The following is a 71,921-nucleotide window of genomic DNA, read 5'->3' as shown; positions in this document are numbered from 1 at the left end:
CAGTTCAGCTTTTTCTGGGCCTCTAGCTTAAGTTTTGTTTAACAGAGGGTAATTTTTCAGTTCTTGTTTTCTTGTTTCTTGTTCTGCTTGTAAGGTGCTTTTTCCCTCCCCACCCTTAGGAGGGTCTACATAGGTATTACAGACTCCAGCCAGGTTTTCCCGGACTAAGCTGGCCTCCTTTCAGGGGAAGGAATCACCTGCATCAGTTTTCCCTGAGTGTGAGACCCAGCAGGTTGAAAGACTTTCCTGTGAAGTCTCTGGGCTCTGTTTTTCTTATCCTTCCCAGTATGTGGTGCTTGTCTGTCTGTGGGTCCCACCAGCAAAAGGTGTTGTGGCTCCTTTAACTTTGGAAGGCTGTCCCTGGGGGGCATGGTGGAGACAGAGGAAAGGTTGTAGGCTGGTTTTAATGGCTTCAAATTGCAAAACCCTGCGGTCTGAATTCCTTGAGAGAGGGATTCCACCGGAGTTGCATTTCACCCCTCCCGTGGGGAAGGTTCAGGTGGAAGACTGCCCTGAAAGCAGCCTGTTTCTGCGTTTGGGGCAGTTGCAGCCTGTGTAACCCCGCCGCTGAATCCAGAGGCAGCCAAGCCTCCATAGAAACAGCCACAAAAGCCTCCTTTTCTTCCCCTTTCCTCTTTTTTGGTTAGCCCAATAGGCGACCTCTGCCTTGACCAGTTTTGCCTGAGCTGGGGGCCTACTTTTAGTAGTCAGAATTTGTTTATTAATGCCACTATTGGTGTTTGGTTGGACTCAGTCCCTGCTACTGTTAGAGACTCTTTCCTTTCCCTCCAGGAAGCTGCCTGTGGGGGAGGGGCACCGGCCGCTGCAGCTTGGGGATCTTCCATGGCTTGGGGAACTCACTGTTCCAGAGACTCGCAGCCGGTCCAGCTGGTCCAGACTGGGGTACGCTGTGTGTCTGGTCACTGTCATTGCTCCGGGAGCTGTTCTGTACTGTTTCTGTTATTTAGTAGTTGCTCTGGAGGATGAACTAAAATGCACGCACATTACTAAGCCGCCTTCTTGGCCCCTTCTCGGACTACATCTTTGAAATCTGGTATGCCACTTACAGTTACAGTCTCTCTTCACCCAGAGAAGATGCATTTAGGTGCTCAGTAACCCCATGTAGCTAGTGGCTACCATATTTGACAGTATGGTCCTTACTTGAAATTGATGGATGGACCAGTGGGCACCTCAGTCCCTCCTGTCAGCCCACCTTGGTCACCAGTGCCAGCTGCATTGGCAGCATTGGGTTGAGGAAAATTCAGAGGCAGCATCTGAGTTTGGTGAGGAAGAGTCCTGTGATAGATTAGCTATGTCTGCCCTGAGTGTGGAAGGGGACATCATGGAAGGGCCTGGGCCTCTTATATACTAATAGGCCTGGAGAGTGGAAAGGGGACCGTGTAGTCCCATGGATGGGCTCCCAGAGCCCCAAAGCCAGAGCACACACTGGGGGCCATTTGGTAAGGTCCGACTCTTTGCCCTCCTACAGCTTTTCCTGGATGTGTGGGGCCAGGTTCCGTGCATAGAGAGCCTGAAACCAGCATCTAGATCACAGAACCTCTGCTTTCTGGCTGTGTGACTCCATACAAGCCATTTTCCTTCTCCAAATTCAGTTTCCACATCTGGAAAATGGGCCTAATAACCCTTCCTTAGCAGAACTGTACTGAGGATGAGAGGAAATGAGACATCTAAAGGGCTGGTGCATACAAGGTATAGGATACATGTTCTTTCTCCCTTCAGTTCAGCACCTGACTCCCTACTCCAGTCCCTCTTCCATGCAGACCCAGGCAGAATCTCCCTTTTGGGATGTGGACAACTCCTTATGGTGCCTGCCCAGCTGTCCCTCTACCCAGCCCAGGCTGAGGTCTCCTGCCTGCTCACTCCTAGCCAGGCCCCTCTTATGGCCCCTCCTTCAAGGCCAAGGACGATCTCAGCCCCTAGCAGGCTTGCACAACTGCCTCTGCATCTTCTGCTCTGCTGGCAAGGACACTATTGCAGCCTCCAAGTGGGGCTCCTACACCTATGGGGCAGCTGATGGCACTGGGACACTCCACCAACCCCAGGTTTTTAATTACCCCTCTCCCCCAGTCACTGCACACAAGGACATCCTTTCCTACCCCCCCCCCCCGCAGCATGTGCACCATGGTCCCCCATGGCCCCAGTGAGTTAGCACTTCTCCCAAGACACTCCCTGTTCTCTTCTGGGGGAGGAATTGACATCCAGCAATGTCTGGCAGAGAAAGAACTGTAAATGGTGAACGCGGGTGGCGAGGCAGCGGCTCCAATTAGGAGACAATTAGATTTCTCTGAGTATGATGGAGGAAGTAATTTTCTGTCCAACAGAGTTTAATCAAAACATTTTATGCAAGATGTATCCCTGACCCTGAAAAATCTTCCCCCTCTTGCTGGAAATTAAACAAATATATTGTTGACACAGATTCTAATGTTCGCCTAAACACATGCGGGTCAGGGAGTCACGAGGTTTTGGGGTTCCGACAAACAGATGAGCAAGAGTAGGCAGGGAGCTTTCTCATTATCCTTGGGGCCTTTTCCAGCTCCTGCTGTGTGCCAGGGGGCACAGGAAAACAAACTTTTCTTCCTTTTGGGGGGCATCCCCCACACCCCTGAAGGAAATGCCCCCTCCCTCCTTGGGGCCCTGGGTTTTGAATTGTTTCCCGAATTCCCTTCTGCTCCCACTCATACTACCTTGCCTACGAGCATTTGCAGCAGCATCTGTCCCCCCGGCAGGTGGCGTCTGATTCCTCAGCATGCCCCCTGGCACCGGTGACAATGCCTGGCACACAGCAGACCTCGAACAACTGTTTTTGGGGTTGGGGGAAGGGAAGGAAGGACAAGTCCCTTACTTCAGGGAGATGACATGGCCTAGACCCTGCCAGCTTCAGGGTGTGGGGAGCAGAACTGCCAGGTTTCAGCTCTCTAAGACTCAACTTACCATCCAGGAAAGTGGGCATAAGGATGGGCATATCTTCTGGCAGACAACTGGCAAGGTAAAGTAGGCACCTGGGGCAGAGGAGGTGAAGGTTGGTGGTGGTGGCAGTCACTCCCCATGGGACACAGACAAGCATCTGCTTCATGGTCTCAGCCTCCCCAGGAAGCCATGTCCTCGACCCGCTCCTCAGGGTGCCTGCCGACGGGACCTGCTGGGGTGACGTACCTAACGGGTGGCCCTGCCAGTCAGGCAGGGTCTTTGCCCGGGCACTGGACCTTACAGAGGGGCCACAGCGACAGCAGGAACAGGAAGGAGCAGAAGTAACAGGGGGCCTGACCCGATGGCTGCAGCCCCAGGCCCCCAGGCCCCTTGGAGGGAGCACTGCCTGGAGGACACCCAAAGCTGGGACTTCTCCTGGCCTCAAAATTGGCAAATCCCATTGCTTAAACCAAACCATTGGGTGGTTTTCACTTTAGAAGCCAGGAGGTGAAAACAGTCCTGAAGAGGTAAATCCAGAGATGGGGACAAATTGGGGGCTGGAGGTGGGAGGCTGAGGGGGAGCTGAGGCACCGGGCTTCTTCTTGGGGTGATGAACTGTTCTAACTTAGACAAAGCTGACATTTGCATGATGTTGTGAAAGTGGTAAATGCCACCAAACTGTGCTTTCATGGTTGAATTTCTGATACCTCAGTTTCACCTCAATTCACAAGGAAAGAGTCGAGGAGAAGGCAAGCAGCCACCCCAGAACCTCTGAGCTGTCCCAGGGGGCTGGAGGACAGGCCCTTTCCTGCATCTCTGCTTGGCATGTCCCTGGGTCTGGCCAGGCCCCTGAGCACAGAGTGGCAGAAATTGGAGTCAGTGTGACTTTCTCAGGTTCTGAAGCCGGAAGGAAGCCTGTGGCACCTGTTGACACCAGAACGAGTGTCCCAAGGGCTGGCCAGGGTGCCCAATGGGGGAGCTCAGAGGTGCCCCAAGGGTAGTTTGTCAGGGCAGCTGCTGCCCAGATGCCCTGTCAGGCAGAGGCCCGAGTCTGTGGCTGTTATCAAGCTGTGCACCCAGAGCAGGTATCTTAACCTCTCTGAACCTTTCCTCACCTGTACAGTGATATTCACATCTGCTGTGACTTAAACTATGAAACCAATCCACATCTCCAAAGTACTTTGTAACTGTGAAGTGGTAAATTAGCATACCATTACATTATTTCTTTTGTATTCATCAGACTGCATAGGAGAGACCGCAAGGCTTGTCCTGTTCTCACTTGTTTCCTGCAGATAATTATGGTGATTCCTGGGCTTCTGATTGACAAGCCCATTATTGCCTAAAATTGATTGACAAGGATGTGGTATTTATATAAAAACAGCTAATTCCCTGCTAAAATTCCTGGGCACACAAGGATGATATGTAGGTTGTTTGTTCAGCACATCAAATACGGAATCACCAATATGCTCTATGCAGATGTGCACTTGTGAACCCAACCCTGAAGCTCCCTATTAGACCCACTTTATCCAGCTCTGCTCAGTGTCTACCTCTCCTGCCAGCACCAGCCACCCCATCAGTATGTCTGAGACAGACGAACACCCAGCTGCTTCTCTGCTGGTTTGTTTGCATGTTGGGATTTTTAAACATCGCAGTAACTCTGCAGTTTAACCGTGGGTGGCTACTGGAAATGCTCCTTGCTGCAGGGCAGAGTGAGTCAGTGGGAAGGTGGGGGGTAAAGTGTGGGGGGGAGAGGAGGGGGAGGGGAGAGGGGAGGGGGCTTCAGGCCAGCAGCTGGAGCCGCCCTGCTTGGGGCCAGTCCTCTGCAGACCCGTCCCCACTTTCCCTTACTCCCTCACACTTGGGACCTACCAGCTCACACCTGGGTGTAGAATTCCTGAAATGGGTCATTTTGCACCAGTTTACAGAGTGCTGCAGGAAGGAGCTAAGGAAACTGGTCCCACCTTGAGAACGCGTCACTGACTGCAGGATTTTCAGCTTTAAATTCTACATCAATTACCGCAGAGCTGGTCGTGGAATTTCATTTCAGTCTCCAAGAAGTAATTTCTCCACCCCCCCAGGCCTGTACTACTTTAATAAGAATTCTGACCCAGAGATATTGATAAGGATGTTCTTGTTTTTCAGGATGGGTGAGGGGCGGACAGTTGAAGTTTTAAAACCACAGGAGACATTTCCTCAGCAACCCGCATGGACCCTTATTCTAGTTTGCTAGATGCCGAAATGCAACATCCCAGAAACGGAATGGCTCTTAAAAAGGGGAATTTAATAACTTGCTAGTTTACAGTTCTAAGGCTGAGAAAATGTCCCAATTAAAACAAGTCTATGGAAATGTCCAATCTAAGGCATCCAGGGAAAGATACCTTGGTTCAAGAAGGCCGGTGAAGATCAAGGTTTTTCTCTCTCAAGTGAGAAGGCACATGGCGAACACTGTCAGAGTTTCTCTCTCAGCTGGAAGGGCACATGGCAAACATGCTGTCATCTGCTAGCTTTCTCTCCTGGCTTCCTGTTTCATGAAGCTCCCCAGGAGGCATTTTCCTTCTTCATCTCCAAAGGTCACTGGCTTGTGGTCTCTCTGCTTCTCGTGGCTATTTCATTCTGCTCTGCTCTCTCTGAATCTCTCATTCTCCAAAATGTTTCCTCTTTTATAGGACTCTAGAAACTTATCAAGACCCACCCAAATGGGTGGAGACATGTCATTACCTAATCCAGTTAAACAACCACTCTTGATTAAATCACATCTCCAGGGAGATGATCTGATTACAGATTCAAACATACAGTACTGAATAGGGACTATTCTGCCTTTATGAAATGGGACTAGGATTAAAATATGGCTTTTCTAGGGGGCATGCATCCTTTCAAACCAGCACAACCCTACACTATCATTTCCCACATCACAAAAGAGAACAGATTCATAAAAATCCCTGCATTCGCAGGGGCCGGGCACTGAGCACATGGGCCCAGGACATGCCGATGGGGCTGGGGGGAGTGAGCCGGGGGTGAGGCTGGGTTTAAAGGAACAACGAAACCCCTGGGGACAAACCATCCATGCTTGTATTTTCCGTGGTGTGGCTCTGAAGACCCCTGCCTTCCAGATGCATGCCTGACCATTCTCTGAGCCATTTCATTTCTGTGCTTGTCTTATTTCACTGTGCTGTTTTCTTGTCATAACATCTTTTCCAGATGAGCTCTCCACAGCAGAATAAATGGTTAGCTGGCAGTCCCTCAGAGTTGGCCAGGGCACTGCCATGGCTGGCCATCCCCTGGGGCACTCAGGCAGGGTGACCATTCCCTCAGGGTGCTCGGTGGGGCTGACTGTCCCCTTGGGGTGCTCGGGGGGCTGACTGTCCCCTCAGGGTTCTTGGTGGAGGATGACCATCCCCTGGGGTGCTCAGGTGGGGGTGACGATCACCCCGGGGCACTCAGGACCCCTGGCTGGAAGGGCCATGCCAGGGAAGACAGGAGCCAGCAGAGGTTTCCCCAGCAGGAAGCGTGCAGCCCAGGCCGCCGAGGTCAGGGGGCACCATGGTCTGTGGGGCAAAGGTGAGGAAAAGTGGCCCAGGGGACACGCAGCAGCTCTGTCCCCTTTGTCAGTGTTTCTGACCAGACCTGCAAAACATACCTTCCCGGGGGAACAGTTTGAGTGGGCAAGCTTCACCCTTCTCAGAAGGCCCCGTGGGAGCTGATGGACATTCCTTCCCAGAGCCAGCATCGTGCGGGACAAGTTCTGTCTCCCTGAACCGGCGGCGCCACCACCAGTGCACTTGTGCAGGGGGACACTTGCACCCTCAGCGACTGGAAACTGCAACGTTACAAAGCTCAGCCATGAAGTGTGGACTGTTTCCCCAAGGAAAGTCAGCAAACCACGTGATGCCCGTTGTGTGACCAGGTGGGGACACAGGTTTTGTGTTTGTCACCCACAGTGGACACTGTGAGATTACAGCCTGGTCAGCACGAACCCACATCACCGTGTTCTGTGTCTGAAAGAGCCTGAAGCTGGCTCCTCTATGGGACCCAGGGGTCCTGACCATCTGCAGTAGGCACAGCAGCCTTCTGTGAGGTTGTGCAGCGCCCCCACAAGAGGCCCCTGCAGCCAGTGCGATGCAGGGATGGGGTTCTGCATGGTCTCCCCAGATCTCCGCTCCTGCTGCTCCCCCTGCCACGGCCAGAGCCTCCCGGGCGCGATGCCTCTCACCCGCCAGCGTCCCCACCACTGCTCATCTGGGGGTCTCCAAGCCCCCTTCCTGGGGTGTTCTCACAGGTTTCACTCTGGGTTGGCCGCATGGAACAGGACAAGCTGGGGTGGGGCTGGCCGGGGCCCTCCAGCAGTCTTGGGGAGGAGGTCATGGGGCACTCCAAACCCCGCGTTGGTACCTGGGGGTGCCGAAGACCGTGCAAGAGTGGCCCCTTCCAGAGAGGATGCCTGCTGCCCGGCAGCGGGGCCTGGGGAGTTTGCTGAGCCTAGGGTCCGACTCCTTCTCCAGACAGAGACACCCCTGGAGGGGGTCGGGTCCCCCAAACGTGCTTTGCTTTCCCCACATCTGTCACCGAGTGGCCAGCTGGGAAGCGCTGCTGCCTGCAACGGGGTCAGCTGAGCCCGGGGCGTGTTCCCCAAAGCACCTTCATGACCGCGGAGGGCCTGATGCCCATAAGGCTCCAGGGCCACCCCCTACCCAGCAGCCACCCCGTGGTCTCGGCTCAGCCACAGCAGCCAGCACAGCAGCCACCTGGCTGGGACATGGAGGTGGCTGCCTCCCCCGGGAAAGCTTCTCACCAAGGAGGGGAACGAGAGGGATGGGAGGCCAGCGGGCTTGTGGCGGGTCCACTCTGTCCCCCCATTTACCTGAACAACGGTTGTCATGGTTCCTCACAGGCAGGGACAGAGTGTGGCCAGGACCGGCTGCTCAGTCCATGGCTTCCACAATTGCTGTGAGGGCATGTCTGAGCCACAGGTCTAAGTGGTCCCAGTGCAGACCAGCCAGGCCATGCCCCAGAGGGTCCGGCTCGGGAGAGATGGGCCGGTGTGGACTGGGAAGCATGTCGGACTTAAACCTGCAGCCATGAGGTCCAGTGGCCCTGAGGGACAACGTGGCACAGCCCCACCCCCAGGGCTGCATGGGTGTAAGGCCCACTGCCCTGCATTTACCCACACAACCACACTGGTACCAGGACCCCTCGGCCCGATGGGGCCTCAGTCTGGACCCGGGGCCTCGGCCCAACCTGGTGTTCTGCTGGAAAGCAGTCCTACCAGGGCTGGGGAACAGGCCACCCGAGAGGCCGGGCAGGTTTGAGCTGGCTGGTGCCAGCTGCTCAGCTTCACCCTGCAAATGTTGGAATCTAGAGATGTTTTAGCAGCTTAGAAGTGGTAAGAAGGCAAAACTAGTGATTTGCTAATTACACATGTACAGAGGCTATGGAAAATTTCCTTAGGAAACAATGAATAAGCAGAGCTGGCAATCGAGCCCACATGCCATCAAAAGCTAAACCCAGCAATTTACAATGAAGCTCAGTTACAGTTTTGAAATTACTGCAACTAAGAAAAAAAACACCAAAAATGTGCATTTTGGTGTAGGCTATCAACTGCCAAGCTCTGAAAGTGACATTTCATACAGGTAAGATCTCCCATCAGAGGCATGAGGTACCAGGCACCCTGCCTAGGAATGATTTCCTGGGTACATCTGGAAAACATCTGCCTTTTCATGGGACAAAGGCCTGAGTCAGGGCCCAGCCCCCTAAGGCTCACCTGGGGCATCAGGGCCCTGCTGCTAAGGCTCATTTGGGGCAGAAGGGTGGTGAATAAGGAATACGAGATCACAGCTATTTCCCAAAAGTAATTATTTTTAGAAAAGCATAAAATTCTTCAGTAGCACTGATCATAGATTTTAGGTAAAAGAAAAGAGCCAAGCCTTAGATTGATTTCCACAAAGTGTTTGCACATTGTGACTCGGTGACAGGTTAGGGGGTTATGAGAAAACCAGCTTCTGGGGTAAAAACTAAGCTTGAGACCCATCAGGTAAGATGCTCATTCCCACGCGTGGGTGGCTCTGTGCACGAGGATGTGCAGCCATGCCTGGGACACCTGAGGAAAAGGGCTGTGACAGAGAGTTTTCCCAGCTGAACTCAGGCCCAGGCTTTGTCAGTGTGTGTCCATTCACATGACACCTTCTGGAGACTGAAACTCAGCTGGATTGTGTAACTGTTTTGATCTTTGGTGGTTTAAAGGCAGCAGACGTGGCCCCTGACTTGGAAAGGTCAGCCTGGCGCAGCGCGAGGGCTTCCCACGTGCCGTCACTAGCGAGACCCACGGTGGAGCCCCCACTAAGGAGTGTGCACCCGGAGATGCCCCAACACGCCATGAGAGGGGAGCCCACAGGGACAGAGGGGATGGGGCCTTCCCAGGCACTCCAAGGACCTGATGGCAGAAGTGTAAAGGCAGCCAGAGAATGGGAGAAAATATTTGGAAACCGCATTCCAAGAAGGCTTTAACATCCGGAATGCAGGAAGGAAGAAACCTGACAACTCAACAATAAAAAAGACAAACAATCCAATTTAAAAATGGACAAAAGACTTAGATAGAAAAATGTTCTTTCACGAATTATAACATATGTACCCCACAAATGCAAGGAGCCTAAATACACCCTAATGTAAACCATGAACTCAGTTAATAGTAGAAATAAAATATTCTTTCACCAGCTGCAGTTAGTTAGTTAGTTAGTCCCACACTAATGCGAAGTGTTGATAATAGGGGTGCAGTGTATGGGAATGCTGTATTTCTTTTACAGTATTTGTTTGTAAACACACAACTTCTCTAATTTAAAATATTAAATAATTTACCAGACCATGCATCCGTCCAAAAAAAATTTAATAATAAAAAATTCTATGTGAAAAATAAGGAAAGTTAGTTATTAAGAAAAGGATTAGTTAATAAAAGTTGCCCAGATTTTAAATATCTGGTGAAAGTGATATTTAATCATTAAATCACAGTCTCATTTCATGCAATTCTATGGATTCTAGGGGTACTAAAGCATCCCACCTCTGACGGGAGCCAGGCACCTGGCCTCTCACACATGGGTGCACCAGCGGGGGCTCCTATGCAGGGGAGAGAGGAGCTGCTCCTCTGTGGCCGAGGACCCTGCTTCTGCCATGCCCCTGCCCCTGCCCCTGTCCCTGTCCCTGCCCCTATCCCAGCCCCTGCCCCTCCCCTGCACTGGCCCTTTCCATGCCATGCCCCTGCCCCTGGTCTTACCTCTGCCCCTGCTCTTGACCCTGCCCCAGCCCCTGGCCCGGCCCCTGACCCGACACTGCCTCAGACCCTTCCCCTATCCCTACCCTGCCCTTGGCACTGCCACTGCCCTGTGCCTGCCCAGCCCCAGACCCTGCCCCTGGCCCTGCCCCTGGCCTTGTCCCAGGCCCTGCCGCTGTCACTACCCTGCCCTGCACCTGACCCTGTCCCAACCCTTTGCCCTGGTTCTGCCCCTGGCCCTAGCCCTGCCCCTCGTTCAGGCCTTGGCCCTACACCTGCCCCTGAACATGCCTCTGGCCCTGCCCCTGTCCCTCCCTGGTGCCTGGCCCTGCCCCAGACCCTGGTCAAGTCTCTGCCTCTGTACCAGCCCCACTACCTGCCCCTGACCTTGTCCCAGCCCCTGGCCCTGGCCCTGACCCTGGCCCTGGCCCTGGAACTGCCCCTGTCCCTGCCTTTGCCTCTGCCCCAGTCCCTGGTCCTGTCCCTACCCCTTACCCTGGGTCTGCCCCTGCCCCTGCTCCTGCCCCTGCCCCTGTCCCAGGCCATGGCCATGCCCCTGACCATGCCTTGCCCCTGCCTCTGGCCCTGCCACTGCCCCTGACTGTGCCCACCCATGACCCAGCCCCTGCCCCTGCCCCTGCCCCTGGCACTACCCCCGTCCCTGCCCCAGCCCCTGTTCTTGACCCTACCCCTGCCACAGCCCCTGGCCCTGCCCCTGGCCCTGGCCCTGGCCCTGGCCCTGCCCCAGCTCCTGGCCTTGGCCCTGCCCCAGCCCCTGCCCCTGGCCCCACCCCTGCCCCTTTGCTCAGTGTTCGCCTCAACCCCTGCCTCTGAACATGCCCTTGGCGCTGCCCCTGCCCTTGCCCCTGCAACTGCCCCATTCCATACCCTGCCCCTGCCACTGCCCATGCCCCTACCACTGGCCCTTCTTCTGGCCCTGCCCCTGCCCCTGCCTCAGCCCCTGGCCCTGTCCCTGCCCCTGGTCTTGCCCCAGGCCCTGCCCCTGTAGCTACTCTACCCTGCACCTGGCCCTGGCCCTAGCCCAGCCCCTGGCCAAGTCCCTGACCCTGACCCTGACCCTGCCCATCCCTGGCCCTGCTCCTGTGCTACCCTTAGCCATGCCCCTTCCTCTAGCCCTGCCCCTAGCCCTGCCCCTCACCCTCCCCCAGCCCCTGGCCTTGGCCCTGCCCCTTGCCCCTGCCCCAGCCCCTGCTCCTGCCCCTACCTCAACCCCAGCTCCAGGCCCTGCCCCTGCCCCTGGCCCTTGTCCTACCCCTGCCCCTGCCCTGCCCGTGACCTTGGCCCTGCCCCTGGCCCTACCAAGCCCCTGCCCCTGGGCCTGCTCCTGCCCTGCCCCTTCCCCAGCCCCTGCCCAAGCCTCTGGCCCTGCTGCTGGCCCTGGCCTGTCCATGCCCCAGCCCCTGGTCCTTCCCCTGCCCCTCCTTTGCCTCTGCCCCTGCCTCTGTCTGTGCTCCTGCCCCTGCCCCAGCCCTTGACCCTAGCCCAGGCCCTACCCCAACACCTGGCAATGCCCATGCCCCTGACCCTGACCCTTCCCCAGGCCCTGCCTAAACCCGTGCCCCTGCCACTGTCCCTGTCCCAGCCCCTTGTCATATCCCTGCCCCTGCCCCTGTCAATGCCCCAGCCCCTGGCCCTGCACCTGTCCCTGAGAATTCTTCTGGCCCTACCCCTACCTCTGTCCCTGCCCCATCCCTTGGCCATTCCCATGACCCTCACCCTGCCCCTGCCCTGCCCCTGCCCCTAACCCAGCCCCTACCCCAGCCCCTAGTCCTGCCCCTGCCCCTGTCCCTGCCCATGGATCTGCCCCTGTCCTACCCTTGCCCCTGGCCAATTCCCTTTCCCCCCTGTCCCAGCCCCTAGCCCTGGCCCTGCCCCTTGCCAAAACCCAGCCCCAAAACCTGCCCATGTCCCTGCGTCTGCCCCTGCCCCTGACCTTGGCACTGCCCCTGGCCCTGCCACAGCCCCTATCAAGCCCCTGGCCCTGCCCCTTCCCAGCCCCTGACCCTGGCCCTGCCCCTGCCCCTTCCCCTGGCACTTCCAAGCCCCTGCCACTGCCCCTGCCCCTGTCGCAGTTCATGGCCCTGTCTCTGCCCCTGCCCCCATCCCAGACCCTGCCCCTGGCCTTGCCACAGGTCCTGCCCCTGGTGCTGCCATTGCCCTTTTCCTTGACCCAGTTCATGGCCCTGTCCCTGCCCATATCCAGCCCCTGTCCGTGACCCTGGCCCAGCCCCTGACCCAGCCCCTGACCCAGTCCCTGGTCCTATCCCTGCCCCTGCACCAACCCCTGGAACTGCCCCTGCCCCTGCCTTTGCTCTGCCCCTGCCTCTGCCGCTGCCCCAGTCCCTGACCCTGGCCCGGCCCCTGCCCCTGCCTGTGTCACTACCCCAGCCCCTGTTATTGACCCTGGCCCTGCCCCAGTCCCTGGCCCTGCCCCGGCCACTGCCCTGCCCCTACCCCTAACCCAGCCCCTATCCCAGCCCTTAGTCCTGCCCCTGTCCCTGCCCCTTACTGTGGACCTGCCCCTGTCCTGCCCTTGCTCCTGGTCCTGCCCTTGGCCCGCAATTTCCCCTGCCCCTGGTTCAGCCCTCAGCCCTACCCCTGCCCATGAACATGCCCTTGGTGCTGCCCCTGCCCTTGCCCCAACCCCTGGTCCTGCCTCTGACCTGCCTGTGCCCCTGCCCTTGCCCTAGCACCTGGCCCTACTCCTGCCCCTGCAACTGCCCCATTCCATACCCTGCCCCTGGCCCTACCCCTGGCCCTGCCACAGCCCCTACCAAGGTCCTGCTCCTGCCCCTGTCTCAGCCCCTAACCCTGGCCTTGCCTGTGGCCCTGCCTGAGCCCCTGCCCCTGTGCCCGCCCTTGGTCCTGCCCTTGCCCCTTCCCCTGACACTGCCCCTGCCCCTGTCCCAGTTCGTGGCCCTGTCCCAGCCCCTGGCCCTGCCCCTGCCCCTGCCCAGGCCCCTGGCTCTACCCCTGGCACTGCCCCAGCCCCTGGCCAAATCCCTGCCCCTGTCCCAACCCCTCTCCCTGCTCCTGCCCCTGTCCCAGCCCCTGGACTTGACCCTGCCCCTGGCCATGCCCCAGGCCTGGTCCTGCCCCTGCTTCTGCCCCTTACCCTTAACCTGACCCTGTGCCTGGCCCTGCCCATGCCCCTGCGCCAGACCCTGCTCAAATCCCTGGTCCTGTCCCTACCCCTGTCCCAGCCCCTGGCTCTGACCCTGACCCTGCCCTGCCCCTGACTCTGGCCCTGCCCCTGGCTCTGCCCCTGTCCCTGCTCCTGCCCTGCCCCTGCCATGCTCCTGTCCCTGCCCCAGCCATTGTTCCTGCCCCTGTTTCCATCCCAGTCCCTGCCCCTTCCCCAGCCCCTGCCTCAGCCCTGTTCAAAAAAATCTAATTAGTTAGACAGAGCCTATTATAAAGGTATAGACTAAGTTCAACCAAGCATCAAAGAAGTGCTTCTGCACAAATCCATTCAACATGAAAACCCTAAGCAAGAGAGACAAATGACCTTCAGAATAAATTCATCAAACAGTTTTTAAAATCTAAACAACTGTAAAAAATTACAAGCCCCAACAAGAAACAGGAATATATGGCACAGAGAAAGGAACAAACCAAAAATTCAGCTGAGATATAAGAATTGAAAAAACTCATTAATCATGTCCAAAGAAATCTAAGCCAATTCAAGATGAAGTAAAGTGTGGCAAAAGAGATAAAGGATATAAAGAAGATAACGATTGAGCATAAAGAATAATTCAAAAGCATGTACAAAATAATAGAACATATGGAAATAAAAGGCACATTGGAAGAGATGAAGAAAAGATAGAGATATACAATAGGAGATTTGAAGGGACATAAGAAAGGATCACAGAAATGGAGGATAGTGCATACAAAATCTTACAGGGAAAAAACAGATCAGAAAAGAATGGAAAGTATGGTGTAGGGTCTCAAGGAATTGAATGGCTACATGAAACATGTAAGTATATGTCATGGATGTACCATAAGTAAAAGAGAGGAGAAAGGGTACAAGTAGAATATTAGAGGAAATAATGGTTGAACACTTACTAACTCTTATGAAAGACATCAATATACAGTTTCAAGAAATATAACATACTCTTGACAGGATAAATCTGAATACACCTACTCCAAGACACTAATCACAATGTCAAATACCAAATTAAAGAGAGAATTCTGAAAGCAGCAAGAGCAAGTGATTAATAACTTATGTAGTAGCTACAATAAGATGAAGTTCTTATTTCTTATCAGAAGCTATAAAGGTGAAATGGCCATAGGATGATATATTTAAGACATTGGAAGAGAAAAACTGCAGCCTATAATTCTTTATCTGGAAAAAAAGTCATTGTAGAATGAAGGAGAGTTTAAAATATTCTCAGACAAACATAAGCTGGGATCTGGGAGAGACTATTTACAAGGAACCTGCTCTGCCACAGGTAGTACAAGGAGTACTACAGGCTGAAAGGAAAAGACGGGAGAAAGAAGTTTGAAAAAGAATGGAGGAAAGAAGAATGCCAGTATGTGTAACTAAAGAGGTAAAAAATGAGAAACACTCAGACAGGAAATATAAAAGCACAAAGTTAAAATGGTTGAGAAATGTATTGCCTTTACAATGGAGGTTAATGCATTAAACTCCTCAATCAAAAGACACAGACAGAGGAAATGGATAAAAAATATGTGATCCATCTATGTGTATGTCCCTCTACAAGAGACTCACTTTAGGCTAGTTGTCAAAAATAGGTTCAAAGTGAAACGTTGGGAAAGTTATTTCATGCAAACGGTAACCAAAAAGATCAGGAGTAGTAAACTAAATGAGATCAAATAGAATTCAAAAGCAAAAATTTTAAGAGCCAAGGACAACACTATATATAATTAAGGAGGGAATCAACAAAAAAGTAATAATCATCATGAACATTTATGCATCTAAGAAGGTTGTGCCAATATATGAGCCAGCAATTGGCCACACACTACAGAGAAACAGACATTTCTAGATTGCTTTAACGAGACTGTCATCATCAACAGGTAAAATGTCTAGATAGAGGATCTACAGGGACATAGATAACTTGAATAATAAGATCAATGAACCAGACATAACAGATAGATACAGATAAATACACCCCACGACAGGAGGATATACATTCTTCTCAACTGCATATGGATCACTCCAGGATAGACCATATGATGGGACAAAATCAGGTTCTCAACAAATTGAAAAAATTTGAAAATATACAAAGCATTTTCTAGAACCATAATGGAATGAAGCTGCAAACCAGTCACAGCAGAAGGACTGGTATATTCACAAATACTTGCAGGTCAAACATCATACTCTTAATCAGTAGGTCAAAGAAGAAATTACTAGAGAAATCAGTACATATCTCAAGATGAAAGCAAATGAGAATGCAACATATAAAAACTATGGGATGCAGCAAAGGCAAGGATGAGCGAGAAATTTATTGGCTAAACACCAACATTATAAAAGAGGAAAGAGCTAACATAGAATAACAAACTGTATATTTGGAGGAACTAGAAAAGGAACATTAAACTCAGCTGACAGTGAACCTAAGGAAAAGAAATAACAAAGATTAGAGCAGAAATAAATTAAATTGAACATTTCAAAAAGGGGACTATCAACAAATGCACAAGTTGGTTCTTTGAGAAGAGCAATAAAAGTGACATGCTCTGAGACAGACACACAAAGAAAAACAGATAGAAAATGCAAATAAAGAAAATCAGAACTGAGAGGTGGGACAGTACTACTGATAACACACGCAAAAAAACTATCAGTAGAGGATAATATGAGCAACTCTAGGCCAAGAAACTAGGCTGCTTAGAGTAAATGAACAACCTATGATGATTTAGGGACCAGAGGGATTCAGGATGATTTTATGAATCATTGTGAGAAAAGGTAATGATAATCTTTCTCAAACTTTTCCACAAAATTGAAGAGGAGGGAATACTCCCTAAGTTATTCTAGTAAGCTAACACCACTATAATACAGACATCAGACCAAGAGATTATGCAGAAAATTATAGATGAACCACAGATGCTTAGAGAGAGAAATGCCCTGGAGATGCTAAGAGAAAACCCAAAGGACACAGCTACTGGATTCAGAAGCTGAAAGCAATGGAACTGGGAGTAAGGAGTAGCAAATGCTAACTGTGGGCTTTACAAGGTGTTTCAGATGCCAGCAGCCTTTTCTCAGAGTACAGGTATCAGCCAGTTGATGCCTTCACTGGGACATTTTCATGGACTTAGAACTCTAAACTCATAACTTAATAAATTCCCCCTGGAAAGCAAATTCCTTCCTGGGAGATTGCATTCTGGCAGGTTTAGCAAGCTGAAACAGTGTTCAATGTATTGTTTGTCCTATAACATATAGAAATATATGGTTGCTATGATTTCCAATAATAGAAGAAAAGAGTGAGTGGGACAAAGTCTGTAAAGAGCTAAGGAAATTACATCAGATAGTAAATTATGAAATATAACAAGGTACTTTTCATTTTTTTCACACAGTTAGATGTATTATGAATAACAATATCATGGTAAGAGAAAAATAAGGATAGAATTATATAGGAATAATGTTCTCATATGCATCTGGAATTAAACTAGTAAAAATATTAAACTGATTCAGATAAGTTTATACACACACATTTATGTAAAACATTAGCATGATCAAAAAATATAATAAGGCAATCATCAAATAAAAATGCTATGATAGGAAATATTTATTAAATGCAAAATAAATCAGCAAAGAAGGAACAGAGAGACCACAGAGACATGAGGTATATAAGAAATTAAATAATAAAATGAAGATGAACACCCAATTAAAATATACATTATATGAAAATTACATAAATAACTCACAATAAAAGAAAACTATAGAACTGAATACCTTACAACTGTGGATGCAATCTCCAATGCAAAATACTAGCATACTGAATCCTGCAACATAGAAAAATTATATGGCTTAACTACATGAGTTTGATGTCAGATTTGCAATGATGTTTTGACCCCTAAATATCAATCATTATGTCTTATCAATAGAATAAAAACCATTATGACATGATCATATCAAACATGCATTAAATATCTGACAAAAACCAACACCCTTCCACAACAGGTGTACTCACAAACTCGGAATAGAAGGGAATTTTCTCATTCTAATCATGGTCATCCTTCAAACACCCATGTCGAATATCACACTTAATGGTGAATGGACTAAATGATCTCTTTCAAATATCAGGAGCAAGACAAGATGTTCGCTCTCTCCACTTACATTTAAGATTGTACTGGAGCTTTTCATCAGAAAACTTAGGCAACAAAAAGAATTAAATGCCAGGCAGACCAGAAAGGAGAATGTTTATTCTATTCAGAGATGACATGATTTTGTATGAAGAAAATCCTAAAGAATCCCCTACAAACTACTATACCTAATGAGTTCAAAAAGGTGCAAGATATAAGATCAATCTAAAAAATTCAGTTCTATTTCCTTATATATGCAATGAATAATCCAAACATGAAATCAAGAAAAAAATTCTATTCAGTCACATCAAAAAAGATAAAATTCTTAGGAATAGATTTAACTGCATAATTGTAAATTTTACTTTCAGAAAATTAAAAACTGATGAAATGATGTAGATGATTAAAATAAATTTAAAAAATCCTATGTTTATGATTCAGAACACCAAATATTAAGATCACAATAATCCCTCATTTAATCTACAGATTCAATGAAATTTCTATTAGACTGAGCAAACTTTTTCTGAGAAATGATCAATAAGACTTGACACTCACATACAAAAGAACGTTGGGTCCTTATTTGCACAACATTTAAAACAACTCAAATGGATAAATACTGGAATAACAGAAAAAATTATTAAAATTTTAGAATAAAAGTGAGGTAAAACTTCATGACCTTGGATTTTCCAAAACCATCAGAAGAATGATAAACAATAGAAAATATATAAAATTGGGCTTCATCAAGAATAAAATCTTTTCTGTTTCAAAGGACAACATCAAGAAAGGGAAAAGAGAACTTAATGAATGGGAGAAAATATTTGCAAATCATATACCTGATAAGGAGTTTTGACTACAATATGAAACGATCATAAACAACTCAATATAAAGATAACAAACATTATTTAAATGTTGCAAAGGATTTCAATAGACAGTTCTCTAAAGATTACACCCAAATATACAAAACTGCATGAAAATATGCTCCATGTTAGTCATCTTGGATATCAAAATCAAAATCACACTGTGATACTACTTCATAGATACTAACATGGCTAGAATCAAAGACTCAGGATTTTCACAATAATATTCCTGGGATATCAGTGTTAAAAGATGAGCAACTATACATGTCACACAGTCCCATTCTCCACTGGATGCCTAGTAGGGAAGTGTCCCTTTGTAAAGTGACCAGACATTCATGTATTCCACAAATGGATACTGGGTACCTATTATGGGAAGGAACTTTCTTACTTTCTAGAACTGCAATGATGAAGTAATCCTCCTATTTTCCATTAATTTGATACAATACTTTCAGAGTCTAGATATTTGAAAATGACCATCTTCCATGATCCACGAGGAAAGCAAGGATAGAAGCTGTATTTGGGCATTCTGAATCATTCAAGAAGGAAAATCACATTGACTGGACTAACTAAGCAAACTGTCACCTAAATCATAATACTAACAGCCAGCGTTCATATGGTGATCAGCATTCATACTCTTGATCAGCTGCACACTTGTTCCATACTAATGACAATATTGAGATGGATAGAGTATAATGTCTTTTACAGAAGAGTACAGCTCTTTTCAATACCATGTATCTCCAAATCAGGGTGAACAAAGGGAGAGGAGAAGTGGAAAGGGAAGACTTGTAGTCAGAAGTAACAGCCTGTGTTAAGACTCTGGTACAAAGATACCTGAGGGGGTTCAGACAGGATATTGTGTTATTACAGTTGAAGAGTAAAGATTCAATCAGAGTCAGATGAGAAGTTTGGGGGAAATAGATATCCCATCACATTTAGTTATTAAGCACTGCATGTCCATCTCTTTGGAGATTATAACTTCTTTGAGAACAGAGAAGAGTTTAAATTCATTTTTATTATATATTCTGACCCACAATCCCTTGCCAACTGCTACTTCAACTGCTGCTGTTTTTCTTGTTTCTGTGTTTAGATTCAAACTGGCCCATGGAACTCAGCTATGTCAGTGATGATGTCACACAAGGGTTACTGGAAGTCTTGGTGCTCACTCATATCCCAACTGCTCTTCTGGGAGGTTGGTGATCTGAGATCTCCCTGTGGGAGAGCGACTTTGACTATAGACTGGCAGATAATTAGGACTAAATCCAAGGCCCCAACTCAGGAGAGGCTGGAACAGCTCCTCCAACTGGGAGGTGTGATAAAACCTTTCAGAAACCCCTCTTTTAAGTTCACATTCACCCAGACAAGATGATGCAGCAGTCTGCAAGGAAGAGACCTTTCTCTGAAACCTTAGGTAAGAATGGAAGGAAAACTGTCTCTGACTGATGGTCAGTGGGCCATGAGGCATTTTATTTTCCTGCCCAGATTTCCCCTAATTTCCCTGGAATTTGATTTATCTTGGGCCAGAGAAAAGATGTGTATTGGAAAGGAGGCAATAACTCACCAAGGTTTTCACTGAGAACATAATTCTTTCATGTGGTAGACCATTAACAAAATTGTGTAGTACGAATGAATAATACCGAAATAAATGAGTAAACAAACAAAATAATTAAGTGGCATCTCAGGGATTTCTATAATAGTTTCAAAAAAGTTGCTCACTTTTCAGTTTTGAAACCTAACTTCTTCACGTAGATGAAAAGGAAGGAAGGGGGCAACTGAGTCAGAAGGATGCGGGCAAGGGGAACAAGGTGGCCTTTTGAAGATTTTTACTTCACCATTATTACATATTGGGTATGAGAGTCACAGCATATTTTGAAGAATCTTGAAAAGAAAGCAAATGTTTAGGGAGTTCTGTGAGTGGGTAGTGTGATGGAGCCAGTATCACATATTCACCCCAGGTATCCTAGTCCTGTGAGCTCTGCTCCTCTCAGGCAGATGAGTTGTGCAGGCCCCTCCCTCCTTAGCTCCAAGGAAATGCATCCTATTTGTCTCCTGCCTGCTACTTTCCAAGGACCTAACACCATGTAAAGGCATAGCCTCACTTCATGATCATGGTTTTAATTCTTACTTTACTCAAACTGAGCTGCTACTGTAATTCATTCCCCCAAGCCAATTTCCTTTGCCCACCCTACCCCTCCTCTGCTTCTCTCATCTGCTCCGTCCCCTAGTGCAGCCTACCTTCCTGTTACCTTCTCCATCTCTGCCTGCCTCTAACATCCCCATGCATTTCAGTCACCCCTCTCTATCCAAAGACTCTGAATGGATTTTCGCACTTCATTCAACCCTGATATCAAGAACTCTTGGCTCCATCTTTTTTTTTCATTGTGAATAATCTGATCTTATTCTGAAATATACAGAAAACTTTAAGCTGATGATTACATACTCCCAGATAATTTTCTTTGCGGTTGCTGCATCATGACCATCTGAGATATATAGAATCATGACTTTAAGACATGGAGAACTGTGTTCTGGATACATTATTTGATCCTGAAAGAGATGACTTAATAAGGATATGTTAATGGAAGTTTTATTCAGGGAAAACACCTTTTACATGGAATTATTGCTTAGTGAAAATGATAAAAATGAGAGGTATAATGGTACGAAGTAAAACAATTTATTCAAATTCCTTTCTTTAAACGTGATTTCCTTTATATAAGCTTTCCCTGAAAAGAATTTGAAATCAGATTTTTAAAAAAAGGTTACCATTACTTCTATTTCACTATTCACCCTCCAAATTACTAAGATTATTTTCACAGAATACTTCTTTTAGAGAAGTAACATAAAATAAGGAAAGTTCAGGCACATGGGGTAATTTCTACATTCCAAAGCAGAAATCAATTGGAATTTAAAAATCAAAAATAAAAGAAAAATTTTAAAGGATGAATCTACAATTGAAAACATAAAACCCCAGTATGTATTAGTACTTCTGAAGAGTAAAAATGTTTGTGATAAGGTGATACCTTAATTAATATAATGTGCACAGGACATGAAGTTGCCCACATAGTGTCTCCAAAGTAAAAGGAGCCCTGTGAAAGGAGAAAGAACTGACAAGATTCAGTAGTGTCGGGGAAGGTCTGGATGGAGAAGTCTCAAGTGATCTCTGAGATAAAAGCTTGAGCTCACTGCTGTCCACCCATGATTCAAACAGATCATTAAAATAACTCTGTTTTCAGATATTGTGACCGAAGAGGAGAGTGCCAAGCAGCCTACGACACAGAGATCAAAAAGTCCAGAGTCCAGGCCCAGTAAGATCCCAAGGGTGTCCGAGAGCTCTTCTTCCTCGACTTCGACTGAGAAGACCTCAGATTCAGCAGACTCCCAGTCCGGGTCTCCTGCTGGGCAGCAATGGGTCAGGTGTGCCTATTTCACCAGAGTGCACACAGTAAAGGGTGTAGCTGTTGAGTGGCAAACCGGAAGCACATTCTCACCCGTGGGAAAAGCACCCCAGGTCTTTGAGGCTGAGCTCTCTGAAGAGAGCACCATCGGCTCTCTCCCAAGTCCAACCAACACCAGGTCCCTGCTCAGCTCCCCAGAGCCCTTCCAGGAGCAACCTGACATACCCACCCCCGAGCCTGTTGTCCATCTGGAGGAGGAGGAGGAGAGGGCCCGGGCTGCGACCCCAGAAGGGCTAGTCACCACCGAGCTCGGGTTCCGCTGTGTAGCCTGTTGCCGGGTGTTCCCGAGCAGGGAGGTGGTCCTGGCGCATGCAGAGCACGGCGTCAAAGAGGGATTCAGCTGCCGTGTCTTCTATGAAGAGATGCTGGAGATGCAACGGCCCCACTCAGAAAGGCGCCCTCATCGGCGGTGTCTCCAGATGGCCCACCGTTGCATGAAGGCCAATGTGAGAAGGAAAATAAAAGTAAAGGAAAAAGTCTGTCGCCGCTTACAGGAGAAGTTGGAAGAACAGAGACAAGATCTGCGGCAATTGCAGCAGGAGTTGCTGAGGCTGCAGAACCACGAGGCGCAGCAGAAGAAAATGAGAGCAGCGCACCCTCAAGGGCAGAGGGGAAAGCGCTTAAAGACACCATAAAACACACTGACGTGGACATGGAAGGGGGTTTGGGCTGGGAAATGTGGGATTTTCTGTTGAAACTTCCCTTTAGGTTCCTTCAATCCATCTCCTCTTTAAGAAGCTCCCCTCCTTCCATTGTAACACCTCTACCCCACCCCATTGTCATGGGCAGTACCACCCTAGAAGGAACTGGACTGTAACAACCTCAGAACAGCTGACATCAGTTCAGGCTCAGAGTCCCACCCAGGCCAGGAGAAGACAGACGCCTCATCTGGATAGTGAGTTTTACAAGGCTCTGCACGTGAGCCACACGGTAAGTTAGGAAGGAGGATATGGGGTATTGTTGGAACACGGGAGGCTGAAATGGGTCATAGCCTAGGTGACTCCAGGGGAAACGTGTTTCTGAAGGATGCTATAACAGATTTTTAATGCAGAAGGAAGAGGAGCAGTGCCAGACTGTGGGGGATCCTGCCTGCCTGGAAACAATCTACCAACATTCAGGCAGTGAAAAGAAGGAGGGCCCTGGCACAGGACAGGAGGACATCATGAAAAAGAATGAGTTCATGATATCCCAGTAGTTGCCTCACAGAGAGAATCTGAATTGGGGTTTAGCATGTATTGCTTCCTCTTGATTTGAGTGTAAGCAGCAGCTGGTATAGAAAAATTCCACTGGGTGTTATATTTTCTAAATAAGTGTAGAACCAGTAGCTCATGGATAACTGCTGCAAAGATGTCCTTGACTATATACAAACACTTTTCAATTTTCTTTTAAGTAGATTTTACTCTGTGGTTTTATTAATATCTTTGACCTTTGTTGGCTTTTATTTTTTCTCTTCTATAACTCAACTATCCTGAGATCCTTCACTGGAACAACCTGAGCTGAGAGTAAATGCATAAAAGAGAGCACAAAATCTCCGAAACCTGGACAGGACAACATACTAGACAATCACATATGAGGAAGAGATGGGAAATTCAGAACCAGATTCATTAATGAGGAAAAAAGTCTAGTCACATGCACAGCATCAAGTCCCTGGGCCTGGAAGTCTTGAAGGTGACAGGGGCATTTCCACCTACTTCAGAGATGAGACCCAGAGTGGCATGGGGAAGCCTTCAGAGACACTGGAAGGGGATAAGGGCCTGTCACATAGCATTTACAGTGTGTCCTATTTTTATTTCTCAGAGAGACAGTGATGGCTCCAGTGAGCAGAGTGAAGTTGGGGCTATGAGATGACATCCATCTGTACACCACCATCAAGAAAAACAAAAGCCAATGAAGCACTGATGTACTGCAGTTGGAGACGGGCAGAGGATGGCTCATGACTTCCAACAACCTGAAGACTTTTGGCCAAAATATTCTTTTTCCTTGATAGCTGCATCTTCTCAGTTAACTTCCTCTATGGTAAGTCTGGTGAAAAAGGCTACAGTATCCAAGAGTGAGTTTTCAACTGGAGCAATGGGGTGGAAGGTGTTAGCACCACAGGAGAGTAAGAATCCTGTGGAGGCCCATATGTTTCCTAGTGAATTGTCCATTGTGTCCAGTTGCTTCTTTATCTCTAGACATAAACATGCAATATGTACTTCAAGAATAAGTCAATTAACACTTGGAATTGCTTTCTGTCATTTCTAGATATGAGATCAGAAGAGGTCACTGACTCCAAATAGGAAGTAGGAGATCACTGGGTCTGGACTTTTATGCACTTTGTGGACATGCTTTTCTTCCAATCATTAACATCTTGGTACACCATGTTATAGTATGTTTTTGTTGCCTATTTAGAAAATAACAAACAAAATTTGTTAATACATTTTAACATATATAGGTATTTAACTTACAGACTGCATTGTCACATTACGAGAATTGTAAACTTTTATAAAGAAATAAGCAGAGCCATGCCCTCATGTAAATTGTACCTCCTCCATCAAGATGTGCAATTTTAACAACACACATGTATTGTTTCATGCTTTATTCCTTTTGGAACTTATATATAGGTACAGATACACATGTTCATCTCTGTTTGCTTTTAGGGAATACAGGCCACACTCTCCCCACTTGCTATCTGTCGTTTAACAATTAATCATGGTTCCCTGTAATTCAGTACATATGGCACCCACAATATCATTTCAATTGTTTAATTTTTAAATTCTTATTAATACATGTGTTATATAAATGGTAACTATTACGGTACACTTCACACATGTTCATAAATAACTCTACTGGGGAGCACATGTCCGAGTTCTTTATGTCCTGTCTTTTCTGCCTGTTCTGACTCTCTACTCCCCGTACTTGTCCCACAAATGAACCCAAGGTAATTTATAATAAATATCTACTAAATAGTCTACCTTATAGTTCATGCCTAAATAATCATACCCACATATCCAAATCTATCTATTTTGCACACATGTATATGTATGCATGTCTTTAAATATATTATTTGTATTCTTTCAACCAAATGAGCTCATTTTATGTATGCTACTCTGCAACTTGCATTTCTCCCAATACAATACTTGACATTTTTCTTTCTCAACTGCTATTGCTCCCTTTCATTATGATGGCTGCCTAATATACACTATGGTTTTACCATATATTATTCTATATATTACCATCAAAGGGAAGTAATTTTCATTCTCCTTTTCTGTCACTATTGACTTTAAAGCTGCCAATATTTTTTCTGTACATTTCTCTCTGAAATAATTTCAAATGGTGAGATTTGCAGTTTAGTATATTTTAGAATTTTGTAGCTATCACTAAGTTGCTTTCTGTAAAATCATGTAATAATGTTCTTCTTTGACAATGCAAGTGCATATGCTTTTCCGCACAACCCAGCATATAACAGCTATATTGGTTTCTTAAATTTGAACAGCTTCACTGGTACTTTGACATTTTTTTCCATTTAGCAGTATTTGTGAACAACTTCATTTGCCTATCTCAGGCATTTTGATTTTTGATGAATGTCCTGCTTTAATTCATCCTTCATTTTTCAAGGGCTGAATTTTTGTACCTATTTTCCTACTAAGATGAAAATTCATAGATTCATAGGTGGTTAGGTGGGAGAATTCTTGCCTTCCATATGTTCCCAGACCACGCAGGGTCTTGCATTCCCAGAACATGCACCGCCCCCCCCAAAAAAGAGTTATTAAACCTATGTCATCTACATTTAAATAATGTTCCAAAACAATTATTTATTATTAATGCATACAATTCAAATTCCCATATTGATATCATGGAAACTGCATTTCATTTATGCAACAAGTCTATTCATTCAGTAAGATGGCATAATTTTTCATTTAATTGGGCTTCATTTTATTTATTCCAATAGATTATTTCCTTCATATGTTTTGTATTTCTGCCAAATGTTTTATGAAACAGTTTGTAAATTTTACAGTTTATTAAGAGTTCTGCTGGTAATAATTTATTAGAAAAAACATCAATGCATAATTTGGACTGCAAGAAACTCATCCTTAAATATTATCTGGTTTTTACTGATTTTAGCCTTATCCAGACCAATTAATCAATCCCCCTTTGGTAACTAGTCCTGGTTATCAAGTCTCTGATCTCTAAATTATTATTTACTGTGGAGAAGTGAACAGTAGTTTAAACAAGCAGATTTTTTTCTACAGCATCCTTGAGTTCAGAATGCAGGGAGAATACATTCCTCTGGTATATTTTCCTTCTGATTTGTTTTAATTTTGATTTCCTCACTTAGTATCTTTAATTACTCTTTTATCCTAATTTCTATGTTTTGCTTTTCACAATTATGTGTTTATCTAGCAGAAATATATTTTGTGTATGGTGGGGTGCTGATGTCCTTTTGCCTCTGTGCATCAGGAGTGACCAAATTTTAGTGAGGAAACAGCAGGAGGACAGTGGTTGGGGCTGCTGAGGCTGAATGGGGAGTAGAGTGAGGCCTGAGGCTCCCAGCCTGGCTGCCACCAAGTCAGTTGGTGGCAGGAACAGAGCCTCACAGCTTGCATTGCCTGACCCCAAGCCACTTCACCTGGAACTGAATAAAAAGGCTCATCCACAGGGCTCGGCATGATGAGAGGAAGCTGCAGACTGAGGGAGGCAAGGTCCAGCAACTAGACCCAGTAGCTTGAGGCTGCAGCTGTCTGGCCAGCAGGCATATTGCTAAGAACTGAGTAAACAGGGGAAGTGATGGCCAGAATTCAGGAATACCAGTGAAAACTCAGGAAGGCTGATGGAGAAGTGGTTGCAAAGGTGTCTCTGCATCTGCCCTTCCAAGAGACTCCAGGGATGCACTTACCCCAGGTGACAAAATTCTGGGTGGACCCACTTGCTCCTGCCTGGATCAGAGCCTGCCCTATCCTCAAAAAGGCTTTCCCAAGGTGCTCACTGCCGGTGAGGGATCTCCATGACCACAGCTGGTCTGAAATTCATTAAGCTGCTTTGGGCACTGAAGGAGGAGGATGAAGGGCTCCACCTGGCTACTTCCCTTACAGCAATTCTTCCCATATTGGGCCAATTTCACCATCATGGGAGTTTTTAGCCTATTTTAGGGACAGCACAGCATTTTGGAAGTAAATGCTTCAGGGAGAGCTGGTTCATGCAGCCTAGTGCACACGTGTCACTCTCACACTGTGGTATTAGGCTACTGACACCATTTCACTCCTGCTCCTTCCAACACCATGAGCTTTGTGTTGCATTTCATGGTTTCTTTCCCATTGTACACTTTCCTAGATATTTTCTGCTCTATTTCTTTATATCCAAATTATTCCCTCAGATGTAATCCACCTGCTTTCCTTTTCCCCTACTTAACTGACTCTGTTGCTCTCAAACCAAGCTTATAAGTGCCCCATGGATGTTAATAGAGAGTTGATCCACTTGCTTCCAGCTCCTGTTGAGTTCAGCATTGTGGGCTTCTCAGAATCTGTTTTTCCTCCAAGGTCTTCAGGCAATTCTGATCTCCAAGAGAGACATGTCCTTTCAGAGGTCTGCTTAGACCTTGAGCACAGCTGTTGCACATCCTCCCTTGTTCCACTGCCTTGCATGATCTTGATGGGACACTTAGGAAGATCATGGGATTAAACTGCAATGATTTCTTGCAGCAACACCTGCACTAGTCAGGGTGAGAGAATTTCAGTTTGATCTGCTACCATGAGTAGCTCTGTATGCACTGTCCTTTGTTCAGATTAAATTATAACTGTGAAATAAACTCAAAACAGACTCCATATGTATCTTAATGGTCATGAGTTAACAAAAGGCAAAACAGTTTTAGCTATAATTGCCAGTTTATAGGCCAAATCGCTTAAAAACATAAAATAAAAGTAATCTTAAGTGAACTATAATTTATTATTCAATCTATATATTATAAATATTGTATTGCACTTTACAAGGAGATGAAGTTTAGCCATAAGAGACATTCAAACATCAGCAACTTTTTTTTCCTAATAGACACAACTACTAAGTAAATGCAACTTTTTTTAACTAAATAAGTATTAAAATATTAAAAAATGAATACATTTTCTGGGATGTAGTTAAACTGGTCTCAGAGAGTATATTATTTAATATGTATATTCTAAAATAAGAAATGTTAAAAATTAAAATCATCTACTCCATATGCAGATGAATTTCTCTGCCTTGTACTGCACTGAGTTTTTTGACCATGAAGAAATCACCATTGGATCATACATGCCTTTCCCGCCCAATCTGACACACCTCACAGGAAAACCGGGGGAGCTGCAGGGTGTTCTCTCCCACAGAAATTGCTGGTATCCCCAGGATTAATAGTTTTACCAGAAATGACACTCCCTCTAAACGTAATGAGGGATAACTGGGGATTGTTAGTGATGGGGAAGGAAAGAAGGAAGTGACACTTTGAACAGGAGGAAGGGAGGAAGTAAGACAGAGGACAGAATAATCACTATAAGAAGGGAAATGATTTATCCTAAAAATACAGCTTGGATCTGGGCATAGAACAACGAAGAAGAGAAAGGATGTCCCTGTCTTGGTGGAGCTGATGGAGGAGATGGGAGATGGGAGGAGGAAGATACTCAACAGGGAAATTAAACACAGCACAGAAGATGTCATGTGATGATGAAATAATGGAAAAGAATGAGCAGGGAAGGGCATGAGTGATGCTTCTGGGAAAGGGGGATCTTGGATTGTCCCTTTCTATGAGGGGACAATTGAGCACTGAACCATCCAGGGAACAAGAATTGCAGGATGAAAGGACAGATCAGGTGAAGGTTATGAATTGGATTTGCGAGTAGTATGTTTGAAGATCAGCTGGAAGCAGGAAGAGCCTAAATGTAGTGAGTGAATGGTGGCCAGAGGAGTGGGGGGTGGGGGGTGGGGTAAATGCTGTCACCAGGATAAAGAGATTAATTTTTATTTAAGAAAACAGTGTCTGTGAGATGGGGAAAGGCTACAACAGGAAGAACAGGTAGAGACCAAGACAGGAACTCTTTAAGATGAGGATGTTGATTGTCATACTGGGATGGGGGTCAGGGGGACACTTAAGATGCAGAGAATGGGGTCAGCTCCAAGACCTGTTCTGTAGAGAGCTAGAGACTGCTGATGCCTGTGTGTTTCCTTCCTTCCTTCTCAGGCAATAGTCTGTCCTCATGTATCTGGTCATCCCAGTCACCCATTCCTATACCCGGTTGGGAGGAATCAGCTCATTGGGCTATGTGTGCCTGAGAAATGACTGTGTCTCTAGTGCTCCTCTGCGTGTTCACTGGGTGAGGACCCTCCCAGTGCTCTCAGTAGCTTCAGATCTCCGTGAAAGCATACTCCAGACTCCGACCTGGGTGTAGTGATTCTGGACCCCAACATTGTTTGCTGAGGAGAGGCAGAGGGATGTGGGCTCAGTCTACAGACCTTTACCGGGGCTCCTACTTCTTTCAATGTTTCTTACCCCAAACTCTCCTATGCCCACATCTACAAGTTCAAAACCTCTTATCTTTCCTATCTCATGGAAAGCTCGGTTGATGATTGGGACAGATACACTCTTGTCTTTGCAGATTGAGAGGCGATCCATGTGTCTAACTCCTCATTTAGGAGATCTTTGCTCCATTAATTCTACTTCTATTTTCAACCTCACCTCTCAGCTCTACAGTCGAGTGTGCCAGTCTACCCAACCCTAGAGCCTTTTTTAAGTGTTCATGTTTGCAGGGCCTAGAGTTCATTCATCTCTGATGTTAACATTTAATTTTCTCTATATTCACTTCCTATTTGTAATAACCTGTATTAGATTAAACTGCCAGAATGCAATATACCAGAAATGGAATGACTTTTAAAAAGGGAATTTATTTAGTTACAAGTTTATAGTCCTAATCCTATGAAAAAAGCCCAAACTAAGGCACCCAAGCATAGACACCTTAATTCACGGGAGGCCGATGGGTCTGAAACACCTCTGTCAGCAAGGTAGTAACGTGGCTGGCATCTGCTGGTTCCTTCCTTGGGCTCCTATGCTTTCAGCCTCTGTTCCTGTGGGGGTTCCTTCTCCGAGGCTGGCTTTCATCTCTTGGCACCACTTGGCTCTCTCCAGCTTCTGACTTGCTTAACATCTCATGGCGACATCTGCTTAGGCTCCAAGCCTCTCCAAATATCCATGTCTCTGTTCTCCAAGTGCTGGCATCTGTGTCATCTCTGAAGTTTCTGTTGGTTCTGTCATTTCTGCTCTATCAGTTCTGATGCTTTTGTCATTTCTGTAGGCTCTGTCCTTTCTGGTGTTTCTCCAAACTGTTTCCCCTTTTAAAGAATCTAGTAATCTAATCAAGCCCCACCTGGAAGGTGGAGTCACATCTCCACTAATCAAAAGTTAATACCCACAATTAGGCATGTCATATCTCCATGGAGATAATCTAATCAAGTTCCTTACCTACATTATTGAATCACAATTAAATGAAATAGCTGCCTCCATCCACAAGATAGAATCAGAATTAAAACATGGCTTTTCTGGGGTCCAAAATATTTTCAAACTGCACACTCAGCTTAGCTTTAATATTTTTTATATCCACACTGATACCTTTTTCTTCCTACCACAAGGTACCTTCTCTTATAGAAAAATAAACATTACCTAGAACACCTCATTTTCTCATGATGCAGCAGTACTGTTCTTATATGGCTGACTTACGATCTTTCTATAATTTAGAACTCATTAAAAGTAAGGGGAATAAGCTGACATTATGATGAAACTGGTTGATATTCAAGGATATTCTAGCTGACAAAATTTACCTATTGTAAAGACAAAGTCCACCTCTGTTGAGATCCAGAGCATAGGATTAGTTTTCTGACACATAGAAGGCGACTCTTACTGTAATGTGAAGTTTGTAAAGAAGCTCACTTTCTTGAATATCAGAATACTTGGGTACTGGGTCAACTCCAGACCTAAAATAAATACACAGCTGCAACCACCACAACAACAACCCAGGAGTAAGGACCCCACTTCTTGTCGAAGCTTCGTGTCTCTTCCGTGTCCTCAGTGTCTGAGTCAGGATGGCATCCAGAAACCCCCGTCTCACTTCCCAACTCTGTCAACTGTTCCAATAAAGCCACACAAGGATAATGTCTTTTCACATATCTGGCAATTTGGAAGTGTTCTCTTAACGTCTCAATGGTGTTTGAAACCCTTTAAATGTAGAGTTCATTTTATCAAATTACATCTTTTTTAACACTTGCAAGTATAGCATATGTGCTTGTTTGGGGCTGTTTGAACCCCAGAAAAAAAAACTGTTCTTAAATTTAATTCATTCCTGTGAGAATAAACCCGCTGTAAGGAAGGCTTGTGATGAGGCTACTTCAGTTAAGGTGTGACCCGCCCCAGTCACTGTGGTTCTTATCCTATCACTGGAGTCCTTTAGAAGTGGAGTGAAACTCAGACACATGGAGCAAAAGCCATAGGACCAAGAAGCTAATATTCAACCGCACTTGGGAGAGAAGGGAGAGGCCAGGAGACACTGTCATGTGCCTTGCCGTGTGACAAGCGAAGGACAGAATATCACTGGTAGCTAGCCCCAGAACATCCGTCTTTGGGAATAAAGCACCACCTTGATTGTGCCTTGTTTTGGACTATTTTTTTTAGCCTTAAAACTGTAAACAAATTCACATTGTTTAACCTCACCCATCTCATGCTTGAGCAGCCCAGGAGACTAAAGAAGCAGAGTAGACACATTATATCTAATTAAAGGGACTCCCTCTGGCTTCTTTATCCAAGAATGTAACATCGTTGGCTGGTTCTTTTGTTTTCTTCTCTTGCTGTTTTTTTCATAACTTGAAATACCACATTTCTGTGATGCTTATTTTTCCATTTCCAGTTTTCCAGCTATAGATTGTTACCTATGTCTTTAGTGTTGACTTTTTGAATTTGTTCAATGGCTGCACAAGCCTCCTCAATGTTTTCTCCAAAGTGACATTTTCTTGACTCTTCATTGTTAGAATATCTACAATTGCATGCCACATCTCTTCAAAAGGCTGATTCCCATGCCAGAACAGCTTTCTCATAGATTGCAATAGTATTTTCCACAGGACTTGAGGTTGGCTTAAGACATTTGAGGCACATCCAGTAATTATCAAATATATATATATATATATATATATATATTTAGCATCTGAGATAGTTTTAATCAGGTCATTGAGTGTGACCAATATTTCTTCTTTGGGGACATCCTTCATTAATCAGGTTCAGTTACTCAGAAAATGTGTATTTACTTTTCAGTAGATACTCTTTTTCTTCTGCTGTGATTATGTAGAAACACCCAACTGGTTTTCAGTTTGTTCTTCAAGCTCAAACTGGGTAAGTACTGAGTTACGGGGCCTTTTCTGCAATCTTCTTTTGCTAGTTTTCCACCCAGTCAGGTGAGTTCTATTCTCTTTTGTGGTTTCTTTGGGCTTTCTTGCAGTTTGCTTTTTGCTTTAGTATGTCTTCATGATTGATGTTTTTTACTGTTCTATAATTTTGGTAATAGAAGAAGAAGGAGGCCTAGTTACAATCTCAGAAGCTCTGCTTCTTGATAATGCCTCATTTTTCTTTTTGTGTCTTGAGAAGAACTGGTTTTGACAATAGATGAAACTGTTTTTAATTATAGTAATTCTTTTCCAGGAGGCCCTTTCTGGATTAAAACGTTGGCAGAGGTTCTATGGATGCCTTGTTTCACCCAGTCCTGGGAATCATCGTGGTGACTTTTAATAGGAGGTAGCAAAGGTTCTCTGGCCTGAGATGGTGTTTTAGTTTGCTAAAGCTGACAAAATGCAATATACTCAAAATGGGTTGGCTTTACAATGGGAATTTATTAACTTACAAGTTTACAGTTCAGGCTGTGTAGATGCCCACATCAAGGTGTCATCAGGACGATATCTTCTGCCTGCAAAAAAGTCTGCTGGTGATCCAGGGCTCCTCTGTTACTTGGGCAGGCATATGGCACACCTACTGGTCTCTCCTTTCTGTCCCAGATTTCATTGCTTCCAGATTCTATGGCTTCCTCTGTGAGTTTCTGTGTGGGTTTCTTTCTTAAAAGAGAATCTGTCTTAGTTTCTGTGTGTCCTTCTTCCATAGCTTCTCTGGGGCTTTTTTCTATATTGTCTCTTTGTTTTTTATCCTCTTATAAAGGACTCCAGTAAGAGGATTAAGGCCCACTTTGAAGTGGGTTACATCTCAATTGAAATAACTTAATCAAAAGGTTCCACCTATAATAGGTTTACACACACAGGAATGGATTAGTTTTAAGAACATGATCTTTTCTGGAGTACAGGACAGCTTCAAACCATCATAGATGGAGTGCTCACAAATTTAATGGCAGGATTTATATTTGAGGATCTATCAGTTTTCACTATATTATACTGCTGGTGCTTATAGACTGGGGCCCTGGAGCTTTAGAGAAGTTGAAAGGTTTTTTTTGTTGTTGTTGTAAGAGCCCTAACATTTGACTTGTAAAGGTTTTCTAAATGAGTCAGCTGGAGACTGAATAATTTAGCCATGATAAGATCTAAGCACAGGTTTCTTAGGCATTGACATGCCTAATTTTACTATAGTCATTTTTCTTTCTTTTTTTTTTTTTGAGTGAAATGCCTGGCTGAATATTATATTATATAGATCATCCTTTTTAATTATTTTTTAAAAAATGTAACAACTAACAAACAAAAACATTCTTAACATATGATTATTCCATTCTACATATATAATCAATCATTCACAATATCACATAGTTGCATATTCATCATCATGATCATTTCTTAGAACACTTGCATCAATTCAGAAAAAGAAAAAGACAACAGAAAAAAATTCATACATACTATACCCCTACCCCTCCCTTTCATGGAGCACTAACATTTCAATCTAATATATTTAATATTTGTTCCCCCTATTATTCATTTGTATTCTGTATGTTTTACTCATCTGTTGATAAAAGGATCATGAGACACAAGGTTTTCACATCACACACTGTGTGAAAGCTATATCATTTTACAATTATAGATCATCTTTTATTAGTAAGAAGAGCTTGACTATTATCCCCAAAATTACATGTATCAATTGCTATAGTTGCAATGGTTAATTAGAAAGTTTTGAAGAAAGACATTTTTTCCATCATTAAATGATTTTTATGATAATTTAATAGGTCTATTGGCACTATCAGTCATTTTGTTTGGGGTTTCATAAATTTTGTCTCTTCTTGGACCTGGTGTTCAGCTGTCATCATTCTCTGATCTCTACTGGATAATACCTGATTTCCTATTTTTACACAAAAGGTGTTTTCCTTTCTAATAGAAGTTCCTTGAGTTCTTGTCTTCTTTTCTCTCTGAATGCAGACTGGGTCCTCTGACTTGGGGGCAGCTGCATGTCCCAGGGCATAGCCAGGATGCTCATAGCCATCCAGACTGGAGCAGATCTGTCCTTGGTTTACCTGCCTGGGTTTCCCACAGCCAAGGCTGCTAGGCAGGCTGCCCCAAGCACTTTAATGTATGTTCCAAGAGAAGCCAGTGGTTATCATGGGGTCACTACATAGCACCATAACCAAGAAGTTGCCAAGTGAGGACTTTGGGTGATAGCAAAGGTTAGCCCTTCCTCTTCCGTCTTTATCATTTATTCTGATTCTAAAAGTCAGCCACCCTTGTTAGTAAAAATGTGAAGTCAACAGTTCCCATAATTTCTGCCTCTTCTCTTAGCCTCTATGATAACCATCCTTAATAGCTTAGTGTATATACACCTTGCGCCAGTTTGAAAGGATTTATGTACCCTAGAAAAGCCATGTTTTTTTTTAATCCTAATCAATCTTGTGTAAGCAACCTTTTCTTTTAATCCATATTCAATAATGTAGGTTGGAAACTTGATTAGATTATTTCCACAGAGATTTGACTCATCAAATTGTGGATATTAGCCTTTCATTATTATACTCTGGTTTCTCTGCAGATCATATAACTCTCTCCCCCTCTCTTAATCCTAGTATCCATCTCTATAGTTTTAACCTTTCCAGAATGTCATGTAAATGGAATCATACAGAGTGAAGACTTTAGAGTCTGGCTCCTTTCGTCGAACACAATGCATTTGACAGATTAACCAGCAATGGCCACTGCTCTTGATTTTGCTTCTCCCCAAAAGCAAATTCTGAGATAAGAATCCAACTGCAAGTAGTTTCTGCTTCCTGGGAAGCACCCATCAGGGGAGAGAAGAAGTGAGATAGGGCACAGAAAGAAGGCAACATGTGGTGTAGCATCAAGTAAGTTACTACTGCAGGAAACGAACATGATTCTGTTGGGGGGCTTTGGGATTCAGTGCAAGACACACACCTTAGAGTTGTTGGGGCTGAGGGGTGAAGAAGCTGCGGCATTTATCCACCAACTTCCTGTACATCAGTGGTTCAGGGTGGCTTCCTGAGGCCTTAACACTGCGGCGCTTCTGGCTTGCTCCGTACAGGGACCGAGCATGGTCCTGCATCCAGAAGCAGCAGACGGCAAGCAGGAAGCTATGGGTGTCCACAACAAGCAGCTTACAAAGTGCACAGGTGAGCGCCAGAGAGGTCAGTCAGCATCTGAGAGCATCAGTGTCGCCCTGCTCCCCCCATGCTACGAAGTGCGGCACTGGGGGCTTCTGGGGTGGGGGCTCAAGAGGACAGCGAGGATGATGAACCGAGGCCTCGATGGAAGAATTCTAAAGAATATATATATTTTTTCTTCACTTTTTTGAGTGATCATGAGTGTTTTAAAACCCGGGTTCTACATGTTCAATGTCAGTATGTAAAAGTGCAATTCATTTTTATTTGCTGATCTTCTTTATTGTGACCTTAGTAAACTCCCTTCTTAGTGCTTGTAGTTGTTTGGTTGATTTCTTGGGATTTTCTATGTATACCATCAAATCATCTGCAAATAAGAATAGTTTTATTTCTTCCTATCCATGCATTTTATTTCTTGTTTTTCTTTGTATTGTCTGGAATTGCCAGTACGATGTTGAATAAGAGTGGTGAGAGAGTAAATCTTTGCTCTGTTCCTGTTATTAAGTGGAAAATATTCCATCTTTCACCCCTAACTATGATGTAGTTAGAGGTTTTGTAAATGCTTTTTATCAAGTTGAGGTAGTTCGCCTCTATTCCTAATTTACTGAGAGTTTGTAATCATGAATGGGTGTTACGTTTTGCTAAATGAGTATTCTGCATCAATTGACATGATCATATGCTTTTTATTTTTTAACCCATTGATATTGTGGATTTATATTGATTGATTTTTGAATGCTGAACCATCTTGCATACCTGAAATCAGTCCCACTTGGTCATGGTGTATAATGTTTTTATACATTGCTAGATTCGGTGCACTAGGATTATTCACATTATTTATTTTATTTTGGTAGCTTTTGGTTTTTGAGGAATTTCTTCTAAATTGTCAAATTCATCAACATTTAAGTTGTTCATAGTATTCTCTTATTATCCTTTTTCCCTCTCTTATTATCCTTTTAATGACAGCAAGAACTGTAGCAATATCCTTTGTTTCATTCCTGATAGTCGCTCTTCTCATCTTCTTCATCTTGCTAGAAGTTCATAAATTTTATTCTTTTTTTTTCAAAGAACCAGCTTCCTGTTTCATTGATTCTTCTCTTCTGTTTTCTTGTTTTCAATTTAATTGACTTCTACTCTTATCTTTATTATTTCCTTTCTTCTGTGTGATTTGGCTTTATTTTACTTTCTTTTTTAAAAATTTTTTCTTGATATAGAAACTTAGATTATTGAATAGAGACCTTTTCTCTTTTCTAATTTAAGCATTTAGTGCTATAAAATTCTCTTCTAGCACATTCTACTAAATTAAAATGAAATTTAATACATCAAAATTTGCAGGGGCTTTAGGATGTGTTGTTTCATTTTTTGTTTTATATGTATATATATTGGTACATTGCATTTTCTCTGTCTCTTTTTTTTCCCTCTGTCAGACCTGGTAGAGTTTATAAATTTTATTGACCTTTTCAAAGAACCAGCTTTTTGTTTTTCTATCAATGGTTGAGAGTAAGGTTTTGAAGGTATTCATGTGTAATTGGGAATTTATTTCTTCCTTCAGTTCCATCAGCTTTTGCTTCATATAGTTTGGAACTCTGATTTTTGGGAGCATACCCATTTAGGATGTTTATGTTTTCTTGGTGGCTTGATCCTTTCACATTATATAATGTTCCCCTTTATTTCTGGTAACTTTCTTTGTTCTGAGGTCTATTTTATCTGATATTAATATAGCCATTCCTGATTTCCTTTGATTAACTTTTGCATAGTACATCTTTTTCCTTTCTTTGACTTCCAACCTACATATGTCATTATGTTTGAAATGAGTTCCTTATTAACAGTATATAGTTGGGTCTTGTTATTTTATCCATTCTGACAATCTCTGGGTTTTAACTGATGTATTTATGTCATTTACATTTAATGTACTTATTTATTATAAAAATAACTTTGTAATGGAGAAACCTGGTATAAACCACCTTATCCTTGTATGTGATGCACTGAGAAGGGCACAATGCCACTTCTTACCTCAATCTCATCATGATAAAACACTAGAGAAACTCAAATTGAGATATTCTTTTTTTTTTTTTTTTTACATGGGCAGGCACCAGGAATTGAACCCGGGTCCTCTGGCACGGCAGGCAAGCATTCTTACCTGCTGAGCCACCATGGCCTGCCCTGAGATACATTCTTAACAGAATTAAACAGTACTCATCAAATATGTCAAATTCATGTGAGGCAATGAAAGACTGAAGAACTAGCACAGACTGGAGTAAGGAAATACAATAACTAAATGCAATGTGGGATCCTGGATTAGACCCTGGTTACAGAAAGAGGACATAAGTGGAGAAATTAGTGAAATGTGTTATTTTGTGCCAATATTAATTTCCTGGTTTAGATAAGTGTATACTGTTATGTATGATGATAACCTTAGGAGACACTGGCTGAAGGTATATGAAGACTCTCTATACTATTTGTACAACTTTTTTGTAAATCTAAAATGATTTCAAAATAAAAAGTTAAAAAGTACAAAGTAATAGGCCTAAACTCTCACTGGTAATAAGTGGAGGTGCTATGGTTAAGAACCTGAAGTCCATACTTCTACTGTAGTCAAGAGATATGTAGGTCAAGGACATGGACCCCCTGCAGGGGGTGGTGATGGGGATGTGGCTGCACTGCTGACTGGCCCTGCCACCCCCCTCTCTACCTGTGCTCTGCTGCTAGAGCTCATGCCAGCCTGAGGCTGTTCTCCAAAGCATGAGGGTAGTTCTGTCTGTGCTAGCCAGGGACCTGAACAATCCCCCACCACCCTTTGCAGCTCTCCACCCATCACTGAGGGAAGTATGTAATGGGCCTCTCAAACCTAACTCATCCAACACTTACCACCTAAACCTGTTCCTCCTGAGCATTCTCCATCGCAGATATGCAATAACATCTAACTGGTAGTTTAAGTTAAAAGCCCAGAAACAATCTTTGTCTCTTCTCTCTCCCTTATAAATATCCTATTTTTCAAGTCTGTTTAGCTCTACACCTAAAATATATCCTGCACATGTCCATGTTTCATTTGTCACCACCCTATTCCAAATCACCATCACCTTTCAACCGGACTATTGCAACAACTTCCAAACTAAGGATACAGAAGTGGAAGGGATAGGGTCCCTGCTCTCATGGAGACTTATTCCAATGTGTAGACAGAAAATAACTAAGTAAAAATATTGATAAAATAATTTATATACTGATAAGTACTTTGAAGAAAGGAAGACTTGGGGTAGGGAATAGGATGGTGGAACACTTTAATCCCAGAGAAGGCCTTTCAGAGAAATCACTTGGACTGAGAACTGAATGAGACAGAGCCAGCTATGGGAAGATCTCAAGAACAGGTACTGAAGTGCTGATTTACTCTCTGCTGCTCTCACCTGGCCATGCTCACAATAATTCTGGCCTTTTCCTAAAGTAGCACAAAATTTGCACTAAGACAAGATTAAAAAATGGATCAATTTGAGAAGGAGCTCAGTGAGAGTATACGGGATAAATTTGTTTTTAATGATATATCAAGGTTCTCACCTACAAAATTAGCCAGGATCTGAGCTCTAGGTATGAGCTAAGATCACAGAGGTAAATTTCCTAATGGGTGGTCTCTCCCCTGAGTCTATAATTTGAACTCCAAATTTAGAGTATCTGCCTTTCTTTCCAGCTAAGACAGAATCAGTGCAGTCAGGAGTTGCCCAATTACCCCTTCCTTAGAGCTGAAAAGTGAGTTGCCCAAACTAAACAAGTACCAGAGGTGCTCACAGTCTGGTAGAGAAGACAGATAGACAGAGTGCTGCAATCTAGCACGGTGGCTACTAATTCAGAAGTCTGGCTACAGAGTCTCATGATCATGTGGGGTGGGAAATATACTGCCATCCTATAAAGAGGCTATTTGGTGGGCCTAAATCAGATGAGTCTTCCCCGAATAACATGCCTTGCAAACTTTGAAGCTCTCATTATTATGCTCCCTGCATCATGATAGAAACCAATACCTTAGGCTTTTTAGATAGGGTTTTACATTTTATTAAAGCTCATATGTGCCCAAGAATTGGTGGAAGAGATGAATGGACAACGCCTAACTTCTAGTCCAATCCTCTAGGAACACAGGAACCAACAGTGAGCACCAGGAAAATTCATGAAGTGTAAAACTTTCAAGGAGTTTTCTTTTCTGGGAATTCTGTCAGTTGCGTCTCTTCCTTATATGGAATTCCTGGAGCACTTGAAAAGGGAACTCTAGTGCTGACATGGGCTCTGTTCTATCTGGGATCATAAGAATAAAATAATTTATTACTGGGATTCAACCTCAATCCCTGGCCACTCTAGGGATGAGAAAACATCATTCACAGAGGGCTATAATACTGCTGGAGGTGGGAGACTTAGATCTATGCTGATAGAGAAAAAAGTCATGACTTTTGCTATTATCAATAGCACTGAGGATGACAACTTCCCAAGCATCTGAAAATATACCCAGGGTAATGTGTCATTACTTTCCTGAAGTATATGCACTTCGAGTTTGAACCTGAAATAATAATTCCCTGACAATCTCTATATAAAATAATATCTAAACCTGGCACACATCTCCTTCAAGGTTTCCCAGAGCTTTAAGGACAAAATTCAAACCACTAGTCCAGTCCATGAGGTGCTTAATGCTTAAGCCCCTGTCAGGTGGAACTATTGGTAACCCCCCAAATGTATTACTCTTTCCATACCTTTGCACATGTTGTTTCCTATGTCTGGAAAGATCATCCTCCAATTCCTTCTATATGTCCTTTGAAAGTCAGATTGAGACATCTCCCTCAAATGTCTCCACTTTAGAAAACTTTCTTTAAGCCCCCATTCTATTTTAAGTGCTCCTCTTCTCTGTACCCACAATTATCCTAGAATGTATTGCTGTTTGATACCATAGTTTTCCCTACTAGATAGCAGGCTTGTTGAAGACAGGAACCACATCTTATTTAACTTTTGCCCTAGCATCTAGCAGAGACTGTGGTCCATTGTAGAAGCTCAGAGGATGTGTGCTAAAGATACTGTTCTAGTTTGCTAGCTGCCAGAATGCAACACACCAGGGACAGATTGGCTTTTAATAAAAGGGGATTTATTTTGTTGGTTCTTCAGAGGAAAGGCAGCTAACTTTCCACTGAGGTTCTTTCTTACGTGGAAGGCACAAGATGGTCTCTGCTGGTCTTCTCTCCAGGTCCCTGGGTTCCAACAACTTTTCCTGGGGTGACTTCTTTCTGCATCTCCAAAGGCCTGAGCTGAGCTGCAAGTGCTGAGATGAGGAATGCTGAGCTGCTTAGCTGTGCTACTTTGCGATCTCTCATTTAAGCACCAGCCAATTAAGTCAAATGACACTCATTGCAGCAGACACGCCTCCTAGCTGACTGCAGATGTAATTAGCAATAGATGAGGTTCACGTACCATTAGCTTATGACCGCAGCAACAAGACTAGGTATGCTCACCTGGCCAAGTTGACAACTGAATCTAATTAACACAGATATTAACAAAATAAAAGTGATCCAAAGATGAACACAATACAAGCTCTACCTTCACTGAACTTATAAACTACTGGAGAGGGAAAGCAACGGGGTGAGTAAAAGCAAAACCGTGAGTACGAGAGATATGACTCAGTGCTATAAGGGTTCAAAAATCAATGATTATATTTGATGGAGATGGTAAGAAAATGCATCAGAAAGCAGTGGCATTGATGTGAACCTTGAAGATAAAGCAAGTTTTTGACAGGCAGTGATGTTTTGAGGGTGAGAGATGCAAGAGCACTTGGGGTGAAGGAAGCAGTGGAGTGGGGAAGTATCAGGTATGTTCCAAGATCAGGGAGGTGCACACAGTTCAGCTCATTCTGAAGAGGTTTAGAAAAGGAGTGAGGATCAGACCTGGAGACTATACAGCAGAGGCCACTGATGCCAGGGTGAAAAGTCTAAGTGTAATTTGTAAGGTTAAAACAGCTAGGAGAGGGTTTGCATGTTTGTATGTTTTTAATAAAATACTCCGCATCCAGCAGGAATCATATAGGATGTTTACTGATTAATGAATACTGACTGTTTATAAGAAGCAGGTACTCTGTTAGGTGCTATAGCAATAGTCTAGATGGGAGATGACAAAGGTCTGTGTGCAGGTAATTTTGGTTGCAATGGACAAAGGGGATGAAGATGAGAACCATTATGCAGGTGTGCTGGTTTGAATTTGTGGACCCCAGAAAAGCCATGTCCTTTAATCCTCATTCAATATTGCTGGGTGGGAGTTTTTTGATTATCCATGGAGATGTGACCCACCCAACTGTGGGTGGTAACTTTTGATCAGATGATTTCCATGGAGGTGTGTCTCCATCCATTCAAGGTGAGGTTGCTTACTGGAGCCCTTTAAGAAGGAATCATTTTGGAAAGAGACACTAAGCCCATGCAGTCAGAGACCTATGGAGATAAAAAAGGAAAATGCCCCTGGGGGAGCTTCATGAAACAGGAAGCTTGGAGAGAAAGCTAGCAGATGCCACCATGTTTACCATGTGACTTTCCAGTTGAGAGAGAAACCCTGAATGTCAACAGCCTTCTTGAACCAAGGTATCTTTCTCTGGATGCCTTAGATTGGACGTTTCTATAGCTTTGCCTTAGTTGAGACATTTTCATGGCCTTTGAACTGTGGGCTTGTAACTTAATAAATTCTTCCTTTTAAAAGCCATTCTGTTTCTGGTATATTGCATTCTGGCAGCTAGCAAACTAGAACAGAAGGGGAACCTGTGGGAGAATGGAGTCAAGAATAGTTTCAATGTTCATTGAGCCTGCATTTTTGAAAGATGGCATGTGAACTGCAAAGAACACCTTTTACATCTTTGTACTTAAAAATTAGTATTGTGGTTAAAGCAAACAACGGTAACTTCTGGGCAAATGGATGCATTGATACAAAATAAAGCATTTTAAAATTTCTCTTTCTCCCTTGGGCAGTACCTCTCATACTTTTCCACCAAAGTACCACCAAGGCCCTTGAGACAATTTTAGTCATGGAAGTGAGTAAATAGCCACATCTTATAGAAATCAAGGGGCTTGGATTAAAGTAACCCAATCACTTTTGTTTTCTAAAAAGCTAATGCAAATTTTTCATTCTACTACAAAAAAAAAAAAAGAAAAAAAATCAGCATGTGCTTCAACACTGGCTACAAGTAAAACTGTGTCAAGTCCACTGAGGAGCTTCCTGTGGCCCCCAGTGCATCTCTACATACTCAAGTCCACAGTATGGTTCCAGGGCAATCGCTAGTGCTTTCACAGACTCTTCAATTTTGAGAAAATGATTCCAAAAATGTGAAAGTCACAATTTATAATATTTTTTGACATTGTTTTCATTTGAAAAAAATCTTTTTATTATTTTAGGATCAGTTATTTTGAGGCAACATAGCCTCTTCCTTGTTTCTACCACGACTCCCTGACTCTGGAACATGGATGTTGTCTCTTTAATTTCTGGTGACTCTCTCTTTTTATGCCTAAGTGGGGTTTTGTCATAAGTTCCTGGTTTAAATGTATGCCTTATCCTCACCCACAGTTTCCCTTGACACCCTAACTATAACCAGCTCTGGACTGGTCTACTCTGACCACAGATCCATCAGGAGATTAGCCAGACAGGCTCCTCTCATGTTAGCAACATGCTGTTGCCAATTCTCCTTTGGTATTGCTGCTCTGTCCTGGCATCTCACCCCATGTGGAGACCCAGGGCCCAGCCTTGCTCCCTTCTTCATTATGGGAACAAGTCATACATGACTGGGACAGACATTAAAGTCAACAGACCCTCTCAGGTGGAAAGAATGTCCTTAAAGCTCCCCTCCCCTAGTGAAATCCTGCTGAAACTCCATTGTCACACCCTTTGGACCTGAACCTTTATAAGCTGCTCCCACAGCACTCCTCTCTCTCTTTTTTACATGGAACACTGACTTCCATTTCCAGACTGGCTGCCATAGAGAAGAATCTTCTCCTGTTCATAAATCCCTAATTAAACTCATGGTAACTCTATACCAGGTGTGTTCTTTGGTCTTGGGCCTAAGTTGGGTTGGACCACCCCATATTCTTGATCCACTGCTGCAGCCATTCCAAAAACACACAGTATTAAACATACATCAAAATTAATACTCAGCCATAATTTTTTTTTCTAAAATATATTCTGCTCTTAAGCTAAGGAAAATTGGGTAAAGAGCAATGAACTACCACTAGGATGTTTCCAAGATTAGCTTATGGTAATGGTATAAGCAGACATATGATTAAGTGGTAAAGTAGGTAACTGCTAATTTTCAATGAATGGATATTCTACATAAGAAAGTTGTGCTGGTTTGAAAGGATGTATGTACTCTAGAAAAGCCATGTTTTAGTAAAAATCCCATTTTGTAAAGGCAGAATAATCCCTATTCAATACTGTATGTTTGAATCTGTAATCAGATTATCTGCCTGGAGATGTACCCCAATTAAGAGTGGTTGTTAAGCTGGATGAGGGGAGATATGTCTCCACCCATTTGGGTGGGTCTTGATTAGTTTCTGAGGTCCTATAAAAGAGGAAGCATTTTGGAGAAGGAGAGATTCAGAGACAGCAGAGCAGAACAACATAGCCACAAGAAGCAGAGTCTACCAGTCAGCGACCTTTGGAGATGAAGAAGGAAAATGCTCCCCTGGGGAGCTTCATGAAACAGGAAGCCAGGAAAAGAAGCTAGCAGATAATGCTGTGTTCACCATGTGCCCTTCCAATTGAGAGATAAACCATGAACTTCATCAGCCTCCTTGAACCACGATGTCTTTTCCTGGATGCCTTAGATTAGACATTTCTATAGACTCGTTTTAATTGGGACATTTTCTTGGCCTTAGAACTATAAACTAGCAACTTATTAAATTCCTCTTTTTAAAAGTCATTCTGTTACTCGTATATTGCATTCTGGTAGCTAGCAAACTAGAACAGAAGTGTTTTAAAAGTGGGACATTTAACATTTTATAATTAGATAATTTGGTTGATGATCCTAAGCATCTAAAATTATTTCTAGAGCTATAACTAAATTTCAAATAGATTTACCAGTCATCAGATCAAGTGCCTTCTTCAAAATGGATATTTCCCACAGTCTCCAACTCAATTAGTAAAAATGGGATCAATAAACCATGACTTTTCTTCTTTTGCTTTACTTCATTATGATAAACTGCTTCAATTCTATTGAAGAAAACATACAAATCTATTAGGATGATCTAACAATCACAACATTAAAATTCATGATACTTTTTTTTAACTGATGTTAAATACAAGGCTTTTTTTTCAATGGCTAAAGAAAGCTTGTGTTAACATTTAAAACAAATGAAAGGCACTCTATTCTTGGTAGCTAAAATCACTTTGAATATTGTTATCCTCAGAATGTATGAGGGTTAGAAGGCTATCCTGGCTCCATTACTTATGACTTTAAGATCTTAGATAAGTTGCTTACCTTTTTTTTTTAAAAAAAAACCAATTTTTTATTGTGAAATATATATGCACAAAAGTAATACATTTCAAAATGCAGTTTAACAAGTAGTTATAGGGCAAGTTTCATGGTATGGTATGGGTTACAGTTCCACAACTTCAAGTACTTCCACCTAATATACAACAGAACTAACAAAAAATATCAATACAGTGTTTCAGCAGTCACAATCATTTGTTAAATCCTTATCTTTTCTGCTACAACTCCTCCCTTTCATTTGAGCCTTCTCTCAATCTTCAGGGATATTTGGACAACGACCATTATAACTTCTTCATACTGAAAAGAGGTGTCAACATTATGGGGTTGGAGGATGCAACTGGTTGATGTTCTTGGAGAGACGGGTGCCTCTGGGTTTTAGGGCTTATCTGGCATAGGAAAAATCTGGAACTTGTAATTTTCTGGGAAGTAATCATAGGCAATGAAACTTTTATACAGTCTCAGATACAGCCCTGACTATTTGTTAGGGTTTTCAGGAATACTGTTGGGATTTGGCAATCCATGGTAAATAGCAATGCCTAGCTGAAGCTTGTGTAAGAGAAATCTCCAAAATAGCCTCTCCACTCTATTTGAAATCTCTAAGCTACTGATACTTTTTGGTTACATTTCTTTTCTCCCTTTTGGCCAGGTAGGCATTGTGGATCCCATTATGCTGGGGCCAGGCCCTGGAAGTCATATCTCACGTTGCCACAGAGACTTACACCCTTGAATGTTGTGTCCCACACAGTGGGGAGGGTAATGATTTTACTTGCAGTGTTGGCTTAGAGAGAGAGAGAGAGAGAGGCCTCATCTGAGCAACAAAAGAGGTTCTCTGGAAGTGACTCTTAGGGATAATTATAGGTGGGCTTATCTTCCCCATAAGTTTCATAAGAGTAGTCCTCAAGTTCAGGATCTTGGCCTACTAACTTGGGAGTCCCTGATGTTTGAGAGAGTATCAGTAGTTTCCCAGGTGGGGAAGTTGAATAGTTCCATATTTTTTCTCCCAATCTTCAAGGGACCTTGCCAAAAGTTTAAAATTATCTGTCCAACATACTCTGGGATGTATTAGGGTATTACATGAAGCTATGCAGAATTACAAGATCTCATTCCCAGTTCTAGGCTCCATGTGTGTAGGTTGTTTAAATCAACTGGCAAGACAGGTTATGTTAGATTGTGTGCTACAGAAAATTTAAGATTTGGACAAAATAAATATCTCTTCCTTTGGGCTCATACAGCAGGTGAAATTCTAAACAGACAAAATCATCCTTTACCCTGTATTCTAACTTGCCTTAATACCAACCAGATCAGCTTCGTTCTTTTTTTCTAATCCAAATCTGATCTCTTTTTCGGCTTCTTTAACAATTGCTGTATAGAGCAATGCTGACTTTCAGAGTGCAGAACTCCAACTCTGAATTGGAGGTGTTACATAGGTACTCAAAGTTCTAGGGAAATATCAAGTTATACACACTGAACACAGCATCTCAGAATTTAGGAATAAGAATTAAAGCTCAGGAATAAATATGACTGCTGGAAGAGCTTAGTATCTAGGCCCTAATTTTCTTATAAGTATTTTCTAACAGAGACCATACAAATTTGTCCTTTTTTTGGTCTGGCTTATTTTGTACCACATAATGTCCTCAAGATTCATACACCTCGCTGCATGCCTCATGACTTTCTGTAGGTACACAATACTCCATCACATGTATTCACCACAGTACGCCATCCTACTTCTCAGAGTTGCTTACCTTTTTATGCCTTAGTTTTCTTAGTAAAATGGCAATAACAACATTATCCACAACCTCAAAACTCTCTTTGAGGATTATATGTGAATTAAATGTAAAGCAAAGAATCTGCCTCAGGTTTAAGATCCAATAAATGTTAGCTACTAGCAATGGGGACAACCAAATCAATGGGCTGAGCCCTCAATCTTGTGTTTTTTTTATATGAAACTTATCACAGCAAAGGACAGAGTAAGCCTGCTTAAAATTAGGCCTCCGAGTCATCCTCAGAGAACCTCTTTTGTTGCTCAGATGTGGCCTATCTCTCTCAGCCAACACAGCAAGCGAACTCACCTTACTTTCCTTCCCTACCTGGGGCATGATGCCCACAGGTGTAAACCTCCCTGGCAATGTGGGACAGAAATACTAGAATGAGCTGGGACTCAGCATTGAGGAATTGAGACCCCAGGCGTCTCTCCAGCGGGCCACGGACCCCAATGCCGGCTCGGAGGGCGGCCTGGGAAAAGCCCTGTGAGCCCTCCTCTCCACGTTGCAATGACCTTCCCGGCCTCTGTTTTTAATTTGGGATCTGGGGGTCCAGGGGCTGTGGGAACGCTTTGGGGTTTCCCACGTGGGGTAGTTTTCTAAGGTAAAGGCCCCAAGCGGTCTTCTGATTCTTTAAGGGGCCCGTGACCAAAGAGGCCACGAGCTCCGATTTAGAGGAAGCTGGGCCCCAAAGGCCCAGCGGGCAGCAGTGGGGAAGCCTCGCAGCCCGGGCGCCTCTCCGGGCGGGGTCGTGGGGCGGCTCCGGGGCGGAGGTTTACCCCCATCTGCGGGCAGGGCGGGTGTGCCCGCCGGGCCCCTCGCCTCCCTCACCCCGACATGAGGTCAGGGCTGGGCGACCTTGGGGACCTTGGAGAAGGTGAGCGCTCTGCTTTCGCCGTAGCTCGGGCCGGGGGGCTCATGGGCACCGGGCACGCTCGGGGCTAGGCTGGCGCCATCCGGGAGAGGCGGCGCCTCCCGCGGCGGGTCGGCGCGCGCATCGGTCGCCAACGGTCCCCGTGAGCAGAGCCGGGAGGCGAGGGTTTGTTGGGCACCCTGGCAGCCTACAGGGGCCGCTGGCCACAGCCGCCTGGGCAGGGATTGGGATGGGTGGGGACCGCGACAGAGAGGACGAGGGGCCCAGAGAATGAGAAGGTGCGGGAGAGCGGGAGAGGGGTAGGTCAGGGGGACCGGAGAGCGGGGGTTAGGGAGCGGGCGGGGGGGGGGGGTTGGCCGCGGGACGCGCCGTCCCTGAGAAAGTGCCCTACCCCAGTCCCTGAGCCCGGCGCCTGCAGCTGCTGGAGGTGTCCCCGCGGCCCCCGGCCGGCCGGAGGAATCCGAGGCCGCAGCCCGTCCGGCGCGCCCGACCTCGGGGCGGGCCCTGGATGGGCCGGGGGCGCGCAGGCCAGGACGGGCGGGTGAAGGCGCGCGCTGCCCGACCGGGCGGAGGCGGGATCGCAGCGAACGCGGGGGGGCGCTCGCAGGCGCCGCGAGCCGCGGGCGGCTCCCAGGACCCTCCCCCACTGGAGGACGCGGCTCTCGCACTGCACTCCCGGCGCGCGGGCGTGTGGAGGGAGCCGTGTCGCTGCCGGGGAGGCGGGAGGCGAAGCCTCGGACATTGGCGGGTGCAAGCCGGCGGAGCGGCGGCCCCCGCGTCCCCGGGGTGCGCCGGCCCCGCCCCGCACCGCACCCGGGCGCACCCGAGCGGCGCGGCCCCGGCGGCACCCAGCGCGGGCACCCGGATTCGGCGGCCGCTCGGGGCTCGCTGTTGTTGCTCGGCTGCCGCTCGCTTCCGGAGGCGATCGCGCCTGTGTCGCTGCTGCCCGCGGCCGCCCGCGGACAACTTCCGCGCGGTCTGGTGGTCCCCATGCGCCGAGGCCCGAAGTTGGAGCGCCGGCGCCGGCACGGGCAGCAGCGAGGTGTACCAGTGGCTGTGGGCGCTGCGGCTCGTACGCGCAGTCCTTCCTGGAAAACCGCTACTGCGACCTGGAGGTGTGCTGGCAGATCGGGGACCTTCACGGAGGCAGCTGCTGCCAGTTCACAGTGATCCCCAGGTTTACACAGAGATGCCCTGCAGGCTGTGGGGAAGCCTGTGGCTTGGTTCTAGGTTCTGACACGTGCTGTCTCAACTGTCCTATTACTTTAAGAATCTTCTTTATTATTGTCTTTAATGGTTTATTTATGCCTTTAATTGTGCCTTTTGAGTGCTAGACCAGCACTCTTTAATTCTGATGAAGCCCTTCAAAGTAGGCATTTATTTCCTCTTTACAAATAAAGAAATCACGATTGAGGAGATTCATTTTTTCCGTGGTAAACCAGTTACTCAATAGCTGTACAGGTCATATGTGTATGTATTGGGTAGAAAGGGGTCAGGGGGATGAAATAACAGAAGGCTTAGTTGATTCTCAAACCATAATTTTCCCCCCACTATATCATTTTGTCTGTCATCAGGCCTTCCAGAGTTGACTAAACTTTTGACTTGAATAACCCTCTTGAAATTCTCCTATATCGGTGATCTCCACTCTCTCTATCTATATCTATATCTGTATCTGTATCTATATCTATATATCTATCTATATAGAAAATCATCTCATGTTGTTTGGGGACACTGTCTTATTACAAGGGGATGACTAGCAGTACTAGTATAAGGTGACCTTTTGTTTGTTGGTTGCCTTTATGTGGACAGACAGGGGATGTGTTTTCTGTTTGGCAAAACAGTCTACTGGGAAGAGCTAGTGTATAAATGCAGAAGGAATTGCCAAGATGGGACAATGTTTTTTCCCCAGGCCCTGGTTTTGTAGATCATCCTGAAATACAGGGAGATGTTGTTGAGTGCTTATAAGGGAAATGGGATAAAAGGGAACTAGTTTTGTTTGTTTAATTAGAAGAGGGTGGGAAACTTAGCATATGAGAATTTCCTGGTTATTGCAAATTGCATAGCATCCCGCTATGAATTTCTGAGCAGCTACTAGAGCAGAGTGAAAACAGGTAAAATGAACCAGCTAACCCAGGAAGTGCTACAAATTTACATATTATCTAGAGTCTTCAGTTACTGTAAAAATAGACTCAGGGTACATGGTGTTCTGGGAAATCATGTGTGTTTCTGCAGCTGGGCCTCAGACCTGGAGAAAACAGGTCTGGTCTTGATGGCCTCTCTGTGGCTTCAGGCCCTGGATTTTACTTCACTTCCCTGGCTGCCACATGAGGAGAATGGAGATGACAAAGCCTTCTTTGCAAAGGAGTGGGCTAGATAGAATGATGGCTTAAGTCACTCTTAAAATATGAGCTTTGGTGTGGGAAAACTGGGTTTCCCATGTGTGGGAAAAAAGGGTTTGCCAGGAGAAGGTCAATGTCTGAATAATGATTCCTTGAGATTACACCCACTTTGGACCCCAATTCACCCAGTTAGCCACATGGCTTTGGACAGCCCAGAGGGCTTGCCGGTATACAAAGCACTCATGAATTTTGTCTCATGCAATCCTCACATTGGCTCTGCAGACTAAGTTTCATTATTAGCCTCAGCTGATAGACAAGGAAACTGAATCTCAGAGAAGTTAGATTGCTCGGCCAAGGGCCCAAGGTCAGTGCTTCGAGTAGCAAACCCCATGTTCCCTTCATTAGATGGCCCTCCCTCCTACTGTCTCCTCTGCTTTGGTCCCTTTTCTTCCTCTCTCTGTTCCTTTCTGTGTCCAAGGATCATTCCAAATTTAAAACCATTTTTTGGGTTTCATGCATTAGAGTTCTTTGAATAGAATTTAATTTGAATATAACCATAGTAATTATAAAAAATGGTAAGCACATCTGAAAAAGAACAGATACTTCCAGAATAGCTTTTATCGCCAACCTGTGAGCCCTGGATTCCTGGGCAAGCTTGGAGAACAATATATAGAGCATTGAGTCACAGCTCTGTGTGTACAGGACATGGGGTCGTGGCTCCATGTGTTTACAGAGCATGAAGTCATGGCTCCGTGTGTACAGAGCATGGGGTCACAGCCCCATGTGCACAGAGCGTGGGGTCACAGCCCCATGTGTACAGAGCATGAAGTCATGGCTCCTTGTGTTTACATATCATAAAGTCATAGCTCTGTGTGTACAGAGCATGGGGTCACAGCTGTGTGTGCACAGAGCATGGGGTCATGGCTCCATGTGTTTACAGAGCATGAGGTCGTGGCCCCATGTATGTACAGAGCATGGGGTCATGGCCCCATGTGTGTGTAGACCGTGAGGTCATAACTCCATGAGTGTACAGACTGTGGGACCACTACTCTGTGTGTACAGAGTATGGAGTCATGACTGTGTGTGTACAGAGCTTGGGGTCATGGCTCCTGAGTACAGGCCATGGGGTCACGACTCGGTGTGTACACATCATGAGGGCACAGCTCCATGTATGTACAGAGCATGAGGTTATGATTCTGTGTGTGTACAGAGCTTGAGGTCATGGTTTTGTGTGTGCACAGTGCACGAGATCATAGCTTAGTGCCAACACTGTGGAAAATGGGTCCTCACATGCATGTGGGTCTGGGGACGCCTGGAGGTTGTGTGTGGTCCTGGGTTTGTAAACTGGAAGACTGATTGATAAAACCAAGCACACTATTTTATATCTGAGGTGGGTAGGAAACCTCAGGCTGTATCCTTTTTATTGGAACAATAGAAGAACCCACTGAAAAACACATGTTGTAGGGGATTGTGATGGAAGGTAATAAATGTATTTCTCAGTGCCCAAATTCCTGAGCTTTCCAGTGTTCAAGCCCTGGGAAAACATAACTAGAAAACTGCTAGATGCAGCATCATCCACCCTTCCTCTCAACTACCTACAAGACATCCATTGAACATTTACTTTGAAATTTGGCAGCTCTGTGCTGGGTAAATTACTATCCCCACACCTTGGTTTCTGCTTCTTCAAAATGGTGTAATAATGACACAAGCCTCAGAAAACTGCAAGGGTCCTGTGGTCTCACTAACAGGAGCCTGGCATGGTGCCTGGAGCCACAGGGTCCTCTCTCACGCTGGCTCCACCACCCCCTCGGTGGCTTCCAGCACCCCAGGATGAGGAGCTCCTTTCCCTTGCCCTGTCTGCCCTTGTTTTCTCCACTCTCCTCTCTCCACACCTCCTCCTTTGTCCTCCAGGCCCTGACACAGGCAAAGAGCTCACCCTGTGTCCTACAAGTTCCCACCTAGTGGGAAGAGACATGATAAACTAGAGTACATGAGGACACAACAGGGAATCCCAGCTGGAAAACGGCTCTACCAGGAGCTTTCCAGGTCTCAGCAGGTCATCCTCTGCTGTAGGCACTGCTGCCCATTCCCCTTTTATTGGGGGGTGTTGGACTGAGGGTCCCATTTCCTAGCCAGCTGGGACTCTCTATAGGGCAGCCCACAGAATGCTACCTTGTTTCCTCAGGGCAGGGAAGCAAGGTGGAAGTCACAGACTGCCACAGCCCAATCCTGGAAGAGGTCACCAGTCGCCCCTCAATGGCATTCTATATTTTGGCCACTCAGGTCTAGCCCAGACACAAGGAGAAAGCATGGCATGGAGTGTGGGTGTCAGGAGGTATGCCCGTTTGAATCTGTTGTATACTCTAGAAAAGCCAAGTTCTTTCATCTTCATTCGATATTACTGGGTGGGATCATTTTTATTGTTTCCATGGAGATGTGGCCTACCCAATTGTGAGTGGTAAGCTTTGATTAGATGGTTTCCATGGAGATGTGTCTCCACCCATTCAAGGTGGGATTGCTTACTCGAGCTTTTAAGAGGGAACCATCTTGGAAAAAGCTTTAGAGACACCAGAACTGACAGAGCTTATGCAACCAGAGACCTTTGGAGATGCATAAAGTAAATGCCCCTGGGGAAGCTGTTGAATAAGCCTGGAGAGAAAGCTAGCAGATGCTACCATGTGCCGTTCCAGTTGACAGAGAAACCCCAAATGTCATCAGCCTTCTTAAACAAAGATATTATTTCCTGGATGCCTTTGTTTGGACATCTTTATAGTTTTGTCTTAATTTGGACATTTCACAGCCTTAGAACTGTAACCTTGCAACTTAATAAATTCCCCTTTGGGGTGGGCCACAATGGCTCAGCAGGTGGAATTCTTGCCTGCCATGCCAGAGGACCCGGGTTCGATTCCCGGTGGCTGCCCATGTAAAAAATAAATAAATAAATAAATAAATTCCCCTTTTTAAAAGCCATTTCATTTCTGGTATATTGCATTATGGCAACTTTTACAAACTGAAGCAGGAGGTAAGGGTCATCAGGAGTCCTTTTGGAGGTTGCCTGGGGTATTCTCCAGGGGACATATCAGCATCTCGGTGGCAGAGTGTGATGATTGTCTAAGAGAAGGGGCAGAAAATGAAAGATGTTGAGTAACATGGAAAGAGGTGGAATCTCACTGCTGGGTGATGGGCTATCTTGGCCCCTCTTCCCACTCCCGTCTCTACTACTACTCCCTCATAGCTCCCAGGCCTCTTCCTGTATGCTAAGCACAGGCCTGGGCAGAGAATTTTCCAACTGGACCCCCGAGATGAGAGTCCTTGAAGGTTCTGGCCATGTATTATTCCCCCTATATCCACGGTGCTTGAGGCTGTGAAGGTAGGCATTTGGGTCATTAGCTGGATAAATAAATCAGCACAAGGCACTCTTTTAGATCCTTCTTATTGTGCAAAAAGCCTGGACTTTGGAGCAGCTCAGAGAGACCTGGGAAGAAGTCCCAGAAGTGTCTGCATCTCAGCACTCCTATGCCCACCAGGGATGCTGGGCCTCTGCTTGAGTGAAAGGGACTGCATGATGTAATCAGCCTTCAAATACTTCTTGGGTGTTTCTAAATGATTACTTTTCAAGTCCACATTTCACAACTGAAATAATTCCATTGTGTTCAGAAAATCTCCTTAATTGAGTGTTCTCTTTGTCAACCCAATAAACTGCTAGTTTTGCAATAAGCTTCACCTGGCACCTTTCCTGGGAGATTTAGTATGAGGCATTCACTTGCATAACAGCATATATAGTAACAAACGCTTGCTGTCTAGCTCAGTTCAGCACATGCTTCCAGCATTTTCCCTGTGCCAAGCACTGTTCTGGGTGCAGGCAGCACAGGCAGGTCCTGTGGGACTCAGGACAGAACAGCAGGAGCCCCATATCATTGCACAGTGTTGTCCTGAAATTGTCCATCTGATTTCCCCTCATGTCCTTTTGGAGGTTGCCCACCCCGGCATTCTCCAGGGGGCATGTGTCATCTCGGGTGGCAGAGTGTGATGATTGTTAAAAAGAAGGGGGAGAAGATGAAAGATGTTGAGCAATGTGGAAAGAGCTGGAATCCCTCTGGTTTTCTTTCAAATGTGAAATGGCCATAGGTATAGAGAAAAATATGGAAGGTTTTAGATGGCCACAAGTGTTTTGCCTCCCCTTCCCTCAGTGGTGAGGGCTAATCCTTCTACTTGAGTCTGGATGGGCCTGGGACTGCTCTGACTAATAGACAATGGCACTTAAAGATTCATGGCCAATTCTGAGTCTGGCCTTGGAGAGGATTGAAAGTTTCTTCCTGAATCTCTTGGAGCCCTGGGTGACCTTGTGTGTTGGTTTGAAACTGTTATATACCCTAAAAAGCCATGTTCTTCTAATTCAATCATGGGGGCAGATCTATTGTTGGGTGGGACCTTTTGATTAGGGTGTTTCCATGGAGATGTGACTCCACCCATTCAAAGTGGGTCTTAATCCATTTACTGGAGTCCTTTAACAGAGTTCACTCAGGGCCAAGGGAAGTCAGTCAGAAATACAGGGAGATGCTAAATGAGGATGCACAGAAATAGTCAGAACCTTGGGAGGCCAAGGGAAGCTGAAAGTTGGAATCCGATTTGTCCCAGAGAAGTTAAGTAAGGGCCCACAGATGCTCGGAGGAAAAGTCACTGTAATCGGAAGCTGAGAGCAATGAGCTTGGAGCAAGGACCTCAGATGCCAGGCACTTGCATTCCCAGCTCACAGTTTTCCAGATGCCAGCAGCCTATCTTCTGAGAAGGTGCCTCTTGCTGGTGCCTTAATTTGGACATTATCATGGCCTTAGAATTGTAACTTGTAACTTAATAAATCTCCTTTATAAAAGTCAATCCATTTCTGGTATATTCCATTCTGGAAGTTTTAGTAAACCAAAACAGATTTTAGTACCACAGAAATGGGGCATTCTGATATGAAAATACCAAAAATGCTGGAACAGCTTAAAAAATGGATAAGAGGAAGATTCCAAAAGTCTTGTGAGGATTTGATAGAGAAAGCCTATATTGCTTTGAACAGAATATTGGTAGAAATATGGACAATACAGGTACTTCCCATGAAGCTTTAGACAGAAATTATGAATGTGTCATTGCAAACTTGAATTTAAAACAAGATTATCCTTGTTTTAAAGTGGCAAAGAATTTGGCAAAATTGAGCCCTGGTGCTGGATGGAAGGGATAATTTGAAAGTGATTAGCTAGGATATCTAGCTGAGGAAATTTCCAAACTAAATGTGGAAAATGAAGCCTGGCTTCTCCTAATTGCTTATAGTAAAATGCAACATGAAAGGGATAAGCTGAGAAGGGAAATCTTGGGTACAAAAAAAACCCAGAAATTGATAGCCTGGAGAATTCTGGGCTTCCAGAAAAGGAGATCCCAGAGAATAGTGCCCCACATGAGGATTTAACCAAACGTGGAAGTAGTCAGCCATTACAGGACAAGTCAGGATTGGAGGTAGAATTATCCAGAAAGGATTTGTGGATTGTCTCATGGTTGTGATCCCTGTGTACTGCATGGAAAGCTGACAAGTGTGTTGCGAGATCAGTACGAACAGAACCATGACCAGTCTGGATGGAAAGGGACAGAAAGGGGACAAATTGAAGGAAAAATTACTTCAAAGGCAGAACCATGGAAGCTAAGGTCTGGAGCCAAGAAATCTTGGGCCAGGAGAATGGATCCACCCATTTACTTGGAGAGGGTAAGTTTGCTCTAGGAGCAGAGAACCAGTATGCCCCCTGTATGTTCATGAAGATTTTTGCCACCTCAAGCCTCAGAGAGGGTAGAACACATTCCCAGGGAATTGAGGAGAGCCTGGCCACCAGCCCAGTGTTCTGAAAGGATTGAGCATGTGCTCCACAAGCGGCACCCAGATTCTTGAGGAGAGTGGGGCCAAGAACAAGGTGGTCTCCTCAATGCTTGGATATTTTGCACACTCATGCCTGTGTTTGGTGAGAGCAAGGCCACTGCATAAGCCCTGGGAAAGGGTGGGATCGCCACTCTCTGAAGCCCTGAGAATGAAATGTCATTCAATAAATGCCTCTCAGACCTTCAAATTGAATGCATTTTGCCCTGCAGGTTTCAGGAATTTGGGGGTGGGTGAGATCTGGTGACCCTTGTTTTACTTCCAATCTCCCACTATGGCAATGGGATTGTTTGTTCTATAACTGTCCCTCCTTTGTATATTCGCAGCAAATCACTTGTTCTGAATTTCACAGGTCCAGAGCCAGAGAATTTTTGCCTTAGGACAAACCATTCCTGTAGTTGACTTCCATGAGATTTTGTACTGTTTTTAACTTTGTGTTATGTTTGTATTGTTACTGAAGCAGTTTAAAGCTTTTCTGATAATGTGATGGAATGAATGTATTTTGTATATGGAAAGAACAAGCCTTTTTGGGTCCAGAGAGTGGAATGTGTTGGTTTGAAACTGTTATGTACCCCAGAAAAGCCATGATTTTTCCCCCTAATCCAATCTTGTGGACAGCAGACTTATTGATTGGGTGGGATCCTTTGATTAAGTTGTTTCCATGGAAATGTGACCCACCTACTTGTGGTGGGGACATTTTGATTAGGTGGTTTCCATGGAAATGTGTCTCCACCCATTCAAGGTGGATCTTAATCCACTTACTGGAGTCCTTTAAGAGGGAACCATTTTGGAAAAAGCTGAGAGCTGACACAAAGATGTTTTGAGTTGCAGAAAAAATATGCTCCCGTGGAAGCTGTCTGAAATCAAGAGCCAAAAGACCAGCACATGCTAGCCACCTGCCTTCCCAGATCAGCCTTTCTTGACTCAAGTTACCTTTTTCTGGATGCCTTAGTTTGGACATTTGCATGATCTTAGATCTGTAAACTTATAACATAATAAATTCTCTCTTTAAAAGCCAAACCATTTCTGCTATATTGTGTTCTGGCTGTTTGAGCAAACTGAAACACCATGTAATAAGTCCAACTACCTTGCTGCAGAGACCTTACTTGGAGAAGAGAGGTGCTGGCTGAGCCCAGCCTCTCCACAGACCCTGCTGAGGGTCCCACAAATGCATGAGGTCAATGTGATACTTCAATTTGAACCCAGCAACCAATAGAATTCCAGGTGACTCCAGTTTATGCCATCTGCCCAAATTACTGCTCTGCAAAACTGCACAATATGATAGAATGGTAGTTGTTTTAGCCACTAAATATTGGGTTAGTTTTTAATACCAATAGATAACTGGCACAATGTAGCATAGTTGTCATACATACACCTGGAAGTCCATTTCCTTTAAGAAAACTTACTGCATACTATCAAAGAAAATTCCTTTCCCTGGAACCAAGTAAGATGATATTCAGTAAACACAGGTTGAGTGAATCTCCTGTTCGCTCTCTGACATATCCAGCTGAGGGTCATTTCCCTTCCTGCCTTGATTACCACATTTCACTGTGATGCTTTAATGAATTCTGATTGATCTTTCATGGTGAGCTTTACTCTTCTCTGCCTGGCACTTCCGCAGTGTTGGATATTCACCAGGCACTCAGAACATGGACATGGACGGAAGGCAAATCCATGAATAAAGCAATGGGTGCTTTGAGCCTGAAAGCTTTACCATTCATCCAGCACCTGTCCGAGCCCCCGACCACGTGGGTTGCCTGGCCACTGCTTGCTCTGCGGCTCAAGGTCAGATGCCTGAGGTCAGCCTCACTTCTCTCAGTAGCCCTCAGTCAGCTCCTCTGTAAAATCAGACCGGTAGGTTAAATGCCGCACAAGTCCTTTCTGTCTCTGACACTCACTATTTCAATGCATAGTTTGTCCATTCATTCATTTTTCTATCACTGGTCCCAGCTTCCACAGAAAGCTGCACTTTGTTGAGAATGAAGACACTGCTGTGTGCTCACATGGGTAGAATAGAATGCTCCTTTCTTCAGGGCTTTGTATTCTGAATAGGATGGCTCCTTTGTCCCAATTCTAGTAACTTCAGCATTTTTTACAGCTAACAATCCCCAGTGTAGATGAGTGCAATATTTGCAAGCCTGCAAGCTCCCAGAAATTCCTTTCTTGGTTTGCAGAAAATTTGGATGCTGTGGTATTAATAACCAATACCACTCAATAGTTATGAAGAATAGCTTTATTTCCTGCTGCTTTGTGCAGCACATTCTATGCTCTTGCAACTAACCTGCTCTCTGCTGTCTGGCATATCCTTCTCACCTCCATCAATCTTGCTCATCCTTCAGGATTCACCTTGAGTACCAGCTCCTTCAAGAACTCTCATCTCCCCTGTGCATAGATCCATCTCAGGCAAACCAGATTTTGTTGAAATTGTCTCTTCCTATTCCTATTATCAGCTAAGAAATTCATGGAAGATTTGGATGGTTGCACGTATGCGGCCTGCACGTTATGCATGACTGAGCTAGCACTATCATACTGTATACAATACAGAACCTGCTGTCCTTCATGTCCCTGTGGGACAATTGAACTGAGTCTTAGAGAAGAGAGAGACTTTCTTAAGATCACTTAGCCACAGGGTAGGTCCCCTGCACAGGGGCTTGCTAATTTTCTTCACCCCACTATAAAAATATGGGTCTTTTTCCTGGTGGGAGGGAGAGAGCTTAAGCCCCATCCTCCCATAGATAGGTAGCCTTTGTTTTCAGTGTCCAGGAAATGCCCCAGGACTCCCTGTTGTGTTACCCTGGGAGACTGTTGCTCAATACAAGCAGCTGTTCTGGAGGAAAAGAAAGAGCAGGCATTCGGGGTGCCTCATGCACACAATGCAAGACTGAGCTGAAGCTTGCAAAAAAGGTGGGTCTGTCTCATTGTGCAGTACACTTCCAGTGAGGTCTAGTTCTTAATTTTCAGTGGGAGTAGTAGGAAGTGCTGGTGAAAAAATAAAACATATATATTACTAATACTGTTGCTATATAAAACAATATTTGGCCAAGATGGTTGATATGATTCAGTTCTTGTTCATTGAGTTGCTAAATATTATTCAGTAAGTGGAGTCACCATATGTTACAACTGAGTTTTCTTGTGAGGCTGGGCACAATATTGGGTTGGATACAGAATTCTGAATTTTGTAGGTCCCTAGATGGTAGGGTTTAGGAATAAGCTGTGAGCTGCTAATTCTATTAAGCCCTCATGCAAAGACTCAAATGCACCTGCAAATGGAAATGCAGCAGCCCTGCCCACAGCACTCTACAAAGGTTGATTTCTCTCAGAAACAGATCAAGTGTGGGCAGATCCACACATCTAGACACAGATGCAATCTTTAAAGAAAAATGTGTGTGGGCAAGTACAGTACCAGCTGGGAAAGTCTACAGGACTGAAACCTATGACTCAGAAATCTTAAATTGCCTTAAAATTAATGAAGCACTGTGGGGATGATGATGACTCAGTCCATTCATGGTCTTAGTTTGTGAGCCCAGAAGCTTGCAGAAGGTGCCACTGTCCAGAACCACAAAGGACAGTGGCCCCACAGTGGGAGGTGCTCTTGGGGTACATGGAATAAGAGCAAGGGCTGGAGAGGCAGGCAGGCAAGCTTGCTCTCATGCTCACCTTGGCTGAGTGGCATCCAGCCAGTGAAGCCCCTCTCTGGGTCTGAGTTTCCATCCCTGCAAGATGAAAATGAGAGAGTGGATGATTTCTGAGTCTTTTCTGTAGCTTTGATATTCTGATTAGCCAGGGCTCCAGTTGGAAATGGAATTTTCCCCAGACGGTTCAAATGAAAGACTTTATTAAAGGGGTTCTATAGATGTGGGCACCAGGTTGAGAACAAACGAGGGAGAGTCAGATGCCTGGGCCAGTCATATCAAGAAGCCATTTCCACTCTGGGCCAGAGGAGACCCTAATGGGAGACAGGTGAGAACTTTGGAGGAGGGACAACCCAGAGGGAGCCCTGGTCCTGGAAAGATGCAAGCCTGGCCAGAGATGCAGCTCTGGAACAGAGAGAGAGCAGGGAAGAAAAAACCTGGGCTCTACCTTATCCCACCTCCCACTTCCCTTGGCATCCTCCATTGGATGAGCCTCTACTGGAAGTCATCTGGGAAAGGAGCCCAGGTTAAGCAGCACAGAGCAGTGAAAAGGAGAACAGAGAATGAATGTGGAGAAAGTGAAGAGAGAGAAAATGCAGTGCATACTCTATGAGTTTATAAATGCATGTGTGTATCTCCATTAGGGAAAAGAGCAGAACTTGGTTTTCAGGAATGGTTGGAATGTGATTCTCAAATAATAGTATCCCTGAATACAAAGACCAGGTTTTGCTTCTTTCCTTAACCCATCATATCTATCACAATGTCTGGCACATAGCAGATAACCAGGAAATATTTGTTGAATGAAAGCAGGGTCACAAATCAGCATTCATAAACACCTACAAGTGTACAGGACATGTTGCCTGATGGATGTTCGGTTAATATCTATTGAATGAATAATGAATGTGCAGATCCAAAACAAATTACATCACCTTCCAGATGAAAGGTTCTGCAGACCTCAGGCAAACCCGTGGTATTTTAGTTCCCATAGTTGTTTTGCAGCTGATTTATTACCACTGCACAATCTGCACTGATGTCCTGGACTCTGAAGAAGGGCTCTATAGTGTGAGGCCAAATGGTGTAACTATTAATAAGCAAGGGAGGGCATACAAAGGACATTTTCTGCTTGTCCTGAGGAGGAATGCTCAGGAAATAGGTCTGGGCTACTTAGACACTTGTGCACTAAGAGAGCAGCGTTCAGGTTCCAACAGGTCAAGCAAGGCTTCCCGGCTGGACCATCTCAACAGCTCACCAATGAGACAAGTACTTGGCCCCATGAGCCTCAGTTTCCTTTTGGTGCCTACCTCAGTGGGCCAGGTCAGAACTGAATAATATCATGAATGTCAAGTTCCTAGCACAGAACCTGGAATGTGCCTGAAGTTCACCTCTTCTCAGTTCCATCGTTCTAATGGAATCCTCGATTTTCAAGAACAACAAAGGATATTTTTTGCCTTGCTTTGAATATGATATCTAGAAAGTAGCCACTTCTTGTATGATAGAGGGACCTTTGTGCATGTGGGAATACACGAGATGGTCACAGGGATGGATCACATCCACATGCCGAGTACCTGCCACTCACAGTTAGGGACTAAACTCACCTGTGTCACCACAGCAGGTCCAGTCCAGTACAGGTTGTCTTTCTCTCTCTGCTCCCTGAGCTCTCTGGCAGGCCCTTTGTGTGCCTGGCCAGCAGCTGTTCTCCCCTCCTTCTAGTAGGAGAGTCAAACTTAACTCCCTCCATTTCTGCTGAATGTCAAGATGCTCATTTTCCCCACCTCCTTTGCAATTAAGCAAACTAAGCAAAGATGTGCAATACAGTAGGTTAAAGGGACAGAGAGAAGGTGTGCTTGGGCAACTGTCAGGCAAGTTCCTTTACTTCCTCCTTAGTAAACGAGGAGCTCTTGGGGAGCCAAACGCTTGTTTCATATCTTGTTGTGCAAGGAGGTGAAGCTTGAGGTGCTGAGAGGAAAGGAAAGCCAAGAGAACTGCAGTTTCCCAGAGGCCTGGCTTAACTGAGTTGGGAAATAACCAAATTCCTATCTCTAGACTTCTTGTATTTAGAGATTCATTTTCAAACACTTCAGTGTTTAAGCCACGTTTCAGTTGTGTATCCTGTTACATGCAGCCAAAAGCCTTCCAACAGAAAAGCGCTTTTCAGACATCTGTGGGGGAATCATTGAGTGCTTGGGTTTCTGTGTATTGTCTTCAACAGGTAAATTGAAACTGGGAAGTAAGAGGCCCCATGTTAGATGCTCCTGAATCCCCTACCCACGTATTTATTCATCCATTCAATCAGTCATTCATTATTTATTCAATCAGCTATGATGTCCCTCTTTTCTCTTTCTTTTTCCTGCTCTTCCAAACATTGCTTCCTGGGATCCCCAGACTCAGCTAAATGCCCTTTATTTGAGCACCCCTAGCAGTCAGCCATTGTCTCATTGTAGCATCTTTTGCATTATATTGACATAGCTGTTCTCTGTAGGTCTTTGCAAATAGAATATGCTTTCACTCTTTCACTGCACACAAGAACGGATTGGTAGCCAGCTCGCTCCTCCCTCCCTCCCTTCCTCCTTTCCTTCCTTCCTTCCTTTTGAACTCTCTTACTCCTTCTTTTGTATGCTCAGGGCCTAGCAGAGTTCTTGCTATTCAAAACTCTTTGCAGAGCAGATTGGAACTGGGTACCATGGGAAGTAGAGAAGAAAAAGAGTCAGTCATTAAAAGAATAGACTGTACTGTAGTTTTAAACTTTGCGATCTCAGTGCATGATCCAGAGGAAGTGCTTAGAAAATGCCTGTGGAATGAAAGAAAAAATGGATTCAAGGAGAATATGTTTTCCTGAAATTACAAAACAGACATAAGACCACTTTGGGTATGAGAGTGCTGCCCTGTGGAGTATTAAGAAATACTGATGCTTCACATATATGTATTAAATTAGTAAAGATTTTGTATCTTTCATGCATCCAGAATTTAACATTTTGCACATTGTGAAGTATGGTCCTATCCTGCCTTGTTTTTTTCAAACTGAGCAACTAATACCCCTGCCTTATTTTCTGCATAGTTTATTCTTTCCCTGCTGATTTGAAATACAAGCGTAATTGTGTACTAAAGACTCAAAAATATAACGGGTCATTGTCTGTAATCTTCCCTTATTACCTTGCCCCAAGGCCACAATGTTTGAATTATTGTATGTCTATATCTATATAGACTATTTCCCACTTGTCTTGCTTTCATTACATTGTTTTTCAGTAATTCTGAAACATTTAAGGATTCAGATAAACTTTTGGCTCAAATGTTAAATTCCATAAACATCACAAAAAAGATTTTAAAAATGTCATTAGATAGTTCATTATATTAAATATATACAGGTAAACTATTTTTAGCACAGTATCTGGTGCCTAGAAAGTAGCAGGGGTTAATTAGATATAGGTATTTTGGATTTTGAACAAATTGACAATTTCATAGTTTTAGGTGTTCTTCTCCTAGAATATAGTATTTCTTTTCCCTTACTGAAATCATTAAATTTAGGAATCACTAAAGGATACTTATTTTTACTACCATTCCCTACAGGTTTCTAGAACAGTTTACACACCTATTCACAGATTGGATCAGGAATGACATTCTAACCCAGGGGAGCCAGTTCTTAGAAAGTGTTGAGCAATTCAGATTTTCTGTCTTTAAGATGACAACGATGCTAAAAACCTGAAGCTATGGCCAGGGGACAAGGAGCTGCCTACTGGGTGAGTCAGAGGAAATCAACTGAGCCAAACTAGAGACAGAGAGAGGCAGAAGTAGGGAGGTCAAACTGACCCTGGGCAAAGAGAGGTGACAACCTTACTTACCATCTCAGCTTCTATGAAATCTGAGAGAAGGATGCTACTTGCCCATGGATTTGAGACATAATCACTCTAATAACTTTTTCTTTTCACTGACCACAGTTTGCAGCAGCCTTAGGTAAAGATGGGACCTAATTTTTGTCTTGATATTCCCATTAGTTTGTTTTCAAACCAAGTGAGGCAATGAGAAATTTGAAAAAGGGAAGTGTCCCTCTTTTTTTGCCTGTGAATTTAGAGGGAACTGTGGCATTGGCCTGTCCCCTCCACAGGGTGGCTTTGAAAGCCCAGGAGGTCTGTATGCAGAGGTCTTATCTGAAATGAAGAGTGTCCCCACCCTGGAGCCCATAATTCCACCATCCTGTGGTACTGAGTCTGTACTTGAGGTCACATCCTGGCAGCTGGGAAAGGATGGCTGCAGCTTCAGTCTTAAAATTGCCCTCATTTTAGCTGCAAAACTTTAGGGTGTACTTGTGACCTTTGGAGCATATGTGTTTTATAAATAAGAACTATATCCCAAGATTCCAAGATATAGACAGGATTCCTACATTGCCACATTTAATTGACTGCTTTCTCATTGGAGCTATTTTTAAAAGGTTTTAACTGTGAAGCATTAATGGTTAACCCCCCTATAAAGATAGAAATGATGAATACATGTATGTGGTAGGGAAGTGTCTCTCACAATGCATGGGTCACAGTTTCTGGAAATGCTCTGCACCCTGTTTATTTGCTGTGAGCTATTCAGCTTCACTCTTGGCAGTGAGAGTACTGAGAACCATTGGCCTGTGGGCCAGAAGCCATTCTCAACAGTCTCCCAAACTCTCTGTGACTATTTCATGTTGGCATTCTAAAGCTGAGTTCTGTAAACAAAGGCCCAGAACATGTGCCATTTTCCTTAGACAACTGCCACATGATGTGGACAGATATCAAGCAGAGTTGTCACTTGTGACATTGTTTCACATCTCCCAGGTTGACTGGTAGCTAGTTCCTAGGGATTAATGAGGACAACATAACCTTAGGTTTTTAAAAATTTTTATTGATTTGTGACTCCAAAAGTAGCACCAGCTGCTTGACCCTTCTCCTCTAATTTAAAGGTAATTGTGATTTTTAAAGAACATTTAAAAGAATTTATGTAGCACCTAATTAAACCATCAAAGATCTTCACTATCACAAATATTAATCCAAAACTACTTTTATGTCCTGGGCTTTTGGGGAAAGAGAGCAAGGAAAGACCAAGGAAATTGAGAATTCAGAATTGTACATCAGTTACACCTTCACTCTAGTTTGTTTGGTCCTCCTTTTGCCTTTGCGAAGTTACATTCTAAGCTCTTTCTGTTGGCGGGCTTCTTTTCAACAACTGCAACTTGCTAACAGCTTCGAAAGCTACAGTGTTTTTGTTTGGTTGTTTTGGTGGAGGGCATTCCTTTGTTGAATATTTCAATTAAAGATTTCCAACTAATTTTGAACAAGGTACAACCAAAATTTAGAGGCCTGATGCAAAAAGTTGAATGACACTTAAAAAAAATACAACCCAAAGTGTGAGCACTTTGATTCACAGAGTAGTCCTGCATAATTCAAGCATTTCTAAAATATGATTGAAGAAGGGCAACAAGGAAAGTAGACTTAGTTATATGTATTTTTTTTAATATTCAACGCTTTGCCAAAATATTGTAGTTCAGTTACTCGTGTGTGTGCAGGTATTTAGTCTATATATTTTGACAACTACAGCTTCTTTTTCAGTTGGGAGAACACTGCAGCTTGTCTGAATGCCATTTCTAATTATGCTTGCCTCACAACCAATTAATTCCAAGCACAGCCTGGTCCGTAAGTTTCTTAACTTTGCATTTACATCACATTGTGAAAACTAATAAATTGATCTTTAATGTTAATCTTTTAAACTGAATGTGCATTAATGTTGAAAATGTCTTTACTTTTATTCCATGAATTGAATGGGAAAAAACAAAGCCTGACTTACAATTTGAAATATCCTTTTATATAAAACTGGAACCATTTAACTCTTTGTCAACTTCTGCTAATATAACCAACACATGAACAATTATGCTTTCATACCCGGTGCATATGCAAGAAAATGTACAAATAAATGAGTAAAATGAACTTGTTCTAACTCAAAGTCAGGTTGTATAGAGTCCGTATGACAAACCTGCCACTTTGGGTATAAAGTTAGATTCTTTAGGCCGATCTTTTCAAATAATGTTGGAATGGATCCCCATACTGCTTCTATGCATTTGGTCTTTTACTTTCCATATGTTTGGTGCCATTGCAGCAACTTCTGTGGTAGAAGGTAAATGTTGGCAAACATTTTGTGCCAGGTCACGATTTACTTTCTTTAGAAATGGAAACTCAGGACTTAGTACTTCATTAAATATGCATTTTTTGAGCTCATTGTTGCAAATAGGATTAAAAGCAAAAGAAAAGCATTATCAAATAAATTTCATTAAATATGCATTTTTTGAGCTCATTGTTGTGAATCGGACTAAAAGCAAAAGAAAAACATTATCAAATAAGTAGTAAAAATAGTCATAGATTTGCATCATTTTATAGAGGACAATGTCAGCCCTTTAAACACATGGAGGCAAGACTTTGCAGACTCTTGCTTCTGCAGATGTTCCAAATGCATCTGACATCTATTTTACTTGTTTCCCACCTCCTGCTCTGCTGGTGCCGGAGAGCTTTGTGAATCTTGCAGCCTCCACTCTGGCCCAGGGCTGGAGTCCACCAGGGGGCTGTGGGCTAAGGCTTGGGATGACTCTCCTACTGCCGCAGGAGAAGGGAGGCAGTGAGTCGTGCCTGACTGCCAGGGTCTGTTCACATATTGCTAATTGGCAAGTCCCCTGCCTGCTTTCCAGGAAAGAGGCGTTAGCTGTGCTCTGTCTGGAAAAGCCAGAGAAAGTGGGGGATTGTTTCTGTCATGTTTTAGATTTAATTTCATGTTAAGGTGCACTCATCTCGCACAGTACTGGAGACAACATGCAGGTTCTCTAAGTGCAAAGTGAGGGTCAAATCATTATAATGCTCTGTTTAAAAAAAAATAAAGACAAAAAAGTCAAGGAGAATGACAAGGAGCTGAATCACTGAAACAGGGGGCATAAGCCAGGCCAGCACCGTGCAGGCTGAGATGCATGGCCCCTCTGCATAGAAAGTGGGTAAGTGAGCCACTGTCACAGGGTTGGTCACTGTGTCACAAGCCACACTAAAGCCCAGCAGCCTGCCATCCTTTGTTCCTATGGAGCTTGCACAACTCCTGGGTGAGATGCTTTAAACAAGGGGCCTGGACCGGAGGTCAGCCGGGAGCACGGCCCAGCATACCCACAGCAGAAGAGCGCCAGGTCAGCCTGGCAGGCAGTTCTCCAGCCTGTCCTCACACTGATGTCACGTCTGTTCACATCCCGTTCCACACAAAAGCCACAGAGCCAATTCCGGAACCATGGGGAAGACAGTCTGCTCAGAGGGAGAAGGCCAGTAAGCGAATCTCACACACAGGGAATCTCTAGGGGGCCCAAGTTAACAGTTTGAATCTGTCATCTTTCAACTACTTCTTACGTCCCATCCTTTTGTAAGGTGCTTTGTGTACATTTTCTCATTAAATCATCACAACACTAGTATTTCTAATTACGAACAAGGAAACTGAGGCTTTGAGGAGAACTTGATGAATGACAGACAAATTCCCCAGGTCAAGTGGCCTTGGAGCTGGCCTCCTGACTCCCATGCTAGGAGGCTCTGCCTAATGCTTTGGCACCAAGAAAATGCTTTCTTGATTGTTGCTAGAGGTCCTGCTAGCAGCTTGGAACACACAGTCATTTTCATCTGAGCAGAATATAATTATGGATATAATTTTGAGCTGCTGTAATCTCATTTTACCAGAAAGTCACAGCATGAGTCTGAAATATTAAGAAGACTTTTGGGATAAAGAAAACAAAATGCCTGGATAAAACCTCCATATGTGCAAGACTCAAGTGGCATCTGCATGAATTCCTTATGCCCTGTTGCTACCTGTTCAGTTTGCTCTCCAGGTAACACAAATGACTCATGGGGTGGAGCTAAGCTGTGCCAAAGGCCCTCTGCTTGCTTCTGCCCTGTGCCAAACACAGCATTTTATTATTTTATTTTGTATCATGTATACCCGGAGGCAATATTTCTCCTGTGGGCCAACCAAATAAACCTTCCAGTACTATATGTTCTTTTCTTTCAAAACAGAGTGTTTATTATAATAGACCTCGAGCTGCCCCCCCAGCCCCACCCTCCCCAGGCCTCTGTAGCCAAGCCAGCTAGATGAGTGAGGGGCTTGAGGCTGGGGTTTGGACAGGCTTGGGGGTGAAGCAGGCAGCTGAAGGGCAGAGGGTACACTGAAGGAAGGATGATCTGGAATCCTCTATGTGGATTAAGAATTTGGAGTTTACTGGCATTTTAGACAGGGTGTATGCTGAGCTTTTCCTTTTGCAGAACCTTTGATTATTTGAAGAAACAATAGCAATGGAAATTGCTAGTGGTTACAAGTAAGTTGAGAGCCAAGACCAGATATGCCCACCATTCCTAGCCCTGCAGCGCCCCCAAGCCTAATGGTAAGTAGGCCTCGGTGCTGTCCTCAGGGGCTGGCTGTTCAGTTGGGGAAGGGAACCGGGAGCAGATGGGAGGTTGACTGGTGATGCTGTGTGCAGCTGAGTGTGCTCAGAGGGGTCCCTGTGGTGTCCTGGAGAGCACACATGGCCCTACTTCCTGACTCCTGGACCTCCCAGGCTTCTCCTCCATAAAAGTGGAAGTGAATCCTTTCCAGTTAGGCAGCTGTGAAGGGTCACCCAGGATGGCGTGGTCTCCTCATTCATGCGTGCTTTTTCCAACCTTATAAATGGGCAGTTCTAACAAACAATATGTGCTGTGAATTCGCAGGGTGCCGGAAAGGGGAGAGAAGGTTTTCTGGAGGAATGTTTGCCTTCATCTGGTCTTGAAAGACAGGCAGGATTTTATGGACAGAGAGCAGGAAGAAGTATATTCTAGAAGAGCAAATCCTAAGACCAAAAAACAGAACCTGAGATGAAGAAGCCACTATCAAACTCCTACTGAGTACTCTAAACTGTAAGTTTTGCCTGATCAAATTCCCAAGCATTCCAGCCAGGTGGGTATTACTCTCCTCATTTCACATGTGGGGAACTTAGGATCCCAACTGCCATGGCTGGGAAGAGAGGTGGCCTCTGTGGCTGGAGCATCAGGTTGTTCATGGGGTAGTGAGGGGCCGGGCCAGCAGAATCAAGGTTTAGTGCAGACAAGGAGTGTATGAGCTCTGCTGCTCCCTCCTGCATTTGCTTGTCCACCTCTCTGGTGGACTAACATGGTAGATGGAGTGAGAACATGAAATGTCACCAGGATCTGGGCCAGTGTTTTGGTTGTTTGGAGACTGTCCAGAGCATATGCAGCTATTCTGGGCAGATGGGGCATTCCAGGTGCCTAATTTCACTGTTTTCATGAGGACTGGTGGGTCATAGGGGCCCGATCTGTTGGGTGGCTTTTTTCCTTCATGGAATCATTGATTCTCTGGCACTGAGCTGAGCCATATGCACAGCTTTATGTTATTTTCCTCTGAAACAAATGTGTCCTATGCTGATGGCTATTGTATAAGATGGAAGGAATTTTCCAATCCACAGTTCATTGAGAACTCCTCTATGCAGTCGGAAGCTGATGATGTAGGGGATGGCACACTGGATTCCGTTGCTCAAATATCTCTATAGTTGTTATTTCACTTCACAATGTGGTGGGGAGAGCCCAGTTAGGGGAGCCCAGGAATCACAAGGGGGACAAAATTTGTGGGGGCCCTGCTGGGTGTCAAGGTACTCCGTGAACCAGTGGGCTACTCAAGAAAGGATGCTGTCTTTGATACATCCCCTCTCATGCCTTTTAGGTATTTTCCCTCCTCCCAAGTTTACATTCCAGTCTTTAAAATGCAAATGTTGGATTAGAAGCCCTCTAAACCCCTCTCTGTTGGTTCCCACCTGCTATTCTGTGACACACTAAACTATTAGGTTATCTGATTTCTCTCAAGAAGCTGCAAACTTCTAAAGTTCTTTTCATCTCTGAGACCTCACTAGAGAACATAAAACATGCCCCACTTTTTTTGTATGCTGTATAGAGGGGTCACATTTCATCCTTTTTCCATGTGAGTATCCCATTATTGCAGTGCCATTTGTTGAATTTGTTTTGTTTTGTTTTTTGGGGAAGTGCATGGACTGGGAGTTGAACCCGTCTCCTACATGGCAGGTGAGAATTCTACCACTGAACTACCCTTGCACCCCTAGAACATGCTCAACTTTTTTATGGATAAACTGTTTTTGCTGAGTCTAGTAGTTTCATTTAATTTGTTCACTTGTTCCCATCCCTTCTTCCTAAGGACTTGAGGATTTAAAAAGTAGAAAGAAAAATAAAAGACCAGAAAAAAGGCATAACAATGAAGAGAAATCAGAGCACAGACACCAAGAGGCTTCAGGTAATTGAAGTCTCGGCTGTGAGCTTTGTCCAGGTCAGCTTCCCCAACCAACTGACCAGGAGCTGCCCGGGGGGGCCTCAGCCAGGTACACGGAGGGAGGCGCATGGCTGCAGCTTGGCCTGGACTGCTGTCCCCTTGGGCCGCAGCTGCTAAGGAGCCTATCCACCACCCTTCAGAGCAGAGATGGCAGCTGTGCCCTCAGGTGTGTGGGGGCAGGAAGGGTGGCTGGATGGCCGGGGCACCCCTGGGAGGACAGCTGCTGACAGGGGGAGCTGAGGCCAAGGAGCATGAGAGTTCAAAGGGGTGAAGCCAAAGAAAGTTGTGGAGCCTGGGAAGACAGTAGAAGGCCAGCAGGGGCAGAGTGGGCGACCTGGAGAGGCCGGGAGCAATGCAGCCGGGATGTGGGAGGCCATGCTGTCCTTTAGTCTGTCGCCAGATGGACTTGGGGGCCATGCTGGGCCTCTCCCGGAGCTGGGTCAGGGGTGCAGACAGCCATGGCAGGGGCCCTATCCACCTCTCGGGGCCCAGGAGGGAGTTCTTGCTCAGCCAGACCCTCTGCCCCATCCTCACTGCCTCCAAGTGGCTTCACTGGCAGCCTTGGCCCAGGGCTTGGTCCAGAATGAAGAGTCAGGGGACAGCTTTTGCTTTAGGGTGTGGCCTACGTAGGAGAGCAGCGGTGAGAAGGGCTGGACGCAGGGGCGGGAGCACCATCCCATAAGCCCATGGGTCAGTTGTGCTGCCCTTTCCTGGTAGAGGGCAAGTGGTCAGCAGTTATGGCCACTCAAATGCCAGGGCTGCTGCCTGCGCAGCACCAGGGGAGAACTGCTCCTCTGTGTCCGAATGCACAGGAGTTCACTTCCACAGCTGTGAGCAGTGGCTTACTTACACCACGCCCGCTGTGCCAGGAGCCTTTGGGGGAGCTGCTCCTCGACTGGCATGGCCTTTTCTGCCTCTCAGCTCATGGAAATAAGCATTCAAAACACTTTTAAAACCACACAGCACTAGTAGATATCAAGTAGAATAACTTCCCCACTCTTTCAGCAAACATGTGCCGGGACCCACGGTAGGCTGGCAGCTGGCCTTGGAGCCGGCACAGTTGGTGGAGGCACCCACAGTTCCGTGCTCAAGCCTGCACATGGGCTGGAAACCAAGAGATTACAGAGTGATGTCAAAGGCAAACTTCGGGTGCCAATGGGAGCTTGAGGCATAGGCCTGCCTGGTTCCAGCTGCGAAGAGAGGCTTAAGGGCATAAGGGAAGGAGATGCCCGACTAAGTGCTAAAAAGTCAGTCAATTGGCTTTGTAGGGGAGGGCAGCCTGGCAGGCAGAAGGGAGAGTAGCAACAGAGTCTGAGATGGAGAGTCAGGCTCATTTTGTGACCCAGCATGGCCTGTGCTGTCCTCAGTGGCTCCTCCTGGCTGCTCCTGCTCGAGGCTCCCAGCTTCCCCTGCCATCCTGCTTTTCCAAAATAGGTGATGAGAGAACAGACATCTGCTCTTATCATTCAATTTCTTTATTAGCAGTTGCCCTGGTGGGCATCAGAACGAGCTATGTGGGTAGAAGAGAAATGCCCCTCCAAGGCTGGGGGTCAGAGCATGTTGGCACAAGGTGGAGTGGCTGGACAGCAGCCAGGATGGCAGGTACCCAAAGCAGGCAGGGGCTGAGGTTGGGCAGCTGTAGGAGCAGGCGACCAGCTGAGCCAGGCTGTGGGCTCTGGGTCTCCCCAAGGGAAGGTTGCAGGACTGACAGGTTGTGGACTGGGTCTGGAGCTCCTCAGCTGGTACCTGGCATTCAATCCTCTCACCCCATCCCTGGGCATGTCATGAGCACCAGCTCTGGCAGTCAGGCCCTGCCCTGGGGGGTGGGGATCCCATGCAGGGGATGAAGGGTACATGTGCCAGAGGAGGGGGCTCTGGCAAGGCCTGCTGGGGCTGGAGGGGCCCAGGGAAGCCAATCTGGGGGCCCACGCTCCCATGCCTCCCAGCTCCCCAGCTTCTCCCAAGTCAAACTGGGAATACCAGTATTGTCATCATCGTTGTTTGTATCCATTTTGGAGCATCCATGGGGGACATGAACAGGAAGCAAATAAGTGGCAGACCCCTTCTAGCCCAAGTTTGACCACATATCATCTTTACATTCCCCTGGAAGAAGGGCCTGCCTGTCTGGTCTTTGCAGGCCCCCATGGGGCCTGGGATCTGTGCTTTTCTTTAGGAGAAGAGGGAAAGTTTTCTGACTTTGCCATCTCAACATGTTGCAGGTCCCATGGGAAAGGTGTGCCCGCAGTGCCAACTGTTC

The 71,921-nt window shown here is 45.0% G+C and overlaps 1 protein-coding gene and 1 long non-coding RNA gene across 3 annotated transcripts; one reads left to right on the top strand and one right to left on the bottom strand.

Moving 5' to 3' along the window:
• Window positions 1–19,448: 19,448 nt before the first annotated feature.
• On the top strand, window positions 19,449–27,700 carry LOC143673991 (uncharacterized). Of its 2 annotated transcripts, none has more exons than XM_077149208.1 (5): window positions 19,449–19,723; window positions 21,543–22,694; window positions 22,816–23,432; window positions 23,562–23,780; window positions 27,281–27,700. In XM_077149208.1, exons 1-2 carry the CDS (start codon window positions 19,678–19,680, stop codon window positions 22,397–22,399), a joined length of 903 nt encoding a protein of 300 aa, XP_077005323.1. In that variant the 5' UTR covers window positions 19,449–19,677; the 3' UTR covers window positions 22,400–22,694; window positions 22,816–23,432; window positions 23,562–23,780; window positions 27,281–27,700. The 2 variants fall into 2 exon arrangements, with proteins under 2 accessions (XP_077005323.1, XP_077005322.1); XM_077149207.1 differs by lacking the exon at window positions 27,281–27,700 and adding an exon at window positions 24,009–24,127.
• Window positions 27,701–38,844: 11,144 nt separating this feature from the next.
• On the bottom strand, window positions 38,845–47,933 carry LOC143673992 (uncharacterized). The gene is made up of 3 exons (XR_013170812.1): window positions 47,824–47,933; window positions 44,387–44,518; window positions 38,845–39,595 (listed from the first exon to the last, which is right to left on the bottom strand). It is a non-coding gene; the product is annotated as an uncharacterized LOC143673992 (long non-coding RNA).
• Window positions 47,934–71,921: the final 23,988 nt, after the last annotated feature.

Source organism: Tamandua tetradactyla, chromosome 2, assembly GCF_023851605.1.
Source record: "Tamandua tetradactyla isolate mTamTet1 chromosome 2, mTamTet1.pri, whole genome shotgun sequence".
NCBI classification, from domain to species: domain Eukaryota; kingdom Metazoa; phylum Chordata; class Mammalia; order Pilosa; family Myrmecophagidae; genus Tamandua; species Tamandua tetradactyla.
The sequence above is the reverse complement of the archived record's forward strand: the minus strand, read 5'-3'. Positions and strand labels throughout refer to the sequence as shown.

What these genes read in the sequence shown, in the direction of transcription:
- LOC143673991 (XM_077149208.1), top strand. Translation starts at nt 19,678, where the DNA reads ATGATGCAGCAGTCTGCAAGGAAGAGACCTTTCTCTGAAACCTTAG. An exon ending in ACCTTTCTCTGAAACCTTAG is followed by an intron (nt 19,724 to 21,542) that starts GTAAGAATGGAA and finishes CTCTGTTTTCAG; the next exon opens with ATATTGTGACCGAAGAGGAG.